Source organism: Schistocerca nitens, chromosome 3, assembly GCF_023898315.1.
Source record: "Schistocerca nitens isolate TAMUIC-IGC-003100 chromosome 3, iqSchNite1.1, whole genome shotgun sequence".
NCBI lineage: Eukaryota > Metazoa > Arthropoda > Insecta > Orthoptera > Acrididae > Schistocerca > Schistocerca nitens.
In genome coordinates, this window is record NC_064616.1 from 823,095,570 (window position 1) to 823,167,658 (window position 72,089).

The 72,089-nt window shown below is 41.1% G+C and overlaps 1 protein-coding gene across 3 annotated transcripts; it reads left to right on the plus strand.

The window, feature by feature from the left end:
* Positions 1-22,543: 22,543 nt before the first annotated feature.
* Positions 22,544-57,853, plus strand: LOC126248842 (isochorismatase domain-containing protein 1-like). 3 transcript variants are annotated; one of them, XR_007545544.1, is made up of 6 exons: positions 22,547-22,885; positions 25,701-25,910; positions 44,777-44,893; positions 55,649-55,797; positions 55,981-56,110; positions 56,231-57,851. XR_007545544.1 is itself a non-coding variant. In XM_049950263.1 (5 exons), exons 1-5 carry the CDS (start codon positions 22,676-22,678, stop codon positions 56,253-56,255), a joined length of 711 nt encoding a protein of 236 aa, XP_049806220.1. In that variant the 5' UTR covers positions 22,544-22,675; the 3' UTR covers positions 56,256-57,853. The 3 variants fall into 3 exon arrangements, 2 of the variants coding, with proteins under 2 accessions (XP_049806220.1, XP_049806221.1); XM_049950263.1 differs by lacking the exon at positions 55,981-56,110 and having other exon boundaries at positions 22,544-22,885; positions 56,231-57,853; XM_049950264.1 differs by having other exon boundaries at positions 55,981-57,850.
* The last annotated feature ends 14,236 nt before the right edge of the window (positions 57,854-72,089 follow it).

A 72,089-nucleotide genomic window follows, 5' to 3' on the forward strand; every position in this document is an offset into this window, starting at 1 on the left:
ACTGATATCTTTGGGGACACGTGTAGGCTTGTGATATGACATATATAAAGAAAGAGAAAGTTTTCCAGATATGTTTAGCATGATCTGTGACAGTGTAACTACGTTGTTCCTTTTGCTATCAAAATTTTAAAAAAAGTACTGGTACTGTTTAATATCATCTGCATTGCTTAAACCCAGCATCAAGTTCAAGTTGTATTGCGATTTTAGAAATAAACAGGCAAATTGTTTAAACAATGCCTTGAGCATGCTTTAAGATCCTACTGTCATGAGACCCTCCCAGTCCAGCAGCTACGCACAGACCACATGAATTTTCCGCCATTTTTTGCCTGGGCCGCCATCTTGGATTACGACATGGAAGAGTGAGGGGGAATGGTCAACAGCGCCGAATTAGTTAAATTCTTTAATGAGTCATCTGTAGAGCAAGTGACGCCAATCCCAATTCCTCCAAAACAAGAGTCGTCTGCAACAGATGAACCACCATAATCATTCACAGCAGTGGAGTCACAGTCATTACCAATGAGAGCAGCTGATCAACAACAACACAAAGCAGCAGAGGCACCATCATTATCAGCAGCAGATCAACAACAACCACCAGTAGCTACAGAGGCTCTGTCAGCATTAGCAGCACAGCAGAAAAACCAGCAGCAGCAGAATCACCATCACCACCAGCAGCAACAGCATCTAGTCCAGCAGAAGCAATTAGTCAAGTACCAGCCAGAAGAAGAGTGACACAACCATAACACTTGATGGATTTTTTTCTGCTAAGCAGCCTGAAGGGACACCAAGGTGAGCAACTCACCAAATCTAGGTATCAGTACCTCAACTTTGGTGTGTCAAAATGTGCAAGGACTAGGCAACAAAAGGAGAGCTGGAAGTCATTTTCAACTGTAGCCTTAAGGAGTTTTCTGTGTTGTGTAATAATGAGCACTGGCTACATGACAAGCAGATTTTTGCAACAAAAACACCACATTTAGACCTGGTAAGTAGCTTTTGCATGTAAACTTAAATATGGATGTGTACATATTTATATTAGGACCGATGGTGAATCTAAAGAGGTAAAGCTTAGAAAGATGAAGATTTTAGAAAAAGATTTTGAATATTGTATATGTGAACTGAAAGGTTCTCAAATTATCATTCCTTGCATCTACAGGTCACCATCATGTGATTTTACCCTATTCTTACATTATACAGAGGATGTTTTAAATGATTTGAACAGTAGATCAAAATAAATAATAGTGCTTGGTGACTTTAACATTAATTTTACAAAAGTAATAGGAGACAGTACAATTACTACATCTGTTTAGTCCATACAACATGCAACCAACTGTGCATGAAATTACCAGATATGGGAAGGGGCCCAAAACAACATTTAATCAGGTATTTACCAACAAACAGGACTGTGACTATAATAGTGAAGTAAGAGATATTGGTTAATCACATGTCTTAAGAAATGATGACAAGGAATGGAAAAAATAAGAAATCTGCAGTCACTGAAAAATACGTACAGAGAACCCTTGGTAATAACAACATAAAGAGTTTTACTAGTACACTATAAAAGATACACTGGGACAGAGAACAAATTGATGATGCAGCAAGAAGCATGAAATGTTTTTCACTGATTATAAATGTTCCTATGATATGGCATTCTCATTAAAAGGAATTAAAGTCAATGAGGAGTCAAATACATGGGTAACACAAAAGATTAAAATATCAGTGGTCACCCTTAGAAACTTAAGCACCATTCCAAAATGAATGCAACAATAAAACCATACTATAGAAAATACAGAAGGCTCTATAGGACAGTTTTACAGGTGGCAAAAATGCTAAGCAGTGATTCATATATCAACAGTGGAAGTAGTATATCAAAATCGATTTTGAAAGTTATAAACAGTAGTATAGGAAAATATAAAATCAAAATCCATAATCTCAAAATCGGAAGGGAGGGTACAGTGATAGAAGGCGCTCAACAGATTGGCAATATATTCAATGAACGTTATGTGAACTTAATGGCAAACCTAATTAAAATATGTGGAATTCAAACAACAAAAACGTAAAAATACCAGCTTAAGAAAATACAGCATTTCTGTACCCAGTAACAGAATCTGGGGTGAGAAATGCTACAGATGAATTAAAAAATAAAGTGACTAGTGGTACTGACAGAATTCCAGAAAATGTAATCAAATATAGTTCCACTAGTATAAATTATCAGTCAACTGACATCATTAATACTTCTTTCAGGAAACAGGGTTGCTTCTATCAAAGTTAAAGTTATCCATAATAAAGCCACTCTAAAAAAAAGGATAATATAGCTGTCAGAAATATTTGTAGACCAGTGTCGCTATTGTCAGGTTTTTCCGACGTAATTGAAAGAGTAATATATGAAAGGCTGGTTGGCTTCTTGAATAAAAATGAAGTATTGAATAATGATCAAAATGAGTTAAGAATGAACAAATCAGGAGATACAGCACTATTTCAGTTCATGAAAATCGTCCTAAATGCCTTGGATATGAATAAATTAAGCTCTCTGATATTCTTAGTTTTTTTCACTTCAATTGACCTAATTATTTGACCTAAATAGCCATGACTTGCTGCGTGTAGAAATAGATTGCTTTGGAGTCAAGAGTCTGCCCTTCAAATGGTTCAAGTCTTATGTCTCTGATAGACAACAGAGAGTACAAATACCTCATGAAGGCGAGGAATAACTTTCAGATTTTAAAACAAACTGGCTATGGGGTGCACCAAGGTTCTGTGTTAGGCCCTCTGTTGTTCCTGGTATGTATAAACGATTTGCCACATTATCTGAAGGATGCAGACACAATTATGTTTACCCACAACACAAGCATTTTTATAAAATGACTCACAGAGGCATATCTACAGAAGAATGTCTCTAAGACAATAAATGAGTATGGACAAATTTCAGTAATGTTAGCAGTAAAGCTAGAAGCAGCATAAAATTTGAGTTTGGAAACTTTGCTATTGCACAAGCTCCATACACAAAATTCCTAGGCATAAGGGTAAATGAACACTTGATATTGGAGAACTATCTAGGAGTTTTAAATAAAAAAGACTAAATAAACGATGCTGGGTTCTACGAATGCTTTGGCACTCTTTCAGCATTGAATCACTATTCTGTGCCTATTATGCTTATATGAACATGTTATTTAGATATGGTGTGATCTTTTGGGGCAATACGGGCATGGGAAAACAAACTTCCAAACTTAAAAAAAGAGCGGTTTCAATAATGAAAGGGGTTCCCTGTAGAGAGCAATACAGGAAAATATTTAAATTATTTAAAACAATGACAGTTCCTAGCTTATAGATTTATGAATATATATGCTTTAGAGGAATTTTCAGCATTGACTAATCAGGTTCATAATAACAAAACAAGAAACAGAGATTATTTTTGCAGATGAACCCACAAAAAAGCCCTTTACCAAAATGGTGTACATTATCACCCCAAAATACTGTTAGTGGCATGGTGGTTGAAGCAATTGCCTAGTAAACAGGAGATCCCAGGTTCGGATTCTGGTCTGGCACAAATTTTCACTCATTGCTGCTGAGTCTGCATAAATCCCTGATGCAGCTGACACCAACTGTTCCTTCCCTTCCCTTTCCTTTCCTTTCCTTTCTCCTCCTCTTCCTCCAATTTGCATAATGAGTATGAAGTAGGTAGGTCCTCACTTTCAAAGAAAGAAAAGGCAGCAGAAGTTTTCAACATTGCAATGAATGTACCGTACCAATTTAAGATAATGAGTTGCTGCTTTAATTTGTGTGCAAGAATAGCTACATAGTCACAGCGACACACCACTATATATACAGTCCTCAAACGAATAGCAGGATGGACTAAAACCAATTTAATAAACAGATCAAATTGAATAAGATGAGGCAAGACGTGATTCCACAGATGCACAACCTATACGTACATTTCCACTTATTAATACAGTAATTAATGCACAGTCTCAGGATAAATCCAAGGATAGCTAACCGAGGAATAGGCTAACCATGGGTTAGCTTGGAGTGCACTGTGGTGGGACTGACTTCTTGAAACCGTCTATCTGGTGATGTGCAGCCATTCACCCTGGTGGGCCATCGTTTGCGAGCCACCGTCGGAAAACAATCGAAATTTTACGTGATGGTCATTAGCGTTAAAGGAGAGGATTATTGTAGACTGGCTGTGTGGTGTAATGGATCTCCCAAAATTACAAGAAGCCCTACAGAATTTTGAACAAGCGGCAAGGGCAAAAGTAAATCCGAAAAGGGCTGCACTCACACCTATCGGAAACAAGAAACTTATCAAAGGTAGCACATGGTACTCGGTAGCTTGAACACACAAATGCATGGGACTGCAGCTACACTTCTGTCCAATGAAAATGGCGGTCCAAAACTGGCGTTTAGTTCTACACAAAATAAGAGGACTCACAAGATCAAACGGGAACAGAGAGCTGAACTTATTCCAGAAGGGGATTCTCATCAACGAACAACTACTATCGAAAGTGTGGTTTCTTACCCAAGTGTTAAGTCTTCCAAAAGAGATGGCGAGAGCCATCGAAGGGGCAATACATTACCTTCTATGGCGTCGTAAAATATTTAAAGTGCGGTGCACCACGTGCACACTGCATGTATACGAAGGAGTGGGCCTTATCGACCTAAAAAGGAAATGTGTGGCGCTTCTGATCCACAGTTTGAGTGTCACAGCAGGAAAAAATAGAAATTGCTTGACAGCAGACTTATTAAACACATACCAGCCAGAGTCAGAAAAAGCGCTGGTTAACCGGGGAAAGATCCCTTTTAAACCAAAGTACATAAAGGAATATTACTTGCTAAACTTATAGCTACTGACTGCACCAGACACAAAACCTTCCCTCAAACAACAAAGGCTAAGCGCTATATGGATTTTAGACCAGATTGTATATTCAATAATAGAATCAAAGCAAAAAGTCAACATAGAATACCTGTCATACTTATGGGAGGAAGATAAAAAAGCTATGGTCTCCAAAAGATACAAATCAGAATTCATGAACTTTCTGCAAATAGCCCTCAACGCGGCACCCAAGAAGGCCACTGAGTACTCATAATGTCGCCACCTCCCCCACCACTCGCAGATGGGAGCCCAGCTGAGGAAAGTCGAAGCCCATGGTCGTCACCACCGTTGCCGCACCAGCCCTTAGACGTGTCCCGCCCATACAGTACCCTATCCTGCAAAATGTCCAGAATGCAGTGACTCAGTGTAGTGTAATGTGTTAACGGCAGCGATTGTCGTCACCAGTATCAATGAATAGTGAAGAGCAGAGAAAGGAGAAAGCAAATTGAGAAAGCAAAAGGAGAAATTAGAATTCCGTCACTGCCAAAAAAGTGTCATAGTTCCATGGAAAATTTTAGTACTTTATTAATAAATTAAACCTGTGTTGAAAATATTACTATGCTAAAACGCACCCACACAAAAAACTAAACGCCAGTCTGAAATCTCATGCCTAATTACATGAAGTGATTGATTTAAACTACCCATCAATATGTATTTCCCAATATTCCCTTTATTTAGGTATTGCTGTGTGTCATAGTCTCCCTATCAATTCATAATAATGCTGAAGTTGCAACCCATATTATAGTCATAAAGTGATTTAATTTACATTGTAACGATGATAAACTAAAGGCCTCCAAACTATGAAGTGAAGTCCTCGAAAGATCGAAATATACTAAATTCCACTGCAAACTATGAGCAACAGAGCAGATAGTCAATCTCCTCTCATTATTTGTATCCTATAATAAGTTTTATTCTAGTAACATAAAATTATTTGTTTGTTGACATTAATTGTTCAAATAAAAACTCACACACAGTGAGGAAAGAAGTCAACAAAACTAACTCGAAAACGTTAAAAAAAAGATTGAAATAAATCCAAAAACAGACACAGGGAAAAATATCCCAAGTCCAAAAACAAAACGAACTCTCAACACCGATGAGATATTCAATGAAAATGTAATAAAAAAGGAAAGTTTTAAAAGGAAACACTGAAACGAAATTTAATGTAACATTTCTTAAGGATATGTGCTATTGGTATGTATATACTAATTGAATGAAGTTTTATGATTATTAACAGAAAAAGATAGGGAAAGCATTCATGTGCTGAAGGTCGTGGTTTCGAATCTCGTCAGGTGGTTTAAATTTTTCTGTTTTTAAATCTTCACAGAAATGACTTTGATCATTATTTATGTTCAGTTAATTGGTTTAAATGTTATTTTTTATTTCTATTCCTTTGTCATTTAATTTGAATCATCATATGAGTTTTTCATTTTTGTCATTTTTTCTTTATATCATTCTTTAATCTGTTTATATTGTCTGTGCTATGGTGTCGAAAATCTGTTTTCGTTACAAGATGTGCATTTTTCTTTTTTTTTGGTAAACGTCGTACAAACATTTAAAACACATCCTAAATTCCTGTTGAACTATGCATAAAATGATACAGCGCAGCCGGCTCATTACTCCAAATTTTGGCAATGGTGCATCACGCACCGGCCCGCATGGGACAAAGTAGGCTGGCAGTACGAGCTGGTCAATGCGATACAACGCACGTCTCCGACCTTTCTCGCCGCGGACCCCGAGAATCGAACTTTGCGACCCCCACAAAAGCATACGCAAGGTCTTGTGCATTCACTCATTTCATGGCGCGCATCAGTTCATTTCGCGGTGCTTTTTCTCCCATCCGCGAAAGACGTGATGCTTCGTAGGTAACGCCGAAAACTGAACTTTCAGAGACGTGGCCTTTGTCTGGCGCTGTCCACGCGGTCGCGCCGCAGCTCATCACAAGAGTGTATACCCTCCAGGGTCGGTGATTGAGCCGTACCGCCAGTGCAACGCGCTTGTACTGGCGGCCATTAATGATAAACATTGTTTGTACCATCTTACAAGGTACAGAAAAATGCATTGTGTCACTAACAAAAACGGCTCTCATTATTTGCCCGCATCTCGTGGTCGTGCGGTAGCGTTCTCGCTTCCCACGCCCGGGTTCCCGGGTTCGATTCCCGGCGGGGTCAGGGATTTTCTCTGCCTCGTGATGGCTGGGTGTTGTGTGCTGTCCTTAGGTTAGTTAGGTTTAAGTAGTTCTACGTTCTAGGGGACTGATGACCATAGATGTTAAGTCCCATAGTGCTCAGAGCCATTTTTGAGCTCTCATTATTTCCCGTCACCAAGGCTCTCCCTTGACCATAATGCATTGGTGCGGCAGTAATGACTGTAACCGGTGATAACCATATCCCCACTTCACTGGTGACCCTGATGTAATTTGAGGCTAACACATGATGATGAACGTTCGTCGGTACAAGTGACATGTAACTGCATGTAGACTGGCACTTATGCTTTCATGCCTGAACGGTGCTCCATAGTGAAGAGCTATCGACTTTTTGGATGAAGTCATTTTTTGTGTTTTGTGTGTGTGTGTGTGTGTGTGTGTGTGTATGTTTCACTCACGAAAGGTCTACTGTTATTTTTGTGTTTTTCTTGTAATATGTTGTGTTATTTTGATTGTGTGCTTTCCCCTTGTGCGAGGACTTGACTCTAAGCTAAGATGGCGACTTTAGAAGAGCTGCAAAAGACTATCAAAGACCTGCTCGCACGCAACCAGAGGCTGGAGAGTGAGCTACAAGCACACCCTACTTGGACAGATGCTGTGCAGATGCTGACAGCCCAGGAAAATTTTGGAGTACAAAGCCACTCCACACCGAGACCTCCTACAATTGCTGGAGCACCTACAAGCACTGGACAGGTGTTGGTCAATCCACTCCCCTTTTGGCTCCACGACCATGTAACGTAGTTCAGCCAAGTGGAAGTGTCTTCATGAGCAACCATGTAACCTGCGACCGTGCAAAATTCGGGCATGTAGTGAGTCAGCTTGACCAAAATTACACAGCTGAAGTATGGTATTTATCACTGCATGCCCCACCTATGCAGTAATCATACAAACGCCTCAAGGAAGATCTGATGTGGCAGATCTCATTGTGGGAGGAACAATGGGTCCACCACCTACTGTGGCAAGAGGAATGCACTAACTGGAGGCTCTCACAGTTCCTGCTCCACTTGCGGAGCCTATTGCAGTCCAACATCATGTTGGACACATTATCTGGGTGCGAAGCCTCCCATCTCAGGTGCAGGCAGTGGTAGCAGCAGAGACAGAGATGCAGCTGGATGCCGTTGCAAATTTGGCCGACCAGGTGCACGATGCACTGGCGATGGTGTCTAGGACTGCAACCATGGCAGCTTATGATACCATTCCCCCACCCGCATGGTGGCGTGTTCATCCTACAGCTGCCACCTTGGACGTCGACCTGCACCAAATAGTGCACAAATTGGTCGCACAGGTGCAGCTCTCACCACGCAAGTCGACCAGTTGAGCTTCCATGGGCTGAAGACAGCAGGCATCACAGCAGCAGCCAATCCAGCCACTGTCGAACTCACTTGCACAACCGACAACCCAGCGCCAGCCATTCTAATGGTACTCCACTGACAGCAGAGCAGCTGGCGAGCGACTTCTGCTGATACCATGCGTGATTTGGCAACTATGTGATGAAGAGTTGTCCTTCCTGTGCACACCCAAACTCCAACTGCAACCGGGCCTAGGCACACCTGGCTGTGATTCAGTATTGAGAGGTCTCTTCATAATAGAATGGGCGGGCTGCATGAAGTACCTTGTTGATACGGGTTCAGACTTTTCGATATTCCCCATTCTATGTTAGGAGACTGCAGCTGAACCAAGGCACTTTGCTTCACAGCGATGAACAATTTGGCCATTGAAATCTATGGCACACACAATCGTAATTTAAGCCTAAACTATGCTGCACAGTCTCATGGACATTTACTATGGCTGACATCAATGAGCTGATGCTGCGCACAGACTATCTCGACCTCTGCCGGCTGCTACCCGACATCAGAAGCAGCCAGTTCATTGACACTGCAAATTCGAAGATAGCAGAATAACGCTGGCCGGCCACATCCTACAGTGTGAAAGCTGTGAAGTGCCTAAACCTTACACTGACAACCTCGAAAAATTCCCTCACCTCACCTGCCCAGCTGGCGCACCGAAGGACATTAAACTTTCGATGGTGCACCATGTAATAACCACGCACAGCCCTCCCACATTGTGCTGTCCACATTGACTCACACCCAGTAGACTTGTACTAGCAAAGGCAGAGTCTGAGGCCATGCTGCGGCAATACATCATTCAACCATCAAGTGGCCCATGGTCATCGGCGTTACATATAGTCACAAAAAAAAAACTGTGGCACCCACGTTGGGAGTATCACACCCTTAATTCGCGAATGATGCTGGACTGATACGCAGTTCCAGACCTCTGAGACTTTAGCCACGTCTTGGCTGGCTGCATGGTATTTAGCAAGATCGTTTGTGCAAAGGCAAATACCCAAATTCCAGTGGCGAAAGAAGACTGAGAAAACAGCTATCATAACACCCTTTGGGCTTCTCGAAAGTCCGTTTGTTCGAAAATGGTTCAAATGGCTCTGAGTACTATGGGACTTAACTTCTGAGGTCATCAGTCCCCTAGAACTTAGAACTACTTTAACCTAACTAACCTAAGGACATCACACACATCCGTGCCCGAAGCAGGATTCGAACCTGCGATCGTAGCGGTCGCGCGGTTCCAGACTGAAGCGCCTAGAACCGCTCGGCCACAACGGTTGGCTATAATGTTTGTCTTTGGAATGTTGCCCAGACCTGGCTGCAGTTCCTGGATTGTGTCTTGCGAGGCTTGCCATTTTGTTTCACATACCTCGACAACTTCCTGGAGTACTCCTAGTATCCTGAGCTCCATCGCCACCACCTAATGACTGTCTTTCAGAACCTGAGTGAAGCCGGCATCATTATCAATCCAGTGAAGTATGCATTCAGTGGGACGGAAATCAAGTTCCTTGACCATTTAATTACCCCCATCGGATCGACGCCAATACCAGAGAAAGTGCAAGCAATTATGAACATGCCACATCCGCAGACACATAAAGAATTACATCGTTACTTCGTCATGTTGAACTTTTATCACCACCATCTGCCCAAAGCTGCCGCCATGCAATAGCCAATGACTAAGGCACTACGTAGTCCCAACTCAAAAGGAAAGAACTTTGTGAATTGAACAGACGTGCTGGAGCAGAGCTTCATGGAATCAGAATGGAATCTCGCACAAACAATGCCGCTGGTGCACCCAGTACATGGTGCCAACTAAGCTGTAGTGGTGGACGCCAGCAACTCCTATATCAGTGTGGTGTTACAACCGCATGTCGCTGGAAGCTGGCAGCTGTTCTTTTTTCTCTCTAAGAAGCTATATGAATCGCAATGTGCTTGGAGCACCTACGACCAAGAGTTGTTTGCGGTATATGTGGCAGTGAAATACTTCCACCCATCAGTATAAGCCAGATAATTCGTTACTTTCACCGATCACAAACCGATTACTCATGCGTTTCAGAACAATCTCTATAAGTGTTCAGCATGTCATCAATTAGAGTTGTGTTGCAATTTACTACTGACATCCGCCATATTTTACGGCTAGAAAATATAGTCGTCGATTGTTTGTTCTGAGCATGTGCCATTACTTCACCCCTTGTTACCTTTGAGGACGTCATCCAAGTACAGGAGAGTGATGAAGAGCTGCACTGCCTCCGTCACAACACCTCCAGTGGCCTCAAAAAGGAGCTGGTGCCTGTTCTGGCTCTACATGGAAGATCTGATGTGACATCTCAATCAGCACGCACACAGACTGTTTCTTCCATGGGCTGTCACATCCAGGCACCAACACCACTGCAACTCTTGTGGCTGCGCATTTAATCTGGCCCGGGCTTTGGAAGGACTGCTGCGAATGGCAACACACTTGCTCAGCATGTCAGCATGCCAAAGTTGGGAGGCGCAACCATGCTCCTGTGGGCACCTTGCCCAAGCAACACTCCAATTTGCACATGTCCACATGAACCTCAACAGACTGCTCCCCCTCTCTCAAGGCAAGTGGTATCTCCTAACTACGGTAGACTGCTTCACTCACTGTCCAGAGGCAACGCCCGTAATGGACACCACCATCGAGACCGTCGCCACTACCTTCATCGACATCTGGATGGCACACTTTGGATGTCCCAGTCGCATGACAACTGACTGCGGCCCACAGTTTGATTGCGCATTGTTCACTCTGACAGCCATGACACCTCAAGGACAGAGGCACTCCCACTCATGCTGCTTGGCCTGCAAGTAATGCCAAAGCAGAAGATCGACGTGTCGCCTGCTCACCTCATTTATGGACTGCCTCTGATAATCACAGGTGATTTTATAGAATAAGTACCACTCCCACATGACACTGTGGCACAAACTCTGGCAAAACGTCTGCGCACTCATATAGCTAGCCTCTGAGTGTACACACAGATGTGGCATGGCACTGGGAAGATATTCGTGGATACCAACCTGCAGCATTGCATGCACGTCATGTTGCATACCAAGACGGTATAGCACTTCTCCAGCTGCCCTACTCCGAACTGCACCATATGATCACCCAAGGAGAAAAAACACTGGACACTGAGTGCAATGGGAAACCTTTTACAGTCTCAGTCGACTGTGTGAAGCTGGCTTACATCTTGCGTGCTAAGATCTAACAACAGACAACACTCCCTCCACCAGTGGTCAGATAGAACCTGCACCCATAGCTGCTAGTGATGCACAGCTGTAGCCTGCTGTCATCATGCTGCAACATGTCCGTCCCACCACACTGCCCAGACAGCTGGCACCGCCACCCACACCGCAACCACCACAGGCAAATTGGCCAACCCCACCACAGTTGCCAGTAGACTACATCATACACACCAACCCTTGCATCAGATTCAAATGGCCGTGCTGCGTCTTCAACACATCATGCTGCCCAAACCAACAAACATGTGCCTCAGACACCATATGACATTAGAATCTGCCATCCATTAGCTGCCATCACCTGTAGAGACCCTGTCTCCAACTGGCCATGCCTTCAACTGATAGCTCCAGTCGAGCTCCAGACAATGCCACCTATGTCCGTCGCAGTTCCCAGACTCGCATTCACATCCCTGTGCCTGTGACTTTGCCGTGTCTGGCGTTGACGTCGGATTGGCGTCCGCGCCAGTTACCATATTCAAATTGCCAACGAGCTCCAGACATCACCCTCCACACTGCCGGGTATGTCCACAGCAGCTTCGGGACCCGCATTCAAGTTGTAACGACACTGTACTTATGCACACTCTCCAGGCCTCCATTGTCTCGAGGGTCGAGGCCAGATCAAGCGCAACACTGTGTTTCTGTGACTGATTCAATCAGCGACTTGTGGGGAAGTACAAGGAATGAACACTTGACTTGTTATATGCAGTGTCGCTCTGAAAAATTTAAATAGTGAACTTTCTTCTATTGCAGTGATTAACTGCAGCACTTGTGAAGTCTCTGCATCGTTAGTAAGATATCAGTGCATCGACCTTCGAGATGTCTTCCCAAGTGACTCATAGCTGCACGCCTACACTATGCATTACTATGGACACTTTGTAGCCAATGCCTGCTGCCACCACTATCACTAGCTAACCATGCTAGGACACGCCCATGGCATGCTCGCCAGTCTGGCAAACTGCCGTCATGGGCTGCCATCCTTCCACCACTAACCGACTCTCCGCCACGATGCCTCCACTGCCACCATGCAGCCCGTGAATTTTAAACAAATATGTGCCACAGACCGATCGTCGTATTTTTCTGCAACAACAGAGCTCCACTGTCCAAGGGGGGGGGGGGTCTGTGTGGTGGCCATACCACATAAATGTGTACCACATAAATGTGTAAAGGGCAGAACTGTGGTGCAGCCGACAGAACCAAAGAGTGCCTCTCATTCACGCAGCCAGCGTGCACAGCTTTCCCATTGTGCCAGATCTTGGCAATGATGTGTCACAAACCAGCCCACATGGGAAAAAGCAGGTGGGAAGTGCAAGCTCCTCAACGTTACGTGGTACATATCTCTGACCTTTCTCACCACGTGGATAAAGTTAACGTAACTCCATACAAACGAATACGTGAGGTCTTGCACATTTGCTCATTTCACAGCATGCATCAGTTTGTTTTGCGGTCCTTTTTCTCCTATCCGTGAAAGAAGCCTTTGTCTCATGCAGTCCACATGGTCGCGCCACGGCTTATCACTAGAGTGTATACCCTCCAGGATCAATGATCAAGCTGTACCACCGGTGCAACGCGCCTTTACGGATGGACGTTAATGATAAACATTCAGTGTTATAAGTAAAATGAAATACGAGGAAAATAAGGACACAATGAATTCAATAACACGGACGAAAAAATAGGGTGATAAAACGAAACAAATTAAATCGAAGTTAATACATAAAAGTAATTAAAATCACATGATCAAAAATTTCAAGTGGAAAAAGAATGATAGGAAGAAAAATGACAGCAAATGAACTTGACCGGATGATTAAAATGGTGTGACAAAGGAACAGAAATAAAAAATTACATGTAAACCAATTAATTGAATAAAAGTAATGATCAAAATAATTTCAATAAAAATCTGAAAGTAATAAAATTTAAAATACCTGCTACAGTTGGAACAAATGGTCTTCTGAAACTAGATACCCTACCCTATCAATTTCACCACACCAGCTGCCAATAAGATGTTACTTTTTTATCTTATTCAGCATGACACAAAATTCTGAAATTTTTTTCATCAATACCTCGCAGGCGAGGACCCACCAGTGTGAATCGCTCCAGGGTGTGATAGCTGGGATCTTAACCTACATAATCCTATAGAAGGTTTCAAAAAGTCAATCCCACCGATGGGGACCTCTCCTTGTTAGTCATAGTCTGCAGAAACAGTGTGTCAAACTATTTGTTTGAGGATGTTTTGAGGCTGGTAAATACTGTTAACTTTAGTGTACTTGCATGTATAATAGGGTAATGACCTATCGTGAAATTAGTTAAAGGATCAGGTATTTGTTGTCTGACCAGGAACAGATCTTTCTAGATTTTCGAATAAAGTATGGGGGGGGGGGATGCAACAGTTTCCATTCACAAACAGCTTCAGATAGATCGACAGAGCAGCTGCAACAGATGTACAATTTTTTTCCAAGAAAGCAACAAAAAAATATTATGCCTTGAAAAGGTAAAAGAGTCTATAGATCGACAAGGCCCTATACGTGGAATACAAGTTGCAAGTTGTGTACAATGAAATATACGATTCGGTAAAGTTGTCAAGAGAAAGGCGTCACAGTCAGTTTTATTCAGATGCAAGATTTCCAGACATGTCAGTATTCTGACATATGTAGCTGTATGGTAAATGATGAATTGTAAGTAGGGACATAATATAATTGGTTTTTCTTTTTTTCATTACAGCAGCAATGGGTGCTCTACAACAAGTACGTTTTTCTGAATTATTGAACATTGTGCATCCACTTTTGCAGTTTTTGGGCATATATAAATTCTGGTTCTGTGATGTGATTATAAATATTTGTATTGAGCATATATAAGAACAATGAGATACCAACATTTACTATAAATAACCGTTATCTTTATTATAATCCTTGGGTAGAAATGTACCTATGGCACATATCCTAACTGGAGGTGGTTGTTATTGTACCTCACCATAAATGTTTCAAGAACAGCAACTATTTCATACGTCATTTTAGTTTGTGCAATCATCTCCATCACCTGTAGAGACCCTGTCTCCAACTGGCCATGCCTTCAACTGATAGCTCCAGTCGAGCTCCAGACAATGCCACCTATGTCCGTCGCAGTTCCCAGACTCGCATTCACATCCCCATGCCTGTGACTTTGCCGTGTCTGGCGTTGACGTCGGATTGGCGTCCGCGCCAGTCCAAATCTCCATATGTAGTTTGGAAGGGAATGGGGAGCAACTGTTGGCATGACATCTTCACTGTGGTCTTCTTTATTTCCTACAGCCATCGACCTTAAAACTGTCGGTTTTGTTTTCAGAATAAAAATAACTGTTGTCAAATGTGAAAGAATTCGCAGAGTTGCACATGGTGCTGCTTTAAAAATAGCATGACAAGAACCAGAGAAGAGAGGAAGAACTGTATTGGTTAAAAAAAGATCACAGAGCTCAATATTAGGATCAGAAAATAAAAATTAAAAAATTAAAAGAAACGATTTCAGAATAAAAATATATTAATCCATATATATTTGTTTATTTTATTTTCATTTAATTAATCAGAGAAGTGAAATAATTAACAAAACTGTTTCTTGCACATGTTGTCCAGTGTTGTACACATCCTTTTAATAATCCTGCTAGCTGTCCCCTTGCCAATACCAATGAAGTCTCCAATCAACAGAAGGAAAATACCAGATGCAAAATATTTGAGTGTCGGTAGAAACTGGTCCATTGATGGAACAGAGTCATTTCTGAAAGAAAGAGAATAATGATGTGAGACAATCTGTGCAACAGTTCAAGAGAAATTTAAAAACACAGCTTGCCGGCCACTTCTTCCACTGTTATGATTATGTAGAATCAATAACTAAAGATTCCAGTTAGCTGAATGACAAGTACCTATGTTCTTATACCACACGTATAACAATTACTTTATGATAAATATAGATGTGGTTATGTGGATAATACTAATAGCTGAGAAAAACAACATGTATATCCTATAGCTCTCTAAAAAAACTAACTTTCGTTTTAATTTTACTGTGTTAAACTTAGTTTGGGTAAGCACAAATAATTTACATGCTTATGGGAATAATGCTAGTTTGTGGAAAATTTTGTTGCTCTGAAGCATTCATTAAATATGGAAAGTTGTAATCCCAGTGGGAAATATGAGTGAACAATATTTTTGGCTGAGTGAACTTGGGAAATCAGTCTATTATCGAACTTTTTGTTACACTAAACAATCATAATAAGCCATCAATTTCAGAAAAAAGGTACATCACACAAGTGCAATATAAGAATTTAAATATAATTAAGTTCAGTTGGCTAGAGTTTGAAATGATGGAGGACACTGAAAATAACTTGATAATCAAGGAAAGTTAAAAACATAACATTACAGGCACCTCTTTCACATGCAACAACTATGTATATTCATTAACTAGATTCCTGTTCTGCTCTTATACTATTTTATGATAAATATGGGTGGGCATATGTGGATAATACTAATAATTCAGAAACGCAACCCCCATTTTCTGTAGCTGAGGAGGCATCACCTTATTTTTTTTAAAAAAAATTGGGGGGGGGGGGGCATGCAAATAGAATTGCGGATTCCCATGGACTTGGCTGATCAGTTGCATGACGAGCAGGCTATGGCGCCCAATACCGCTGCTGCTGCAGCAGACTACAATGCCGTAGCTGTGCTGGCAAATTTGACTCCATGGCGACACACATCTCCCACAGCTACAAGCATGGGAACTGGCCTGCCCCACCTAGTGCAGGACTTGGCCACACAGGTGGTAGCACTTAGCATACAAGTCGACTAGTTGGCATACTCATAGACAGAGGGCGGCAGACGCCATAGAGGCAGCAGATCCTGATACCGCTGAACAAGCTCGCACAGCTGGCAGTGCAGTACCAGCCATTTTGGAGGTACACTGATGATGTTAGAGCAACTGCCAAGTGGGTTTTGCTGGTATCATTCCTACTTTTGTAATGAAGCAACAAAGTGTTGTCCTCCCTGCTCACACCCAAATGCCAGCTGCAACCGCACCTAGGTGCACCTGGCTGCCGTGTAATATCCAGACATCTCTTCATAACCTAACAGGCTGGCAGTGTGAAGTACTTTGTCGACACGGGTTCCGAGCTATTTTCCCCTGGTTTACCCTAAGAAACTGCCAAAAGGCCGAGTAGCTGACTCTTATGGTGGCACACAATTCAACATTAAAAACATATGGCACTTATCACTGCAATTTTGGCCTTGAACAGCGCCACATTTTCCCACGGACGTTTACTGTGGCTGATGTCAACAAATCAATCCTGGTTGCAGATTTTCTGAGCTATTACAACTTATTAGCCTGTGCACTGAACAAAGAGCATGTGTGTGATAGCAAAGTCGGCTTACTGCATGACTGGCATGAAAGCAGCGATACTCACATGTTCCCATTTCTATCACATTGTGACTATGCCTGACCCACCCACCTCATAAATCCACATTGACTTGTGCCTGACCAGCTCACTGTAGCAAACGCTCAGTTTGAGGCCATGTTGCGAAAATACATTTTTCAACTATCATGCAGCCCATGGTCCTCTGCCGTGCACGTAGTGGCAAGGAAAGATAATTCGTGGAACCCATGCATAGGCTATCATGCCTTAAACCCACAAATAGTGGCGGACCAATATCCAGTAATGTACCTGCAGGATTTTAGCCACATGTTGGTGGGCTAAGTTATATTTAGCAAAACTGACTGCGCAAAGGCGTTCTTTTAGATCCCCATGGCACCTCAACACATTCAGAAAATAGCAATTATCATGCCCTTTGATCTTTTCAAAAGCTTATACATGACGTTCAGCCTTTGGTATGTCGCTATGCCGCCCAGACCTGGCAGCGTTTCCTAGATGGCGTCTTATGGGGCTTACTGTGGCATTTTGTATACCTCAATGTCATCCATGTCTATTCAAAGTCGCCCAAACCACACCACCGCCACCTAACGACCATCTCTTGGCGCCTAAGCGAGGCCGGGAAAGTATATTCAGAGTAATGGAAATTGAGTTTCTAGGACATATAATCACCCATAGCGTAACCATGCCAATACTGGGAAATGTACAGGCGACATTGATCATGCTGCGTCCACAGACACACAGAGACATTCACTGCTATCTCAGTATGATAAATTTTTATCAGCGACATCTGCCTAACACAGCTGTGGTGCTGGAACCCCTAACTGCAGCACTGCACGGCCCTGCCTTGAAGGGAAGGACTCCTGTTAATTGGATGGATGCAATTGGGAGAAGCTTTATTAAATCCAAACGAGACCTCACAGAAGTGACACTGGTGCACAACATTGAACTGATCATGGACGTTGGTCACATGGAGTGGCCACTCAGTTTGAGGCGCCATGTCACGGATTGCGTGGTCCCTCCCACCAGAGGTTCAAGTCCTCCCTTGGGCATGGTTGTGTGTGTTGTTCTTAGCACAAGTTAGTTTAAGTAGTGTGTAAGTCTAAGGACTGATGACCTCAGCCGTTTGGTCCCTTACGAATTCACTTACATTTGAACCATGTACGTGGACGCTAGGCAGACAGCCATAGGCTCAGTGCTTCAACAATGCGTTGGTGGCAGCTGGCAGCCATTCAGTTTCTTCAAGCAGAAGCTTTCAGAGTCACAGTGCACCGGGAGTGCTTATGATCATAAGTTTCTTGCTGTGTTTGAGACAGTAAAATACTTCCGCTTATCAGTAGAAGCTCGTCCCTTCGTAATTTTCACTGAAAACAAGCCCTTAACTCATGTGTTTCGGAACAATAATACCAAGTGTACGCCATCCCAACTCCGGGAGTTGGAGTATGTGTCGCAGTTCTCCATGGACATCCGCCATATTTCCAGAATCGCCAACATCATTGCTGACTGCTTGTCCTGTGCTTGTGCCATTATCTCTCATCATGTGAACTTCAAGGACATTGCCCAAGAGCAGGACAATGGTGAACAACTGGACAGCCTCTGCACGACATCTCCAGTGGCCTACAGCTCAAGCTAGTGCACATTCCTGGGTCTGCCCGTAAAATTTTATGCAACATTTCAGCAGGCACGCACCGCCCATTTCTCCAGAAGAAATTCAGGCACAGTGCTTTCGACCATGTCCATGGACTGTCACACCCCAGCATCAACACCACTCTGTCGTTCATGGCCATGTGTTTTGTCTGGCCAAGACTATAGGAAAACTGCCATCAGCCAGCATGCCAAAGTCGAGAGGCACAGCCACGCACCTATCAGTGCCTTTCTCCACATGACATGACATGACACTTTGAACACGTCCATGTTGACATCATGCACCCTCTTCCTCTGTCCCAAAGCAAGCATTATCTGCTGACGATGGTATACCACTTCACATCCTGGTCAGCAGCAAAGTCCATAGCGGATATCACTATATCACTGCCAGGACCCTCACTACAGACTTCGTCGGCACCTGGGTGGCATGCTTCAACTGCCCCAGTCACATCAAAATGGATCACAGCTACCAGTTTGACTGTATGGTGTTCAAACAAATCGTCTGACTGTGTGGTGTGCAGTTACATAGAACTACCAGCTACCATCTGGCATCTAATGGCATGGTCAAGTGGCTCCATCAAACACTAAAAGCTGCCCAAACTTGCCACAGTGTTGCCTGGGCAGATGTACTCCTGCTGGTACTACTCGGCTTGCAAGTAACACTGAAATAAGAGATCAGAGCTTCACCTGCTGACTTTGTATATGGACAATCTCTTGCCATCCCTGGTGATTAATGGAGGAGGTACCCCTGTGCGGGATTAGCTGAGCAGTCTAAGGCGCTGCAGTCATGGACTGAGCGGCTGATCCCGGTGGAGGTTCGAGTCCTCCCTCGGGCATGGGTGTGTGTGTTTGTCCTTAGGAAAATTTAGGCTGAGTAGTGTGTAAGCTTAGGGATTGATGACCTTAGCAGTTAAGTCCCATAAGATTTCACACACATTTGAACATTTGGAGGAGGTACCATCACTGTGTGATGCATCAGCTCCTCCAGTGACAGAACATCCGTGTGCCCACATGCCCCACCTCTGACCACATGCACTGACATGGCATGCCACTAGCAAAGTTTTTGTACATGGCAACCTACAGTGCTGCATAGATGTCATGCTGCATACTGACACAGTACTGCCACCACTTTGGCTGCCACATTCAGGTCCACGCCATGTCATCGCCTGCAGGGAGAGAATGTTCAATTCAAATGCAATGGCATGCCGACTAAAGTGTCAATTGACTGAGTCAAGCCGGCTTACATCTTGATCGCTGCTGCTGCCATTTGCTTCTTTGACCCAGAGGAAGACCTGTTAATGGATGACGCTTCCTCTGGCACCAGTCAGACAGAGCCTGCACCTGTGTCTGCCAATGACATGTGCATACCACTAGCTCTCATTGCACTGCCAAATGTGTTGCAGCCCTCCTTCGCTTTGCCCAGCTAGCTGGCACAGCTGCCCATGCTGCACTCACCACAAGCACCCAGGCCACCCCTACCTCAGCTGCCAGCAGACTACATCACATGATCTGGCTACTACATCTGCTTCAGATACCTGTGCTGTGTCATAACAACCTCCCAGTCATCACATACTGTAGACACCCATCGCCAGTGAGCTGTCATCAGCACATCATCTCCAGTCGAGCTCTGGAAACCATCTCCCATGTAACTGGCTGCTTGTTCGTCACAGCTCCTGGACTTGTGTTCACGTCCCTGTGCCTCTGCCATGTCGAGTATTGATGCCAGATTAACTTCTGCATTGGGTTTCTGTGTCCTTTCCCGTCGAGCTCCAGACATCTCCCTCCTTGCCACTGGATTTGTCTGTCACAGTTCGGGAACCGTGTTCATGCGACCAAATCTTACTCGTGTGAATACAGACACTTTGCATGATCTCAGTACCTCTGCTGTGCCGAAGCATCAAGTGTGGACAGAATTCCATGCTGTGCTTCTGCGACCAAGTACGTCTGTGAACTTTGAACAGAGAAACTTGTGAACGCTTTATGTCATTACCTTTTATTATAAGCATTTTTTTTTTTTCGAGATGACATCTTTTCATGCAACTCACAGCTAGGGCTGTTCCTGCCACTACTGTCACCAGCCTCATGCGTGAGAACAGGTCGACCATACACCCGCCCGCTGACATCATGTACCACCACCATTACCGTTGATCACCCTGCGCTCACACTGACGTCACAACGAAGCACATGAAACCCAAACATCTGTCACACAAGTTGAATGCCAGTACTTTCTTGCAGCTTCCGAGCTCTGCTCTCCAAACGTGTCACAAAAATGCATGAATTGTCCAGAGCCGCTCACGGCCGGACGAAGTTAGCTTCATGTGATACTCGTTGGTATGCGTGTCTGCTGATGGTGGGAATGTGTGGCGCGCACAGACACGGGGCAGAAAAGAGACAATGGCAGTACGAATTGAGCCGCAGTACAATACAGAGACTTTTTTTCGAGAGTCTGTAACTTCAATTCCACAGAACTCATGGGTCGAGCTTAATGTAAGTTCCCACAGACGCATACAGAAGTTTGTTTTCGGCTATCTGTTTGTTTCCGCATTCACTTTGTCATGTCCACAAAATACACACCACCCCACGATCACGAGAAAAAGGTTCATTTCATTCCAGACACATGCTCACTGCTCTCATGTGGACACACAACTGGATGATGCACTCGTCACCAAGGAATGTACACCCTCCGGGATCTGTGCTCGAGTGGAACTGTTATGCGAGGACAATTATTGCAACTGGCAGTTGATGGATATTACAATCTGATTTCATTTTTGTCACTTGTTCATTGACTCATTTGACAGAATAAATACATTTTCAGTAAGTGTACTTATCAATTTTCGTTAACACACCGTCACCATAGTCTTATATCCTGAACAAGGTGCGTGGGTGCGACTGTGAAGTCAGCTCACTGCATGACTGATATGTAAGCAGCGACACCCACAGGTTCGCCCTTCAGCACTGCTAAATGAAACGAAACAGTCTTTCCACTATGGAAGGAATTTAAACACACGCCAGATAAATAAGACTATTTTGGCAGGAATAGTCATTTTAATGTGTCTAATTTACATAAATAACACAACGAAATTCGCAAAGTACTGAAATCAAATGCCTGTTATTACAAATAAACAGTATTATTTTAGAAAACAGGGAAATAGTCTCACCTGTCGGTCATATGCTTCAGTTTCTCATGTACAAGAGAGAAAAGACGAAGATGGCTTCGTTTGATAAGCGAAATTTTGATATAAATTGGGAATCAGCGTCGTCCCATTTTCTTTTCCTGCCTCATTCTCATGAACGCTTCATCCAAAATCTAGTGATCGCTGTCTGCAACTGCATGTGTCACTATTCCTGCCACCTTGGAAACTTATTCCCCGGTTAAATTTGTTAACCAGCCAGAAATCGCCTGTTCAGTTATCCCAAGTGTATTCTCCGGTTACCCGATATTCTGGGTTCGTACAATGCATTTCTCGCGCTATGCCGAGCATAGAGCTGAACCGGCTACTAAATGAAGATTGTACAAGCGGCCCTAATGAGGCATACACAATGATTGCGCATTCGCAAACAGCATTTCTGAAATGAACATAGTCTCGTTAGCCACGCTTATATGCTTGAAAGTAATTCGGTATTAATAACAAGAACGAGTCACATTGTTTCTAAGGATCATTAATTTACGGTAGTTAGTATACGAGAAGCGAGCTCGTGCTACGGGACAATGGATGCCCCACCGCGCTCAGATTCGGTACCAAAACCAAGGTCGATAGACATCCTAGCGATACACTCGATCAAAGATCCATGGAGCTCGAAAAAAAAAATAGAAAAAAAAATAAACATCCTCGCCGATAGAAACTGGGCATGAGCACATCGTCGTGAGGTGATGGAGAAGTGTCACCGCGATCAATCTAGCATGTCCCGAATGCTCGTTCCAGAGATCTTTCTACTTGTTGCGTGTATGTAATGTATGTCTGTGGTTGGGTGAAACTGAAGATCAGTGATATATGCAACAACTGTTCAGTGCGTTGCGTCGTTTGTTGTGTGGAGGGTGTCGCAACAAAGCACAAGCATTTTTGTTTTCCGAGATGGCCAGTTTGAGAATTAATGGCCAGTTGTCTGAAGATCATACCGCATTTTTCATGTGTGATGTACAGGAAAAATTTAGAGGTGTCATTGCATATTACGACGCGGTTATCAGCGTGGCTGATAAAATGGTAATGTGATCTTATCTTGTCTGTGATTGTCAGGTATTAAATTTTAGTTTGTTAAACTTAAATGGAGATTGCTTGAAATTGTAGGTATGATTGTTAAGTACACGAAGAGAACACATGTAGTCTGTAGTCACTGATACAATGTGAACAATGTTAAGTACGGTACCCTCTACATTGGACTTCACAGTGGCTTGCAGAGTATGGATACAGATATTTGTGATTACGAAAAAACGGGTGTAGACTTCATAATTTTGTTTAAACTACTGAAAGCCGTGACCCATTGACTTAGAATTCATACCGTACTGAAAAATTACCTTGGCAGACATTGAATGTTTTTATAGCAGATGTTTAAAAGGCACCTAGAAATTCTTGCAGCGAATTCATAGATCTGAGCGGTAAGATTAGCCATGTTATGCACGCTCGAAGCGCAACCAAATACATTTCTGTCAACTTTTATTGTACACAAATGACTTACAATAAGAAGTTGAAATTTTGCCACATATTATATTATGGTCTACTTATGCAGTGTTTGAAATTTGGCCTGGATATCACTTGTCCCTTTTGTGCTACCACACTTAGGAAATCCATGTTTTTCAGGTAATTTTTCAAATTTTTGTGTTTTCTTGTGCATGTAACTCTGTTTGTGTGACTGATATGGGCAAGATGAGTTCTGTGTGTGTTTAGGCCACATTAAGCTTACCACAAAAAAATGTATACCCTTTTTGAGTGAATTATATTTGGCATAGAAGGCACCTACAATATGTACCTTTTAACATATTACATTTTTTTAATCACATTTTGGAATTTTTTTTATTTTCCCTCAGAAATATGTAGTTGCTGGTTTGGTTTCATGGAGTGTGTTCTCTAAATGAATGTTACTGGGTTGCAAAAATTTCACTGGACTGTGTGGAATAGTTCCAAAGTTACTAAGACCTGAAGTTGGGTCTGAAGATAGATTGCCAGATGCGGGTTGCAATTTCCGAGTCACGCCACATTCTTTCAAAAGTCATAATTCTGGATCTAATTGGCAGGTGAAACTAATACTTTGTACACGAGTGTTCCACACATGGTAGAATTAGTGTACTGAATTTCAATCAAATCTGAGACTATGAGCTGCAGCCTCTCGTTGAACTGACATGGAATGACTCTATAGTATTTTCTCAGGTTGGCACTTTGTAAGAAAACACCCAGCCATATGCCTTGAAATGTTGTCCATCTTTGTTTAGGTATTATTGCTATGTTAACACCACATTTTAAGATAAAGATTATACAAGCAACCTAGGCTTTTTTTGTCTGGGAATGAATGTGTATGAAAGCAAGGGAGGCTGGAAGAGGGCAAGTGGCCTTTTAACCAAAGTTACATGCTGTCAGTGTTCCTTTAATGTAATTTAATGGCAGGTGTCATGGTCTCTTTCAGTGGATGTTTGGAAGTTATCCATTTATCAAATGTTATTGACTGTTTATAACATATTTAAGGTTTTAAAGCCTCAATTTAGTTCTGAGAACTATCTTTCAATTGACTGATATTTTAATATCTCTTAGTACACTGTGATTAGTCTATTACTGATTTTACTGCAACTATGACATATACTATGTGATCAAAAGTATCCGGACACCCCAAAAACATAAGTTTTTCATATTAGCTGCATTGTACTGCCACCTACTGTCAGGTACTGTAAATCAGCGATCTCAGTAGTCCTTAGACATCGTGAGAGAGCAGAATGGGACACTCCACGGAACTCATGGGTGATTGGGTGTCACTTGTGTCATACGTCTGTATGCAAGATTTCCACACTTCTAAGCATCCCAAGGTCCACTGTTTCCGATGTGATAGTGAAGTGGAAATGTGAAGGGGTACATACAGCACAAAAGTGCACAGGCCGACCTCATCTGTTGACTAACAGAGACTGCCAACAGTTGGAGAGGGTCATAATGTGTAACAGGCAGACATTTATTCAGACTATCACACAGGAATTCCAAACTGCATCAGGGTCCACTGCAAGTACTATGACAGTTAGGCGGGAGGTGAGAAAACTTGGATTTCATGGTCTAGCAGCTGCTCATAATCCACACATCACACTGGTAAATGCCAAACGACACCTCATTTGGTGTAAGGAGTGTAAACATTGGACGACTGACCAGTGGAAAAATGTTGTGTGGAGTGATGAATCACAGTACACAAGGTGGCCATCCGATGGCAGGGTGTGGGTGTGGTGAATGCCCGGTGAATGTCATCTGCCAGAGTTGTGTAGTGCCAACAGTAAAATTTTAAGGTGTGGTTGTGTTTTTTCATGGAGGGGGCTTGCACCCCTTGTTTTGCATGGTACTATCACAGCACAGGCCTACATTGATGTTTGAAGCACCTTCTTGCTTCCCACTGTTGAAGAGCAATTCGGGGATGGCGATTGCATCTTTCAACATGTTCGAGCACCTGTTCATAATACATGGCCTCTGGTGGAGTGGTTACATGAGAATAACATCCTTGTAATGGACTGGCCTGCACAGAGTCGTGACCTGAATCCTGTAGAACACCTTTGGGATGTTTCGGAATGCAGACTTCGTGCCAGGCCTCACCAACCAACATCAGTACCTCTCCTCAGTACCATTCCTGCACCTGATTGAACGTATGCCTGTGAGAGTGGAAGCTGTCATCAAGGCTAAGGGTGGGCCAACACCATATTGAATTCTAGCATTACTGATGGAGGGTGCCATGAACTTGTAAGTCATTTTCAGCCAGATGCCTGGATGCTTTTGATCACATAGTGTATGTAGATTATGTAAGTTAATGTTTTTGTACCATTGTGTTTCTTTTTGATAGGTGAAAACAGCAAAAATATTGAATATACCTTTGATAGTGACTGAGCAGTACCCAAAGGGCTTGGGACGCACTGTATCTGAGCTAGATATCAGCCATGCATATCTTGTGGAAGAAAAAACAAAATTCAGTATGATAACTCCAGTAGTTACTCAAGCTATGCAAGAAATTTGCAAAGGAGCTGTGAAAGCTATTGTACTTTTTGGCGTGGAGGTAATTTCATCATATTTTATTTAATGTGATTTTAGATGATAGTGCGCTCCTTTCCTATTCATGAATATATGATATTTATTTGTTTAAAATCACAACTTTATCATATTTTTGTACACATTTTATATACAGAATACACACTTCAAACATATCAGTACATGCCCTATCAACTGATCCTTTCTTTTAGTCAAGTTGTGCCATAATTTTTTTGCCCCTAATTTGGTTTGGTGCCTTTTCATTTGGTTTGTTGTGTACCCAGCTAATCTTCAGCATTCTTCCCTAGCACCACATTTCAAATGCTTCTGTTCTCTTCTTGTTTAAATTGCTTACCTCCATCTTTTTCGCTTCCATACAAGGCTTCACTCAAAACAAATATCTTCAGTAATCACTTTGTAACATTTAAGTTTGTGTTTCCATCAATAAATTCAGCATAATGAACCAGTGAGCTTTGCATGCAGATGTACAGGTAATTTTGGAGACCTTCCATCTACAGGGTGTTTCAAAAATGACCGGTATATTTGAAACGGCAATAAAAACTAAACGAGCAGCGATAGAAATACACCGTTTGTTGCAATATGCTTGGGACAACAGTACATTTTCAGGCAGACAAACTTTCGAAATTACAGTAGTTACAATTTTCAACAACAGATGGCGCTGCGGTCTGGGAAACTCTATAGTACGATATTTTCCACATATCCACCATGCATAGCAATAATATGGCGTAGTCTCTGAATGAAATTACCCGAAACCTTTGACAACGTGTCTGGCGGAATGGCTTCACATGCAGATGAGATGTACTGCTTCAGCTGTTCAATTGTTTCTGGATTCTGGCGGTACACCTGATCTTTCAAGTGTCCCCACAGAAAGAAGTCACAGGGGTTCATGTCTGGCGAATAGGGAGGTCAATCCACGCCGCCTCCTGTATGTTTCGGATAGCCCAAAGCAATCACACAATCATCGAAATATTCATTCAGGAAATTAAAGACGTCAGCCGTGCGATGTGGCCGGGCACCATCTTGCATAAACCACGAGGTGTTCGCAGTGTCATCTAAGGCAGTTTGTACCGTCACAAATTCACGAAGAATGTCCAGATAGCGTGATGCAGTAATCGTTTCGGATCTGAAAAATGGGCCAATGATTCCTTTGGAAGAAATGGCGGCCCAGACCAGTACTTTTTGAGGATGCAGGGACGATGGGACTGCAACATGGGGCTTTTCGGTTCCCCATATGCGCCAGTTCTGTTTATTGACGAAGCCGTCCAGGTAAAAATAAGCTTCGTCAGTAAACCAAATGCTGCCCACATGCATATCGCTGTCATCAATCCTGTGCACTATATCGTTAGCGAATGTCTCTCGTGCAGCAATGGTAGCGGCGCTGAGGGGTTGCCGCATTTGAATTTTGTATGGATAGGGGTGTAAACTCTGGCGCATGAGACGATACGTGGACGTTGGCGTCATTTGGACCGCAGCTGCAACACGGCGAATGGAAACCCGAGGCCGCTGTTGGATCACCTGCTGCACTAGCTGCGCGTTGCCCTCAGTGGTTGCCGTACTCGGTCGCCCTACCTTTCCAGCACGTTCATCCGTCACGTTCCCAGTCCGCTGACATTTTTCAAACAGATCCTTTATTGTATCGCTTTTCGGTCCTTTGGTTACATTAAACCTCCGTTGAAAACTTCGTCTTGTTGCAACAACACTGTGTTCTAGGCGGTGGAATTCCAACACCAGAAAAATCCTCTGTTCTAAGGAATAAACCATGTTGTCTACAGCACACTTGCACGTTGTGAACAGCACACGCTTACAGCAGAAAGACGACGTACAGAATGGCGCACCCACAGACTGCGTTGTCTTCTATATCTTGCAGCGCCATCTGTTGTTGAAAATTGTAACTACTGTAATTTCGAAAGTTTGTCCGCCTGAAAATGTACTGTTGTCCCAAGCATATTGCAACAAACGGTGTATTTCTATCGCTGCTCGTTTAGTTTTTATTGCCGTTTCAAATATACCGGTCATTTTTGAAACACCCTGTAGCTTTTAAAACAATTTCAATGTGTTAGCCAAGTTTCAGTATGCATCAATGGATGGCCAAAATTGCTACAGGTGTAAAGAACCCAGAGACCACCTATCTCTCTGCTAATTCTTTGAATTAAGGGTACTCCGATGCTTAATATTGAACACTCTATATGTAAGGTGTGTGAGGGAAGTAATGAGACTGGCAGCACTGTGAGTGAGTTGGCAGTGCTGTACTGTGTGTAGTGGACTGACAAGGCAGCCAGTCCACAGAGACGGGTAGCCGAAAGGGCACACGTACACACACGCCGACTGGCGCGAAGTCTGGAACAGGATACGTGATGAATGTGATAAAGAAAAGAATGTAGCTACTAGAACACTTAACTTTTATATCGTCCTTTGGTATACAGCATTCTTGATGATACAAGTGAGACTCTTTAGATTCATGAAGTAACTAATGGCGCCTTGCTAGGTCGTAGCCATTAACTTAGCTGAAGGCTATTCTAACTGTCTCTCGGCAAATGAGAGAAAGGCTTCGTCAGTGTAGTCGCTAGCAACATCGTCGTTCAACTGGGGCGAGTGCTAGTACATCTCTCGAGACCTGCCTTGTGGTGGCGCTCGGTCTGCGATCCTGACAGTGGCGACACGCGGGTCCGACATGTACTAATGGACCGCGGCCGATTTAAGCTACCACCTAGCAAGTGTGGTGTCTGGCGGTGACACCACACTGTGTGTGTAGACCGGTATGTTCATCCCTTCAGATGCTCAGTCAGAGTTTCGGCTCCATAAAGCCATCATACGATTTTTGAGAGCGACATCAGTGAAGTTGCGTTTTTGTTGTGTATTACAAAAATGGAACAGTGGAATTTAGAGTAATATCATGCCATCAAGTTGTGTGCTAAACTTACGGAATTGCGAGTGTGACCTTTGAAATGTTGAAATATTCATATGGGGAATATTCCTTATCAAAAGCACAAGTTTTTTGCAGGCACAAGTCAGCTTTGGAAGGCTGAGGACACGTTGAAGATAAACCTCGCTCAGGGAGACCGCCAGCTTCAAAAATGTCAAACACATGTGTGCTCTTGTGAGATCAGACCAACATTTAACAATGATAATTGGTGACCTGTTAAACGTAAACACTTTCACAGTACATCACATTTTGATTGAAGCTTTGCACATGCGGACAAGTGGGTGCTGCATCATGACAACACCCCATGTTACACAACCACTTCCATCGTGGAATTTTTAACCTCAAAAGGCATTCCTTTTGTCCCCTGATTCCCCCCCCTCCCCCCACCCCAAAAAAAGTCTTCAAAGCACCTCATTTTGGGGCTCTGGAATAAATTCAAAAAAATGTGACTGACATGTTAAAAGCCCTACTAGCTGAAGCCTCTCAGCACTGCTACCATGACTGAGAACGACAACTTTGCCAGTATGTAGCTGCCTAAGAACACATCTCGCACATAAATTGAAGTTGCCTCCTCATGCCCATCTGTACGTGCAGGCCAATCTCAGGAACTGACTAATGGATGCACTGATTCATGAGGAAAGTTTTTATATGTAATTTATAAATATTTCATACAAATTGTCTGAGTTATGATGAGCTATAGTTTCATTGTGAAAGCAATGCCATTGCCAACTAGCGAGCAGCTGCCATAATTCAAGAGAGGAGCAGTTACTTGAGAGTGTGGAAAGTGTGACACAATTTGAATTTGGTGTAGTGGTCTAAAGGTAAAATGTCTGGTTGGAAACTGGAAGGCTGGCCTTTTTTTTTCACTGTCTCTTTTAACCTAGCATTAACCTCTCAAATCATGTGGAGATTCACCAAAAACTATATGTGTCTTGGATTCCATGTTACACTTTAGCTCCCCTTTTCCAGGTTGAATAACTGGTTAGGGACAAGCAAGTTATCTAAGTGTCCTCCTGTTGATTGCAACTGTTCCGGAACAATTGCAAAGCAAAACTAACATGCAAATCCAAGACCTGTGGTTTTCAACTCTTTATGCACAAAATAAACGCCAGCATGGGATGCAGCTTTACTTTGTTTGTATAAAGTAAGTTATACAGTACTGCAGTATATGACTTCAACATTCAGCTATCTGCTTTCCTGCTCAAACATATGAGCTTTGGAACTTAAATATAGGCAACTATTTATTCACAACCGATACAAAAGAGTTACATGTTTGCACCTGTTACTGTCCTTCAAGTAGTCACCAGTGTTGTGTACAACCCGTTACCAGCGATGTGGAAGGCATAGTATACCTTTAACAGAGCCTGTTCTGTTGATGGTGCCAATGGAGCAGTCTAAAGTTATGCTGAGTCTCGTGTAAGATGGTGATGGTGTTGTCCTAGCGCATTACGTTCCTCCACAGCAGACCGTCACTGTACAGTATTATTGTTCATTTTTGGAGCATCACCTGCGGCCAGCTTTGCGAAAAAGGCGGCGACACTTTCTGCGCAACCCACCCATCATTTTGGACACAATGTGCGGGCGCATACAGAGCAAGCTGTGGCTGCTCTGTTTGGTCGATGGGACTGGGAAGTACTGCACCATCCATCATACTCCCCAGACTTAAGTCCTTGTGACTTTGATTTGATTCCGAAGATGAAGGAACCACTTCGTGGCATTCGCTTCAGAACTGTTCAAGAGATTCGATAGGCAGTAGACACTCCATTCACACCATCAACAGAACAGGCTCTGCTAATGGTACACTACGCCTTCCACATCACTGGCAACGGGTTCTGCACAACGCTGGTGACTGCTTTGAATGACAGTAACAGGTGTAAACATGTAACTCTTTTGTATCGGTTGTGAATAAATAGTTGCCACTATTTGAGTTCCAACCTTCTTACGTGCAAACACGATTCTCTGCATAGTGGGGTGGAATATATTATATGATTGGACATTTTCAAATTATGTGGAATACTGATAAATGAATCTCTGCTATTGACACATTTTGAAATATGATGACAATTTCAGCCAGCCAGTTTCTGCTTCCCTCGCATTAGCAACTACAATTTGTGTTCTTAATTCACTGCAAATCTTTTGAACAATGGGCAGTCAGTTACCCAACTTTTAAGTATTCTAATAAATGTGACCAATAATGAAAAGAGGACCACCTCATCATGTGATGTGAGACTTAAAATTTGAAATAATCATATATTTTAACCAATAGTTTCCCTGCAACCATTTGAGAACAGTTGCATAGCAAAAAATAATGTGAATCCAAAACATATGGAGTCTTTATTTTTTTATGCTTCAAGTAAAATATTTTCTGAAAAAACTACTGCAGCATCTTTGTTTTATTCACATACAGTATGTTCCTTCAGTAGACGACTCGCCTTTCAGCTTTCTGCTTTACTTGAATCAAACCTAGAAGTGGATACGATTTTTTGCCTGGCATGACGAAGAAGTCTGCTATAAAGAGTCCAGGAAAAAGAAATGCGCCAATGAGTCTCAGTAATGCTTCACAGTCCATACTATGCTTCACAAGAGGAGTGCTTTAAGATGAACTGAACATGTAGATCATGTTTACTTTCTTTTTTTATTTGTACATGTCAACCACCCTCCAATACATTCTGAACACACACACACACACACACACACACACACACACACACACACAATATTTGAATTGGTTGTAAACATATTATTTCCAACACTATGTACTCCCATCACTGCCACGAGATATCACCCCAAATGTCAATTCAATAAGGAACACATAACATTCATGCTTTGAGACAACTTTACTGATATGCACTCTTACAAGGCATATACTATATGAAATTGATGATGTTTGCTTACTTAATATTGTTCTCTGAATTTTATTCATGGCCCCCAAACAAAGTATGCTGCACCATTCAAGTCATCTGGCTGTGCAAAGCTGGGCTGCATTGTTAGTATTGAAATAATTACCAGTATGACCAATAAACCAGTTCATTATCATGCTATATTTTGAGACCATAAGATGTGAGACAGACATTTTTAGACTGAATAAATCCTGTAAAATTCCTTGACAGATCGCATACATATAAAAATGTCTGAAATGTAATGCTTTTTGATTATTATGCAAAAGCTGCATTAAAAAAATAAAAAAAAATTTTAAAAATTATTGAAGCTAAGCTGCTGTTACTGTAAGCTTTTTCTTTATAGGTCCAGTTGATGATATAAAATCCCTCAGTATATTTCTCTGCTCTGTTGCTACATGGCTTGCAGCTTCCCTGTGCATAGCAAACACAAGGCTTCTATTCCATAAAAATATCACTCATGTATGTCAAATGTATTCCCCTCTTCATACAACATAACGTGCCTGATGTTGTTGTGCATGGGTCTATGAAAAAGGGAACATACTGAGCATATGGAGCCAGAGAAACGACTGCAATTTGGTGACACCTGGCTCCCACCACTCAGCTAACGGAAACATCACTCACAGTGTTATTGTTATTAAAATATAATGTCCCACTTGAATAGCTGTGTATGAAGTCTTGAAGTCTTTGTCAACAAGACACATGCTGCTGTTAATTATACACAGTGCACCAAATGAGGAAGTTTGGGGCCCTTTCTCAGCAGTTTTTGAATGTGTTCAAGCCTAGTTTAAGGTAATACGCGAGGATGTCTAATGGTTGATGGCACATGGATACAATAATTCTATAATAAGAGTATGGAATGTTCAAACCAGTGGATTTTCCTCCAAAGAAGGGGAAAGCTGTTCTATCTAATGGAAAGTAGGAGTGTTAGCTTTTGGAATTTATAAGGTTTGTTAATTATATAGTATCTAGTACACAGAGAAAAATCAGTGTTCAATGTAGTGATTTTCAATTAATAAATGTTGTAAGAAATTGATTGTAGAATGACCCCATAGTTGTAGAACAGGATTTCTTCTACCAGAACACTACACATCTACAGTTGCTTATAACCCTACCACTACTACTGTAATTTAGTATGGTTTTACCTAAATAATAGAAAACGCTGTCTCTATGTTTCCACATTTAACCCTCATACTAAATTTAGTTTAGTTTCCAAATAAAGTACATTATGGGAGGATTGTCCTGTTGATAGGAAAAGCTAATCAATAGAGTTACCGTTTTTACAGGATTTGACTGTGTGTTGTGTCGAATAGATAAGTAAATCAGACTATTCACTTATTTTCCTAATGTTTTACCCAGCAGTTAGAAAGAAACACAGTATGAATAGTATTATATTTAAGCTAGGACAACGCAGTTCCAAGTTCATTTAGCGGTTTAAAATATATACTAATGGTAACCAGCCTATCCTGGCAATGAAACAGTGAAGTATTGGAAAAGCACAGGTATGAATTTTGCCTACTTTCTTACTACTGTTTAAGTTGCTTCTTCAAATAAATATTACTCAACATAAACAATGTTAGTGCAGACAATGGAATTATTTGACTACTACACCCTAATACATTATGTTTCTAAAAGAGAAAAAGCCCAGTAGATAACTTCAAGGGAGCTAAAAAAGATTTGGCCAGGGGGGGGGACTTTAGAAAAGTAGTTTGCATAACCAACAAACTTAAATACGAAAATACTGAGATACTAAAGCACATTCATTTTATACTGAACATTTCACTTCTGGAAAACCTCTTTTGTACTGGAATTGACTTTTAAAAGCTATTACTCTTTGAACTAACTCTGTATAGTCAATTCTATAGTCAGATTCTAGTCATTTTGCTTCACTCTGAATTTGACATAAGCAAACTTTTACTGTAACACTTTGCAATAGTTAAGAAAACTTTTAAAACAAGAATAGTTTGACTTTATTTCTCTGTAATGTACTAAAGCATGGACATATATTACTCTAACTAAAATTTTCATTATACCTTTCAGTGAAACAACTAAGACAACTTTTCTTTAACTGTTGCTCAAGATGAAAATATTTATGAACTCTTTAACTTTATGATTCAAAATTACATTTAAATTCACTCTACTCAATTTACACTCTTCCACTACTGAGACGTTATTTCATTACTACGGGACTGAGTCCCTCACACATATATCTCATTATTTACACAAAAACAATTTAAATGGTGCCTCTTTATATTAACTTGGCACTTTATAAGTCTGTAAAACAGGATACTTGGATTAATCAAACACCAGGAAGGAAGCCTATATAGGTGTGTGATTAGGATGAAATAACAGGGTGAACTAGTTTCTTTAAAGTTCAAGAATGATTATTCACTAATAAAACACAGTTTAAATTAATGGTTCACACTGTACAAAAAAAATAAAAAATAATCCTATCTGTTGACTGTAGACTTGAGTGTGCTGAACAGTTCTAACGGCTACACTACCCACAGTACAGCCTGAAAGTATCTTGCTGTATGGGCTCAATTTCTCTTCTTGGCATCATTCAGTTTTACCTACAGTAGCCCAACAACTCTCAACTATGACTAAGCCATTTGCAGTCTTCATCCGAGGCATTTTTGTGCAAATTTGCAGACAAAGCTTCTCCTGCTCCACAAGGGCATTGCCTCAATCACTGCTGTCTACAGACTGTGTGACTTACTCCCTGCACTTGCTCTAGGTAGTGTGCCAATTCACCCTTGCCACCTTTTCCACTCCCCAGAGCGATTTTCGTTTCAAACAAAAGCACACTGGCTTTTACATAACACCTATTTCTTACATTGTTCCTAAGCATTTCCTAAAATTGTCAAATTTACATCAACATGAACAGTTTATACTTACAAATATTTTTAAATACAAAATGCCATCAGAAAATTATTTAACATAATAAACAATTTACACAGTATTTTACATACATTACTCACATACAATATAAAGAACTTCAACCTCCAGTGTAGCACACTTTACTTTACATATACAGAAAATGTAGTACCAATATTCGAAAATTTTAAAGCAAAAACGTATAAAAATTTAGATGAACCATAAATAAATAGTGTTATATGCTGTGGCTTGAAAGAAAAAAAATGTTTTGCAGAGTTAAGGGGAATACATACGTCCTATACCCACAGTGTTAAATTTGCAATATTGATGACCCATTATCTCAGTACCTGTGACAGATAGAGATCTGAAATTTTTGGGATGTATAGTATCACTCCTTTTCTGATTACTGAACCAGAACCAAAATGTATAGAGATATAAATAGCTAGTTATGATTTTTTTTAAATGTTGTTCAATATTTTCTTTTAAAAGTCCACTTTTTCTTCTGTAAGTAAAAAACTGTTAGAGGTAGAGATGTTTTTTGAGGTTCAGTAGCTGCAGTATACTAAGTGGTAGCATAGTGTAAAATTAGAGATACGTATCTATAATAGTTCCTGAGATAATGGGTCAAATAATTTTAAAAATGTCATTTCCGGCAAATCAAGCTCAAACATTTTATATGATATTAACTTACAGATGGAGGCATGCCAGCTTCTAGAAACAGCCAGGCCCATAATCAGCATTATCTGGATCCTGTTCTTGACTATCCTGCAAACCTAGAAGCTTCCTTCTTTTCCTGCCTCTTGCTTCTTTAGTCATTTCCTCTGCTGCACGCTGGGCTTTCATGATCCTAAGTCGATCCATTCACTGAAAGGCTTGCAGTGTGTTGGCACCTGGAGTGATACCAAGTTCCTCTAGTACCCCAATTCTTCCCTTTATACCATCATTAAACGTTATCACAGCGTCACAAACACCCAAGCATAGGGTTTTCCTTCCTACAAAGACATTTTTTGGTGTGCGGGTCCAAATTACATTATTGAAAGACTCATTGGGGTTTGTGTTCGATCATGGAGACATTTGGAAAAAAGGTCAGGATGAGCTAATTCTCTATATATTGGTTTAATAGCTTCCATTACTGCAGATGGTATGCTATTTTTGTGCCTAAATTGTTCCTCGCTACCCGCTGCCTGAGCTTTGCGGTACTTGCACCATGAATCAGCACCAGGTGGATGGTATAGGTGTGTCATCAGTGGAAGAATGTAGCCCACACTGTTCATTTCATCCCTTGTAGGTCATGTGTATTGTTTCTTATTGCCATTCCATAATAATGCTGGAGTTCATCAGTGTTTTTGTTTGTGAGTCTTCCTTTACTGTTTAGTCTTTCCATCTGATAACTTCTCTTTTCCTTTTGTCTGCTTCAATTTTCGGAGACGTGTTCCCATCTGTTTTTGAATGTGGCCCACACATTCAATCTTAACAATCTGCTTATTACCATAAGGATTTGTAAGCTTTTGTATCACCATCCCCCAAGTACTCAGTGTAACACACGCCTCTCTCCTGTTGTGAATGTCTGAACGTAGAAACAACTTCAGTAGCCTCCATACCCCCACTAGTTCCCTCATTATTCTTAGCACAATTTGTTTTATGGCTTTCACTTGTTTCATCAACTGATTTACACTGATGACAGTATTTAGTTAGTACTTCAATGTCTAAAACTTAACCTGTGTCAACACTAGTGACAGTTGCAACTGCATTTTTTGATGTGTGACCTCTCTTCTGCCATGTGCCATCAACTGCCACAGATAAGTCTGTTGTGTTATTTAATTCTACTGCTTCTTTAGCAGCAGCTTTCATAGAAGCAACAGTAACAGATTTGACACATTTACCAATTACTTCTGTGTTCTTACTTGATCTGGTTGGTGGGTTTGACAAGTTCAGCATTGCACATAATACTTCAGCTGCAGTCAATCCTTTCCCAATGCACCTCATTCCATACAGGAATCTAACATTGCTCTCAAACAAGTGATTCTTGCACTTTTCAGAAGTCCAAAATGATGTCGAGAGCTTGCAAACTTCGCACTGAATATCAAGTTTGTTAGCCAGTCCAGTCCTTGCAGATGAGTCCTCAGAGGTGCTAATTTGCCCACCACAAACATTACATGACACAGCATGTGCAAAACTTGTCCTAACACACTCAAATCTAAAAGAACATAACCTAAACTATTTTGATCTTTGCCAATAAATAAATCCTCATGGTCTCCACGTTTCCTCTTTGCAGCACTAGTAGGCGTGTCCTTATCAGGGTCTGTGAAAAATCTATTTCAGGATCAACACTGGATTCAGATTTTGTGATATGCTGATTTCCATGGAAATGTCGCTTCTTAAAACAACCCTTTCTTTTCGTCATGTTGAAAAGAGGTATAAGAGCGTATAATAACACACCAAACCACTATGTTTTCAGTTCAAAACTTATGAAACATGACAACCACAAAGTAAATAAACAAAATGCATTTGCTATACCGCTATTTCTGTTTACACAGTGCATCCAACCTCTTAACATGAACATTAACATGATTTCAAGGAATAAATAGCTGAAAACCACAGCCTTCTGGGTTGAATAGTTCAAGAGATAGAGATACTTAGGCAAGTCAGTGCAGGACGACTGGATAATTTTACACACACATTATTAACTTTGAAATGATAAAAACTACACTTCCAATGGAATTTTTCGACAAATAATGCATCAGATTATTCAGGAGAGATCAAATATTAATAAGAGATAATAATCCGAAAATGTCACTTTTTGACCAATTCCGCCATACGTACTCTCCTTAAAGAGGTAATAGGTTTTAGACAATTACTCTGCTTTTATGTGGATTGTCTGGTTTCGTAGCACCTTTGTCTTACTAATGTGATGTGGTTAGTGCCCTTGGCAATTGGAGACAGAAGGGAGGGCTTTGGTTTTATAATGGAAGGCATGTAATCATTGAAAGATGACTGAGAGAATGATGTGGGACATTGACATATGGTTAGAGCTAGGAAAGGATTGGTATTAGGCAAAAAGTAAAGCTGTTTCCAACCTGATAGCTAGTTTGAGCACCAAAGTCTTTACTAGCCATGCTCCTGTTTGGACGAGGAATGCCCTTGCCTTCCTCCAACCTCTGAACTGATTTATCCAGCCAGTTATATATTGATGTACCTTTTACTGTGGACTTTAAATCATGGTATAACTTGACATTTTATACACTTACAAATTGTTACCAAAGGTGAAAGAATCAACAAATGTGAGAGCAAACACTCCAGGTAACAATCCATGCCAATGTTATTGGGTACCTGTAAAAGGGAAATGAGCCATGTAGTATCAAAAGGATAAAAGAGTGAGGGCAGATAGCAAATAACGCAGTATATGAAATAATCATAATAATCTTGGGATATGTGGCACACGTGACTGATGTTGACAAGCAAATAGCATATTGGACCGAGACAGTCACACAGAGAGACTGCAAAGTTTACTTTGAGACAAGGATGATAAAAGGTTTGAAAATTATAAAAGGTATTTCCTGTGCAAAGGCAATAGAAGCTAAAAGGCCATGCAATGAGCAAAAAGTAGTATTTTGTGTTGACTCTGATATGCTCTGTATGGGCTGGGAAAATTGTTTGTTATAGGCAGTGACAGTCTTACAAAGTTCTACTGTTACACAACTGCTTTAATTTTCCTGACAGACCACAGGTGAAAGAAATGTTTTAGATCTCCTGGATACAAACACACATGATCTTTTTGAGACTGGCACCAGTGAGGGAGGGCAAACATAAACATAGTCAAAGCCTTGCAGACAAACAAAAATTACGCGAAGTGAAATGTAGCGTGAGGAGGGCTATGCAAGAGGCGTTCAACGAATTCAAAAGTAAAGTTCTATGTACTGACTTGGCAGAAAATCCTACGAAATTTTGGTCTTATGTCAAAGCGGTAGGTGGATCAAAACAAAATGTCCAGACACTCTGTGACCAAAATGGTACTGAAACAGAGGGTGACAGACTAAAGGTCGAAATGCTAAATGTCTTTTTCCAAAGCTGTTTCACAGAGGATGGCTGCACTTTAGTTCCTTCTCTAGATTGTTGCACAGATGAAAAAATGGTAGATATTGATATAGATGACAAAGGGATAGAAAAACAGTTAAAATCGCTCAAAAGAGGAAAGGCCGCTGGACCTGATGGGATCACAATTCGATTTTACACAGAGTACATGAAGGAACTTGCCCCCCTTCTTGCAGCGGTGTACCCTGGGGCCCCAGAAGAATGTAGCATTCCAAAAGATTGGACAAAGGCACAGGTCATCCCTGTTTTCAAGAAGGGATGTCAAACAGATGTGCCGAACTATTGGCCTATATCTCTAATGTCGATCAGTTGTAAGGAATCTTGGAACACGTATTATGTTCGAGTATAATGACTTTTCTGGAGACTAGAAATCTACTCTGTAGGAATCAGCATGGGTTTCGTAAAAGACGATCGTGTGAAACCGAGCTCGCGCTATTCGTCCACGAGACTCAGAGGGCCATAGACACGGGTTCCCAGGTGGATGCCGTGTTTCTTGACTTCCGCAAGGCATTCGATACAGTTCCCCACTGTCGTTTAATGAACAAATTAAGAGCATATGGACTATCAGACCAATTGTGTGATTGGACTGAAGAGTTCCTAGATAACAGAACTTAGCATGTCATTCTCAATGGAGAGAAGTCTTCCGAAGTAAGAGTGATTTCAGGTGTGCCGCAGGGGAGTGTCGTAGGACTGTTGCTATTCACAGTATACATAAATGACCTTGTGGATGACATCGGAAGTTCACTGAGGCTTCTTGCGGATGATACTGTGGTATATTGAGAGGTTGTAACAATGGAAAATTGTACCGAAATGCAGGAGGATCTGCAACGAATTGGCGCATGGTGCAGGGAATGGCAATTGAATCTCAATGTAGACAAGTGTAATGTGCTGCGAATACATAGAAAGAAAGATCCTTTATCATTTAGCTACAATATAGCAGGTCAGCAACTGGAAGCAGTTAATTCCATAAATTATCTGGGAGTAGGCATTAGGAGTGATTTAAAATGGAATGATCATGTAAAGTTAATCGTCGGTAAAGCAGATTCCAGACTGAGATTCATTGGAAGAACCCTAAAGAAATGCAACCCGAAAACAAAGGAAGTAGGTTACAGTACACTTGTTCTACCACTGCTTGAATATTGCTCACCAGTGTGGGATCCGTACCAGATAGGATTGATAGAAGAGATAGAGAAGATCCAACGGAGAGCAGCGCGCTTTGTTATGCGATCATTTAGTAATCGCAAAAGCGTTCCAGAGATGATAGATAAACTCCAGTGGAAGACTCTGCAGGAGAGACACTCAGTAGCTCGGTACGGGCTTTTGTTGAAGTTTCGAGAACATACCTTCACCAAAGAGTCAAGCAGTATATTGCTCCCTCCTACGTATATCTTGCGAAGAGACCATGAGGATAAAATCAGAGAGATTAGAGCCCACACAGAGGCATACCAACAATCTTTCTTTCCACGAACAATACGAGACTGGAATAGAAGGGAGAACCGATGGAGGTGCTCAAAGTACCCTCTGCCACACACCATCAGTTGGCTTGTGGAGTATGAATGTAGATGTAGATGAGTAACCTTAATGGTATTACAAAGACTAAGGTCAGCAAAGGTAGTGTTAGCCCCAATCTGGCTGCCTTACTGCCCCACATCAGCTACTTACCTGTCCATGCCAACCACTGCCTGCAGCTGTCCAGCTGTCTGGGGGGGCACTCAAGCTTTAACAGCCTTGTCTAGCTAAATACATACTTGGTGATAGTAGATGGCATCCACATTGTTTTTGTGGTAACATCTGGAGAATAAAACAGAGACTACTACAACTTTACTACTAAAGAGAATATAGAGAAAGTAATAGAGAAAACTTGGCGTCAGTTTGTGTGCCAATAAGAAAGGCTATGCATAAAGGCTACAGTAATTTTTACAGTCAGATGGTGGGAGATCTATCAGAAAAAACCAAGTTCTGGTTGCTCATAAAGTTGGCAAATTAACCCAAACCTTCCATTGAAACTCTTGTGGATTGGTCTGGTGTTGAAACTGAAGACTTCTGTTCTGGAATAATCTAACTAGTCATTGGAAAAACAAGTAAGACTGCTCAAAGCAAAGAAGGCACTAGTCACTGACAAAATTTGTATCAGACTTTTCATTTAATATATTGCAAAATTGACCCTTTTCCTACCTCATATGTATTAAAACATCATTGTGCAGTAAATAGTTGTGGGTGAGTGGACTGACTAGGACTTCTGTATCTTATCACAACTGGACCCAGTACAATATGTTGTGACACTTGTGAAAAGAATCAGAGGAAATACTCATTTAAAGTTGTAATTCAGTATTGAAGGCTGGACAGTTTTCCAACTTGTGGTGGGAGGCAATTTAGGTTCCTCACCTCAAACTAGAGAAAGACTGAATGCCTTAGTAGTTGAAGTAGTATCACAATCGTAGGCTCATGAGTTGTGTAAGACCCTGGAGCTAATGTCAGTGATTGTTTGTTGTGGACACTAGTGATCAGGCAGCTTCTTAGCTATTCTTTGTTTGACTTCAGTAGGTATCAATCCACTGTCGACAATCTGATCCAATTGAAGGTGGCTATAAAACAAGCTTGTATATGAATAATTGTTTGATAAGCCAAAGGCATACAACACTACATGGAGTGACACTGTTCTGAGACAGCTCCACCAATGGAGCACCTGGCTATATCCATGTGGTCCTTCCCATCCCATTCTTCTTGCAGGTGTAACGTTGGTGAAGTTTAGTCTGACACATGTGAACAGGAATATTTTAAGGGCAATCCTCTTTTCCCACTGACATAAAAAGTCTAACAGTTAGACATGAGAGTCCAGTTCAGTGCTCATTATTTGTCTACAGCTTTGCAGTTTTCTGTTTCTTCTCCAACCCTGCCTCAACAACTTGTCATTTGCAACTCACAGTTTGGAAGTTGGAGCAGATGGCTGCTGAAACAGCTTTTTATTTTCTACAGATAAGAGTATGGGGGTTGGGGGTCTGAAAACACTCAATGCGAGATTATTAGCACCCTTGTGAAAACAGTGTGGATTAAATATTTGGATCACACACAAACACACACACACACACAGTGGATAAATTAAGAATGAAGGGAATAAAGGTGATGTGACCATTTCTGATAAATGGTACGTTATGTTTCTTGACTGTCCCAATAACCACCAAAATATCTAGACATTACCATATGTGTTCCATATATCTATCAAATGAAGAGGTTTCCACTGACCTCTCGGTGTGGCCCTCCACACCTCCCCACTAGATGACGACTATACCAAGGACTACCTTCCCATCTGACTCCGCTGGCTAAACTGTGGTGGTGCCCAGAAGGAATCCACCAAGGTGTGTGCTGAGCTAGATAAATTGACTGACTGTGTTTCAACATGGACGAACATTATTAACCATGCTGTTTGGAGAAACTGTCACACCATTTTCAGACCACCAAAAAAAATCGTGTGTTTTGGTGAAGTAAGGATTGCTGCCTGGCATTTACGAGCACAGATGCACATTTGTATGGAGTTTTGAATGTCAACCAATTGCTGTTTGTATTACTGACTTTCAGGTAGCAATAGTAAAGTGTTACAGAATAGTTTAAGAGAACATAAGGATAATATGGGTTACTAAACACCACAAACCATTCTACTCCATTGTAGATCATGAGAAGCATTCCAGGAAGGGTTCCATTTACTGTTATAATGAATAATGGCTGTCTAAAACTGAACAAAAGAGACATGCAGACTGTAGTGGAATATTTTACCATTTTTCAATCACATTATGTAAGATACAAAACTTTTTGCAAATATTGCTTCTCCTGCAACATGACATGAGACTTCTTACTGATTGGATGTAACATGCTATTGCCATTTAACAGTCAGCACAATGGTATTCTCTGAGGGCTTGGATAAAAGTATTCCAACAGGCAGTATCCCAGAGCAGACTCTTCAGTTAAATGACATTCTGTATAGTGGTTATTGTTGCAGATTGTGAAGATTTAAGGAAGTCCTAGTTTTCACAATAAGGTTACATTATTGTTTAAAATGAATAATTTTTTTAATTTTTATTTACTTATTTATTTTTTTTACTGCTGTCAGTATCGTATGGCACAGATATTAGGCTTCTTTGATTATCTCTTCATGATGTTGAAATTTTCACAAGAATAAGTACAAATGCTGTTACTACATTATTTAATAAGTAGAATGAATTTCGGAAGGAAGAAAAGGGAAATTAAGGAACTGTGAATAGAAAAAAGAATCCTTAAGCTATAGGAAAAAGCATTTTGGAATGTTAATGGGAAAAGGAAAGATGGGGGGGGGGGGGTTGCATTTGTTTGATAAAGAAAGATAATTATGTGGGAGAATGGTTAAGGTGCTCATAATGCGTGAGCGCTTGACTTTTGTGTTCTTATAATAAAATGACATGGAGATAAATGTGTTTCTCATTTTGGAAGTGTAATCTCATTGGGAGCAAGCATGTTCTGAGTATATATTATATGTTTTCATATTGAAAGATGGATATCAATGCCTATACGTTATGTAGAATGTATGTCTCTGTTCTTGTGTTTATGTATTGCCTGTAGATTAGGAGATGAAATTTAAGATTTGTCTCTGCCATAAAATAATCAATGTAACTAAAATCAGAAGAGACTGTATTTATGTATGCATGCTTAGAACTTTTAAAGTTACTTTCAAAGAATTTTGTAAGTTTGAATTTCATGCCTTATAGAGTTGTAATAAATGGGAAAATTACTTATGAATGTTATGTCAGGTCATATCCAAAAAACTGCTACTGTATGCAAACAAGATAAAATGTAGAACAAACATATTGTGCCAGTGTTTCTTTTCCCTTACCTGTTATTAGAAAAATCTTGAGAAAAATTGCCTCTTTTGCAGAGTGCATTTCTTTATTGCATGTAAAAGGGTTTTTTGTATGTAACAGACATTTGTGTAGGTGTTTTGTGTGACATGTATTTAATTTTGATGAACTCATTGCCATTAACAGGGAGTAAAGAGGGGGAAAAATCTCTACAGGGAGTGAAAAGTAGCCACAATACACCGGTCTTATGGAGCAACTGCTGGTTGTAGGTATGGCAACAGAAATCCCTGATAATATAAGTTGCGATTTTGTAGACTGAATCTGATATCATTGTAATGGGAGATGAGTAAGGAAGTCCATTGTTTCTGTTAGGTCCTGACAATTTAGCAGAGAAATATCAGTGGTGAGAAGACATAATAATAAATCACCGAAACAGCCTTGCATTTACTTTTTTCATTTAATGCATGGAAGGGTTCATGACAGATGCAGAATATTAGGTGAGTCAACTTGAAATTATTTATAATTTGTTCAGTCTGTGCTTGCTTACTCTAAACAGAAACTGACTGAAAAATAGAGAAAATATTTATTATTATTATTATATTCTGTTGTTGGGTGTGTGCACCATGCAGCATGCTACAGCTTTCAGAGTGATAACAGTGATTAGTATTAATCCTCCTGGAAGCTGTCCCTTTGGCTCTTATCAGCTTAGTGCTGTCAGGATTTATTTATACAAAAATGAAATTATCACATGCTACATTATTTTTTGTGGGAGAAGCCATTTACTTAAATCACAGTTTTCAACAGAAGGTGCTACAATTTTCCTTGTAGGACGTCAGAGAAGAAAATGCTTCAAAAGTAATAAAATGCTTCAAAAGTAATAAAATGCATTTTCCTAGCTTTCCTTCATACAGCTGTGGGTCATCAGTAGTATCTGTCCTTTCAGACATGCATGTAAGTTTTTCTTACTTGTCATCACCAGTCACCACGTACGTAATTTTTGTAATTTATTGGTTTCATTTATGTAAATGTGTCATTGTCTGCATCATCTCTGTTGTCACAATTTTTATAAACTGTACTCTCTGCAGCTAAGTTTATTTTGAAATTCTAGAAGAAAACATGTTGTCGTTAAGTATTTCATTATTATACTTACATTAAATAATAATTAGAGATTTGTCCAAGAAATGTTTAAAAGATACCTTGTGTGACATACATGTCATATTTAAGAAATGAAGTCATTTTTTGTTTTTCATTGTTATAGGCTCATGTTTGTGTGGAACAGACTGCAGCAGAGTTACTAGCCCATGGTATGCAGGTGCATGTTGTCGCTGACTGTACATCGTCACGGTCACAAGAAGATCGTTTCCTGGCTCTTCATGTAAGTAGTATTTATTAAAATGCCATTAAAATATCATCATCTTTTCACTTCAAGTAAATACTTTATAAATACTGAAGTGTAATTTAGGAAATCTCCTTCCCTCCCCCCTTCTCCTCCCTCCCCCCTCTCCTCCTCCCATTTGTGTGTGTGTGTGTGTATGTGTGTGTATGTATGTGTGTGTGTGTTTGTTTGTTTGTTTGTTTGTTCTAAATTGTTTATAATTGACTACTTAGCTGTGACATAAACAATTTAATAATCACCATTTTAATTTTTTTGATTGATAGGAAAACAGAAAAGTGGTTTTGTTCTGAGCTGATGTCAATCTGAGTGTAAAAACAGTGTCTTGAATGATTTGACCCAGACACAAGAAGTCACTCATGTATTTTGAACTTGCCTGGTATTAGACTGCATTCTGTCCTGCCAAATGTGTTATCTTAGATACATAGCTTAATGCAGATGAGAAACAACATAGTTTGATATGTGCATCATGTGTGGTACTTGGGCAACCTTCTTTTTAAACCAAACTGCAGTCAGTCAGCAAAATTTGAAAGAGAATGGAGTGGGGGCAAAATAGTTGTTTACTAATCCTAATCTTTTGAAAAGAATTGTGAAGAATGAAGCAGTTGCCAAACATGGACTGTGTGGAAACTTGTTTCAGTACTGTGACCTTACTCACAAGCATACAACAATACTGAATCTGCACACTCCTGGATTATTCTTACATGTCCGATCTGCCATTATACAGATTTTTTCTCTTCCTGAGATTGAAAGAAATAATGTATGGGCATCATTTTAAGTCTTAGCCTGTAACTGTATATACCTACTTGAAGAGTTGCTGAATGACTTAAGTTTGTTGATAGATGAATCTTTGCATACCGCTTATATAAACACTATTTTGAATTCTAATAGCATATGGCTAAGCCATTTCTCTGCAAGATCCTCTCTGTCATGTCATCTAGTTCAGCAAGGTGTGCCGGACAACTTCTATGAAATCTGGAAAGCAGGAGGGAGATAATGGCAGAAGTGAAGCTGTGAGGTCAAGTCTTGAGTCGTACCTGGATAGCTCAGTCAATAAGACCAATGCCTATTAAAGGAAAAGCTCCGAATTCCAATTCTTGTATGGCTCATAATCTGCAGAAAGTTTCAAATCTGAAACAATTAAATAATGTCAGAGAAACAACACAAACAAAATTACATTGATATAATGGTGGAAGTGAAGTTGTGAGGGTGGGTTGTGAGTCATGCTTGGGTAGCTCAGTCAGTAGAGCACTTGCACGCAAAAGGCGAAGGTCCAGAATTCGAGTCCTTGTCCAGCACACAGTTTTAATCTGCCAGTAAGTTTCAGTTACAGCATGTTGAGGTAATAAGTAGGACAAAAGTTGTTGGAGTTGGTCAGAGCCATAGAGATGAAACAGATTTTTATTTGAATATTTTTCTGGCCTTTTAGCAGTAGTCTCATTTTGTGCTAGGTATTTCATGTTAAAAAGTACATAGTGCAGTAAATCCCACTTTTACACTTTTCAAGAGACTTTAAAAATTTGTGAAAAATGCAGGAAAATGTAATATATGGGAAATAGCTTTTTAAGTAGAAGAAGTTACGTGTAGAATTCTCCACCCCCCCTCCCCCTCCCTCCTGCATTTTCTTAGTTTTTGTATGATATATTTACATAATAGAGACCCATTTACTATCTAATAAAGGTCATCTGAATTTTGTACTATGTTTAGCCACTGATGTGACATTTACTAACACTTTTGTATAACAAATGCGACTAAAAATTATGTATTTTGGAGAAAGCAAACTCAGCACCCACCTTGTTGATTTATGTATTTGTGAAGTAAAGGTGCCGTATTTTTTGTAGACTGCATATATAAATTTTGCAGTCTACAGAAAATGCAGTTCAGGTGTACACTGCATTAAAGAGCTCTCCTAAATGCATCATTTTTAGTGTAACTTGTCCAGCAAAATTGACTTCAGTGGATGAACACTGTATGCTGAAGATATCAAGCTGTTTGCAGTTTTGTAAGGGAAAGTGCATGAAATATTGCAAAGTGCATTAAATATGGCACTACACTATGGATCAATCTGTCACCACAGTCTTTGACATTCACCGGCATTGCCAACTTGTAACAAAGTTGTCACCTTGAAATCAATCCAGACCTCGGGCAATGTTACAGATCAGTTTGTCACAACAGCCAAGATTCCAGGGGAGGGTACCATTTCACACTTCAGCCTTTTAAACACACACTTAATAAAACATTAATAAGCTGTTTTATTTGTTATACTGATCTTTAATTTGAATGGTCTTACATAAATGTGACACAGTGAACAAATTGACCCAATATTATGTGTTGGGTTTTTTGTGAATTTTTTCAGTATGGTTTTCCAGTCCATAAACACAATGGAAAGGTATGGCATCTACATCTTCAGCAGAAATATATATATTTTTTTATTGTCTTCATTGCTGCACTTACAACTGCAGTAGAGGGAAACCCACTGTCATCAACACCATCACTTCCTACACTGTCATCATTTTCTTGTATGTGAAGCCAATCACATCTTCCACAGATGCACTTTCATTTGTGACAACATTGTCATCAATCTGTAGGAAATCTTGCACTGGATACCCCAACTGCAGCTTTTCTCACAGTGAAACAAGCAGAGTTTCAGTGTCATCATTATTACTCTTAGCTGTTGTGTCAGATCCATTTCCTTTGACTGCTATGTCAGATCCATTTCCTTCATCTGCTTGAATGACTACTACTTTTCACAAGCAGTTGGACATGGTTGACTCTTTCACCTTTGTCTATGCCTTGGAAATATAGTGCAAAAAGGAGGCTTCCAACAAAATTATTGCCTTCTTCATAATGGCTTTCCTGTGGTAAGCTTTAAAGACATGGATAATACCCAAATCCAAAGGCTGCAATTTACTTGTGCAATTCAATTTAGGAAACTTTAACTGTGCGTTAAATAAGCTTTTATTTTTTGGATGTGCAGGTCAACAATCCACAAACTAGAGAATTCTTGCAACATGGCTATGCAGTTGCTTCTCGAATAATTCCAATGTCATCCGCACTTTATTGGCACAGTAGTTTATTGGCAGTATTTTTGTATTTTCTTAACAACATAGTTCTCTGATTTGCCAACCACGAACAGTTTAATTTTTTCTGAGCCGTCAGTGTTTGTACCTAACATTACTGTCAGGCAAACTTTATTGTATTTCCCTGCATGGCAGTTTTTGTTTTGTAATCTGCCTTTATTTGATTCACTAAAAGTTTTTATATTTACCCTGTTTCCTTTGTCATATACGGTTTTGTACACAAGATTGTACTGCTTCTTGAACCTTTCAATCTACCCTTTAGATGTGGAGAAGTCCTCGATTCCAAGCACACTGACCACATTCAGTGCCCTTTTGCGCAACTCACACTGTTCATGGGGTGTTCCAGGCACTTGCTGTCTGAAACAAGTTCTTTGTAATTTCTTTCAGTTCTGCATAATTAGAATAACTGGCATATTTCATGTTTTTGGAATTTGGCCCACTGATTCTTGCACTTTCCAAAATAGTCTTTGTTTTTAATGATAGTGTTGAGCGTAGACACAGGTATTCTTAAACTCTGTGTTAGTGCAACACGTGTTCTGTGATTAACTTCAACTCTTTTGAGAATTTTTACTCTCTCTTCCATCAAAAGGGTTTTCGTGTGAGCGACACTACACAGTACACACAATTAACTTTTGACATGGCAGTTAACAAACAATAATATAAGGATACTACTTGTTGTATAGCACACAGTATTGAAAACTAAGGTTGGTAGTGACAAGAAACAAATGAATGTTCATCAGGAGTCACACCTTCCTCCAACTTCTATTGAAGCAGTTCCTCCCATCAGCTACCGCACCAAGTAGAGCTTGGCAGCAACAGGAGACAAAGCACAAATTGTTCTGACTTTGACTGCATGACGTTTGTAAACACTGCTTGAAGGTCAGTGCCATGTCAGCATCATTTTATGTCAATTACTTCAGTTTTTTTCTTCATGAATAGTGTTTCATAAAGAATAACTCACCAGAAAATTGCAATTATGTTAAGGCAAAAATGGCTGTGGATAAACATTGTGTACATAAGAATTTGACAGGAGTGGTAAACTATTTTCTAAACACGTGGAAAGACGTTAATTCCGGGAATGTAAAAGTGGGTTATCTTTGTGTAATATTGTGGTTTGTTTTCTGCCATGCATGTGCTATTTTCTTCTTTATTCTCTCTCTCTTCAGTTTAGTTATTTGCATGTTCCATCTATCATAATTGCAATCTTTCACTATGATTTGAAATGAAATGAGCCAGGATTACAATAATTCATAAAATTTTTTTTGCAATGAAGTAGGGAATCTTAATGAAATCTACACTGCTATGTCAAAGTGTGTTTCTTGATTGAATTTTCAGTGGTAATAGTGAATCTACTTTATTCTCATCTTTTAGTTTACACATTTTGAGCCACAAGAGATGATTGAGAAGGTAAACTTCTTTGCCAAGATCAGCAATAGTAACCTTTATTCTTGATGAATGATTTCGTTAATCAGTATTACCATCTTCAGATCCGGAAGGCATTTATACAGTGCAACTATATACAAAACAGCTGTAATATATGATATCAGGTAAAAAAAGAAAAGAAAAAGGATGTATGACATACCTTGACAGACAGGTTATTGCACATTTCTTAAAATAGCAGTAAAATCGCTCATTCTCATGAATTAGCAATTATGTAAGACTAGAAAACAGATACATCGGCTCCTTTGGAGCACATCATTGCAGCCAGCGCACTGCTAAGCTGGTAGGCAGTGACCAGTAAAGGACAGACATTGACAATTGCACCCACAGGTGCTGGAAGTTTGGCCATATGTCTTCCTACTGTACTTCCAGCATCACATGTCGAGATTACGGAAAAGCCCATCGCATCCCAGTACTCCATGTGCCCTGCCTCCCATCTGTGTCAACTGTGTAGAGCACCATTCGCCTTGCTCGCCAGACTGCAGGATTCTCCAGAAAAAAAGGAAAGTCATGGAGTACAAGATCCTGGACTGACTGACCTACACTGAGGCTATGAGAAAATTTGAATGCCTTCATCCTGTGTATGTGACATCGTCTTATGCCGCTGCTACAACAGTTCTGGCACCATCAGCTCCGCCAACTCCAGTCACCTCTCAGAGCCAGAAGACTACACCTGCCCCCTTGATGCTGGGGCGGGGAGGGGGGGCATTTCCCTCCCTGTTGATCCTGCACCACCTACTTTGGGATCTACACCTCCCCCCCCCCCAACCATCGGCGACGTGTCTCCCCACTTATAAGCCGGAGAAGCGTAAGTCTTCTTCAGCTTCTCTTGCTAGGAAGGGTTCCCTTGGGTCACTCCCTTCCCAGGTTTCTGCTAGTGGGAAAGATGACATCCACCAGTGGCTGAAGAGCCCAAAAGCAGCTGGTCATAGGGCTTCATGCTCATCCTCAGTCCCAGAGATTGAGCCAGTGTAGTCCCAGCCAGGGAAACCCAAGGAGCAGTGAGAAAAATCCAAAAATAAGACCTCTAAGACCAAGGAAATTGCAGTGCCACCCACACCATCGCTACCTACAAGCTCTGTGTCTCCACACCATCGCTACCTACAAGCTCTGTGTCTGAGGATGGCTTCGAGATTTTGGCATCCACTGAGGACCTAGATCTCACCAGACCCTCAGACACAATGGTTATAGACTGCTCAGGCAATAAGTCGGTGGCAGCAGGTGACTTTGAGTTGTAAAATACCTCATTGAATGTTCCATGCCTTCCCAGTCTCACGATGACGTCATCCTCTTGTGGAATTGTGGCAGTTTTTTCCACCGCCTGGCTGAGCTACAGCAACTGTTAAGCTTTACACCTGCTATCTGCCTATCCCTCCAGGAAACCTGGTTCCCGGCAATGCGGACCCCTGCCCTCTGCGGCTATAAGGAATATTACAGGAACCATAGCGACCATAATCGAGTGTCAGATGGAGTTTGCGTTTATGTTCTAAACTCAGTCTGCAGTGAACCTGTGCCCCTTCAAACCCCTCTTGAATGTGTGGCTGTCAGAATAAGGCGGACACAGGAAATAACTGTTTGCAATGTTTATCTTCCTCTAGATGGTGCATTACCCCTGAATATACTAGCTGCACTGATTGATCAACTCCCTAAACCTTTCCTACTTTTGGGAGATTTTGACGCTCGTAACCCCTTGTGGGGTGGCACCGTGCTTACTGGCCGAGGCAGAGATGTCAAAACTTTACTGTCTCAGTTCGACCTCTGCCTCTTAAATACTGGGGCCGCCACACATTTCAGTGTGGCTCATGGTAGTTACTTGGCCATTGATTTATCACTTTGCGTCCCAGGACTTCTCCCATCTGTCCACTGGAGAGCACATGACGACCTGTGTGGTAGTGACCACTTCCCGATCTTCCTGTCACTGCCCCAGCATCAGGCCCAAGGACGCCTGCCCAGATGGGCTTTAAACAAGGCGGACTGGGAAACTTTCACCTCTGCTGTCACCATTGAATCTCGCCCACACGGTAACATCGATGTGATGGTTGAGCAGATGACTGCAATAATTGTTTCTGTGGCAGAAAACCCAATCCCTCACTCTTTAGGGTGCCTGAGGCGTAAGGCAGTCCTTTGGTGGTTCCTGGAAATTGCTGAAAATTAAGGAACATCAGTGAGCTCTACAGCAGCATAAGCGGCACCCTTCCCTGGAGCACCTCATAGCCTTTAAATGACTCCGTGCCCGCGTTCGCCAACTTATGTAATGACGGAAGCAGGAGTGTTTGGGGAGATACGTCTCGACCATTGGGTGTTGTACGTCACCTTCCCAAGTCTGTGCAAAGATTAAATGTTTTTTTGGGTACCAGACCCCAACAGGTGTTACCATAAATGGCTTGTTATCTACAGACACAGACACGATTGCCGAGCACTTTGCTCGAGCCTCTGCGTAGGAGAATTACCCTCCAGCCTTTCGCACTCTCAAACGGCGGCTAGAAGGGTACTTCCTCTCATTCGCTACATGCCACAGTGAATCCTATAACACCCCATTTACAGAGTGGGAGCTCCTCAGTGCCCTTGCACATAGCCCCGACACAGCTCCTGTGCCTGATCGGGTCTAAAGCCAGATGATTAAACATCTCTCATCTGACTACAAGCGACATCTCCTCATCATCTTCAACTGGATCTGGTGTGATGGCGTCTTTCCTCTGCGATGGCGGGAGAGCACCATCATTCCGGTGCTCAAACCCGGTAAAAACCCACTTGTGGATAGCTATCAGCCCATCAGCCTCACCAATGTTTTTTGTAAGCTGCTGGAATGTATGGTATGTCAGCGGTTGGGTTAGGTCCTGGGGTCATGTGGCCTACTGGCTCCATGTCAGGGCGGCTTCCGCCTTGGTCGCTCTACCACTGATTACCTTGTGTTGCTAGAGTCTGCCATCTGAATAGCCTTTTCCAGGTGTAAACACCTGGTCACTGTCTTCTTTGATTTATGAAAAGCGTATGACATGACCTGACGACATCATATCCTTTCCCCATTGTATGAGTGAGGTCTCTGGGCCCGCTCCCGATTTTTATCCAAAATTTCCTGTTGCTCCATACTTTCCACGTCCAAATTGGTGTCTGCCATACTTCCATCCATATCCAGGGGAATCGTGTCCCACAGGTCTCTGTATTGAGTGTCACTCCATTTTTAGTGTCCATTAACGCTCTAGCAGCAGCTGTCGGGCCCTCCGTCTCACCTTCTCTGCATGCAGATGACTTCTGCATTTCGTGCTGCTGCTCCAGTACTGGTGTTGCTGAGCATCGCCTACAGGGAGCCATCCACAAGGCGCAGTCATGGGCTCTAGCCCATGGCTTCCAGTTTTGAGCCGCAAAGTCGTGTGTCATGCACTTCTGTCGGCATTGTACCGTTCATCCGGACACAGAACTTTACGTTCATGATGATCCACTCACTGTAGTGGAGACATATTGATTCTTAGGACTGTTTTTTGATGCCTGATTGACTTGGCATCCTCATCTTCGTCAGCTTAAGCAGGAGTGCTGGCAGCACCTCAATGCCCTCCATTGCCTGAGCAACGCCAGTTGGGGTGCAGATCGCTCTACGCTCCTGTGGCTCTGCAGAGCCCTTGTCCAATCCCGAAATGACTATGGGAGTGTGGTTTATGGTTTGGCTGTGCCCTCAGTTTTGCATTACTCAACCTTGTGCACCACTGCAGGGTTTGACTAGCGACAGGAGCTTTTAGGATGAGTCTGGTGACCAGCGAACTGTAGGAGGCTGGTGTCCCTCCATTGCAAATCAGATGTGCACAACTGCTCGCCAGTTACATAGCACACATTCGTAGTTTTCCTGAGCATCTGAATTACTGTCTCCTTTTCCCGCCCACAGCAGTCCATCGCCTGCGTCGGCGGCCTAGGTCGGGGCTAACAATTGCAGTTCGCATGTGTTCTCTTCTCTTCGAACTGGAGTCCCCTTTTTACACATCTGCTTGCGGTCCATTCACGTACACCTCCATGGTGAATGCCCCGGCTGCTGCTTCGTCTGGAACTTTCACGTGGCCCTAAGGACTCCGTTACCCCTGCGGCTCTCCGCTGTCACTTCCTTTTGATTCTTGACGTGTTCCAGGGCTCAGAAGTGGTTTACACCAACGTCGTGATGGCTGATGGTCGCGTTGGCTTTGCCAACGTTCACGGCGGCCGCATTGAATAGCATTCCTTAACCAATGGCTGCAGTGTATTCACTCCACAGCTGGTAGCCATTTCTCGTGCACTTCAGTATCTCTGTTCATGCCCTGGGGAGTCTTTTCTTTTACGTACTGACTCCTTGAGCAGCCTGAAAACTATCGACCAGTACTATCATCGTCATCCTTTGGTAGCGTCCATCCAGGAGTCCATCTGTGCCCTGGAATGGCCCAGTTGTTCAGTGGTGTTCATCTGGACCCATGGACACATCGGAATCCCAGGAAATGAACTTGCTGACAGGATGGCCAAACAGGCTACACGGAAACCGCTTCTGGAGATGGGCATCCCCATAACTGATGTGCGTTCATTATTACGCCGCAAGGTTTTTCAGTTTTGGTAGACGGAATGGCAAAATCTCAGTACACACAACAAACTGTGAGCAGTTAAGGAGACCACAAATGTGTGGAAGTCCTCAATGAGAGCCTCTCGCAGGGACTCTGTGGTTCTCTACTGGCTCCGCATTGGCAATTCCTGGGCGACCCGTGGCTATCTCCTGTGCTGTGAAGACCTACCTCAGTGTCAGTGTCAGTGTGGCACCTGGTTGATAGTGGCCCATATTCTGGTGCTCTGTCCCACTTTGACTGCCCAGGGTCGAAATCTTGGCTTACCGGACTCGTTGCCGCTCATTTTACCTGACAACGCCTCATTGGCTGATTTAGTTTTACGTTTTATTCGTGAGAATGGGTTTTATCGTTTGATGCAAGTTTTAGCGCGTGTCCGTTGTCCCTCTGTGTCCTCCACCCTAGTGCTTTTAGGGTGGAAGTTTTAATGTGTTGCAGAGTGGTTGGCTTTTCCTTTTTAATTTCGTGCTCGGCCAGCCACTGTAATCTGCTTTCTTGTTTTACTCTCTTCTAACTGTTTCTTGCATCTCTCTGTTGTTTGTTTGTCCTCTTTTGTTCCCTTTAGTGGTCGTTGCCTTTCCTTCGTTCTTGTGGTCTTTACCGAGCGAGGTGGCGCAGTGGTTAGCACACTGGACTCGCATTCGGGAGGACGGCGATTCAATCCCGCGTCCGGCCATCCTGATTTAGGTTTTCCGTGATTTCCCTAGATCACTCCAGGCAAATGCAGGGATGGTTCCTTTCAAAGGGCATGGCCGACTTCCTTTCCCGTCCTTCCCTAATCCGAGCTTGTGCTCCGTCTCTAATGACCTCGTTGTCGACGGGACGTTAAACACCAATATCCTCCTCCTCCTCCTCTTGTGGTCTTTCCTTTCTTTCTGTTTGGTGTTATATGTTTTGTTTGTTTTATTCTCACACTTGTGGCATCTTTTTATTAGGAACAAGGGACCGATGACCTCGTAGTTTGGTCCCTGTCCCCCCCCCCCCTCCCCCCCTCTTTTAAACCTACCTACCTACCAACCAGTAGCCTTTACTGGTCACTGCCTGCCAGTGTCGCAGCGCCCTTGTGGCGGTGATGTGCTTCCTTGTGATTGATATAAGACAGATGTGTGTGGTGAATAACTGTGTATATAGTTGTTTTAATTCTGACATGCTGATGTATCAAGCTTCTAGTCTGTTACACACCTGCCAATTCATGAGAAATAGCACTTCCACTGTTTTTTTAAGAAATATGCAATATTTCTTGTATTTTTTTTTCTTTTACACTGTACCTGATCATGCATATTAGAATTGTTTTCTATATAGTCATATAAATGCTTTCCAGATCTGAAGGTGGTAACACTGATTACTGAAACCAGTTATTGAGAGTAAAAGTTATTATTAGTGATCTTGGCAAAGGAGTTTATCTTCTCTAATGTATTCTCACCTTTTTTATTGTCAAAGTTATGGTGTACTGTATCACTGTTTGCACTTCAGCTTGTGTTTATCATATTGAAACATTTTTCTTTGAGTAAATTGCATTTTATATTTGAATGTTTGAAATTTTGTGAATGAATGCGATTTTAATTCATAAATGACTTTGTAAGGTTCAAATTAATGATCTTGTATTTTTCATTAAATACAACTGAATTTATTTTGGTTTTCTTTAGAGAATGAGTCAGATGGGTTGTTACATCACCACCAGTGAAACAGTTATATTCAAATTGCTTGGTGATAAGAACCACCCTAAGTTTGCTGAAATAAGGCCATTGATCAAAACTCCATCACCACCAACGGGATTGGTTAATTACTCTAAAATGTAAGCATTAAGATCATCTATATTTGCCACAACATTTCTCTTAATAGTGTTGAGAGAAACAGTTTTTTTCATTGAAATACACATGGTTTGTTGGATATTATTTGTTATTAATTAAATATTTAGACTTCTTAAGCTAGATTAATTGTGTGAAAATTCTTCCTGATTGTTCATTCAATTTTTTAGGTGTAACTAATATATCTACTGAAGGGGCGCTACTGCTTTGTATTAAATTCTTGTCGTGTGGATTCCAGAAATATTTGGGTAGAGGGAAATCAGTAAAAATTTATGGAACAAGTTGATGTTCTTGTACTTGGTGAGAATACAATGATGCATGCAATTTGATTATCTGTTGTTATTGAACAAGATTGTGCTGTGATAATTGTAACATAATTAGTATCTTCAGTAAAAAACACCTAATTCAACTCGTTTACAGGGAGGTTAAGGACATGATCACATAGAAGAAAAGAAAAAGCAGAAAAGGAAATGTCATTGAATTTAACTGCATTCATTATCAGTCATTCTGACTGAAATGTTAACCAGTGTTAATAAGTTATCCTTATTGCACCTACTCAATGTTTTTCCATGTCAAGTATTTCATTTCATTTTTAACTACCACATTATAGACTTAAGTTTTGTATGAAAATATGATTCCCATAAACTCATATCAGATTGTCAATCATTTTCCTTCTTATTGTAGACAGATACAGAACATAGTTTCTGGCCACTATTTAGTTATTGTGTTACCAGATGTTGTGTAGTTCGTTGGATTTTGCCACAAATATATGCAATTAAACCTGCATCAGCTATCATTATATAACTGAAGTTACAAGTGAATTCAACATAATACAAATTTTGATTATGTTGTCTTCAATATTGTCCTGTCTTAAAAAATAATTTGTATTAGTGACTTTTGTAAACAGTTTGGGGAAGCTCACAGTACAGATTAATTTCCAGTGAGAAATATTCCCAATTTTCTCCATGCAGCTTGCTTTAAAAATAAACAGTGATGGTGATGGATTTAACATTGATTGTTCATATATCTTGAAAGATATTGATTTATAATTTCAGCAGCCATAAAATAGTTTGTGTTATTTGATCAGTTAAATAAGTGCAAGTAAATATTGTCTAATAAGAAATTATATCATGGAATTAAGATATTACAACAGTGGTGGTATATTTTATTTTGTTCAAATTAGTATCAGGACAAGAAAGATTAAGACAGTGGAGAACGAGTAATATTATTCATTGTCTCAATGTAATTTGATGTTATTTCATATATGTGTGGCGTATTCTCAGTGGTGTTTAAATTAAGTGTTCTACATAGTTACAAGAATAACTTTGATTCATTGTTAAATTACACACCTACATGTGAGAAAATAATGTAAAAATTGCATTGAAATATTAAGCTAAATTTTTTTTTAATAATTTGATATAGAAATGTAAAATACTTAATGAAAAAATAAATTTAACTTCATTTAATGGGCATTACAAAGCATACAAAGAAAAATTCCTTTTGTAGATTTCAGATATGAGACAGAGCTAAGAATAGAAATATGATTTACCAGAAGGGCATGTCATTTCAATGCTGGTTGTGTTGTTCCACATTAAAATCAGACATTACAAGGATCATAAATGAATTGGAGCACCAACATACACATTAAGAATAGAAGTTATAAAATTAGTAATGATGGAAACATCAAGCAAACATCCACATTTGCTGAGGTGGATAAGTAACTCACAGAATGGCAAACTGATGTCGAAGGCTTTTTTTGTTTAGATTGATATTTGTACCTCCCAAAGACAACACAAAAAAAGCAAAAGGAATAATAGTTGTGTGTGTGTGTGTGTGTGTGTGTGTGTGTGTGTTTTAAGTATGTAGAGTACCTTTTCCAATCTTTCATTGTTTGCTGGTTGCCTGTTTATATGAGCAGCTTTGCTCTCAAATGATTTAAGAGTTTTGAATGTTCATTGTAAGGCTTGTTTGTAATGTTTAAGCAATAAAAAAAAAATTTCTTCAGCAATTATTTTCTGGGATTTCCTGCCCTCTGCCATTTGTAACTAGTTACTGCTGGAATAGTCCATACCAGTGAACGAAATGATTCATATTCATGAAAAATAAACAAATAAAGCACACATAAATCTGCATATTTGTTTTAATGGAGTAATGTGTAAGTAATATTGATGTATTATAGGTGATATGCTTCTGCACTTCATCAGCCTGATGTCTGGCTCATCCAGCAAGCTACTGAGGAGGGCATTATAGGTTAGCATGAAATGCAAGACATTGCCTGACTTGACATTTTGCATGTGTACAAAGCATTCAGAGAAATGTAAATCATGCCAAATGGTAGAAAAAGGATAGAGCACTATGAGTACTGTACTTGCAATGGGAGTGATGGGGTTTAAATACCCATACATGTTGAATCAGAGTGTGTGCGCAGTTTCTAATGATCACATCTTCAGTGAGACACAAACCATTAATATCACTCATCATTTAGATCCCACAAAATTGTCAAATATCCCAGTCAGTATAAACGGTACAAATGTTTTGTAAACAATCTATTTTGTGCACAAATGGCAGTTGTACTGTATTCTCTGACATCATGAGAGCCTGCTAGATAAGTGTGCGGACATGACTTTTTCAGTGTTGATTAATGAATAATTTAGTCAAAGACTACTACATTTTTACATTTTGTATGGTGAAGAATTTAATGTTGCTCTCCAGTAGGTGCTAGTTGTCAGTGTCTGAACATGAACTGCCTCATCAACCTGCAATTTATTACACTAAGCTGTTGTACAGTGGGACACTTGAATGAATGGTGCATAGAAAGAGAATCCTGGTATTATGCAATATTTCAGGAGCTTTGCCAACTGACATACAGACATCCAAGAAGTGACTAGGCAAAAACAAAATCAGTCTGCATGAACACCTTAGCCGTAATTGATAAGAGTGCAGCAGTTGTGTAGTTGGGTATTATTCCTTTGTGTCATTACAAGAACATACTGCCATGAGCAGATGCTGGCTGCCAAGGGATGTGATGAAGTACTTGCTGGAACTGGACAAGTCTCTTTGGAATCTTCATGGCAGTCTGGAATCTCCGTATGAGGCTGCAGTGAATCTGTATGCTGCCACATCATGACCCCTCTCTCACTTCCTTATAGGGAAGCTGGAAAAATGCTGTCAGCCCATAGGATGAGAACATACTGGCTATGGCACAGACTGGAGGGTGAGGAAGTTATCTGTGAACTGACCATAGTTGCTTGGACCTGCCCCATAGATGGCTGCATATAGAGGCTGCTTCATTTCCAAGTCTGTCAATGGTTGGTGCTGTGATGATGTCATCAACTGGCTACAACAGGGCAGTTGGGTAGGCGGCAGATGTGTCTTGATGTTATGTGGCCCAATAGGTCTTTTTAGGGTGAAACTGATATGGCAGATGACTCCTATGCTACAATTGTGATGTGATGTGAGAAATGGCGATATTCTGAGGTTCAAGTTCCAGGGGTGACCTGAAAGGTTGGCCTTTGATGTCAAATGGTGCTTGTAACCTTCCACCTATTCACCAGTTTTGTAGCACTTTTACAAGTTGTGTAAAGGTAAAAAGTCAACATCTCTATATAATAGGGCCTTCAGCAATGGTGGCTGGTGAAGCTGACACCCTGACTTACACCCTCCTGTTTTGTTGGACAGGTCTCTGGACTCAGTGACACTGTAACCTGCAAAACCCATCTGTCTACCTTTTACTGCATGCATTCTTCCATCATTGAAATCCTTTTGATGACACATTTGTAACATGGAAACCCACATTACATCTGCAGGAAGACCCACAATCCACCACGTAAAAACTAATCCTGACCTTAACATTCTACATACCAACAAAGGCTCTACTGCTGTGGCTATGAACTATTGGAATTGCTTTACTTGGCTGAGGGCTTTCACCAGCTGTCAGACACCAGTTCCTCCTGAAATCCTTAGGTCCATTCCAGAACCCCCCCCCCCCTCTCTCTCTCTCTCTCTCTCTCTCTCTCCCCCCCCCCCCCCCTCAACACCTTCTGCCTATTACCTGCAACCAACCCTATATGAAAGACACCAATAATTTCCTCCTCAGACTGTCCACAGCTTTTGTCATTCTACCTCTCGGTGGCCTGCTTATATTGTTCAGCTAAGAACAGTGTTGACTTGTATTTCAACAATTTTTCTGGTACCGTAATTAGATAAGTATGATTTTTTACTTCCTGTATAATGTTTTATCCAATCCTAAATGGTAACTGGCATTGATCATGTTTACTTCTTTGGATAAAGTGTTAATTATGCGTAGGCTCACAAACTTTATTGATGTATAAGAATATATACATGGATGGCTGATGTAACTGTAATAAGATTGATGTGTGGCTGATACGGCTTTGGACTTTGTACCTCTGTATCCACAAATACACTATTGCATACGTGTGTTTCCTGTTTTAATGTAATTGGGTTGTGATATGGCAGTGTACTTTTAGCATTTTCTATGTCTCTATTATTTTCAACCTGCCTTTTTATGGTATCTAATTGGCATCTGGTGTTTTAATACTCAGCCTGTAACATCTACAAATTAGCTTTTTAATAAGTGTATTGGTAAGACTACACAAGGAGAGATGTCAGAGTTTTTGGGCTCTTGTAAAGATAAGTTATCTGGATTGTAATAACAGTTCAGTACAAATTACTCATTAAATACATGTATTAGTGCATTTTTAAGCATACTATTAAAGGTATCACTTTCCTTTATGTATTAGTCCAGAAAACACGAAAAGATCCTAAGATCAGGTTGTAGTCATACATTTATTTAAGTTTTGGCGCACTCAACTTAGAGAATCCCATTTAATTGTTCTGATTTTCTTTCCAACAATTTAATTTGTGTCCATTCATTATTAAGTTCATATTTCCAGAAAGTAGCATAAATCTTAAGTTATAATTTTATTAGATGGATAAAAAATCTACTCACCAAGTGGTGGCAGAACACACACACACACACAAAAGAAGGTTGTGATTATGCAATCTTTCGGAGCCATTGGCTCCTTCTTGCAGCAGAAGGGTTGAAGGGGAAGGAAGAGGGCTGAAGGAAAAGGACTGGAAAGGTCTAGCGAAAGGGGTAGATTTTGGAAATTTCACCCAGAACCACAGGTCGGGGGGGGGGGGGGGGGGGGGGGGACTTACCAGACAGTAAGCTGAAGCTGAAGGCTTGCATAATTATAACCTCCTTTTATGTGTGTGTTTCACCACCGCTTGGTGAATAGATTTTTTATCTACCAAATTATATTATACTCTCAATAAGTGATTGTAAATCTTAAGTTGTTTGATTTAGAATCTCATGCACTAGTTGTTTATGTGCAGTTTGCATACAGTAAAGTGATTATAATAATTCACAGATACTCAGTTGAGTGAGTGCTAAGTTGTTGTTGTAAGAGGAAATAAACAACTTTTTACATTATATCATACACCGGAAGTGCTTAGGACTGAATTTTGCTGCTCATAAATAACGGAGATGCATGTAGTGTAAAGTGTGTTAAGTGATTTAGTTCTATTTTTAAGCATGTAATCTGTGTTACAATCCATGATAAGTGCGGATGTTGCTGTAGGACAGTCAAAGAGTGAGTGTTATGGGTAGACTGTGGGTTGGAATTTCACTGGAGTGATTGTTGTGGGGAATTGAATGGGAAACGCGATGAGATTCTTCCAAGGAACTGTAGGTTTTGCAAAAGAAGACAAGAGAATCGCTGAGCAGGAGGCTGAGATTTGTGCCCTTCAGGAGGAATTAGATCATACGAAATTTGAACTAGATAGGTTGAAGGAGGAAAAAGATCCTGGGAACTGGGTAAGGGTAACAAGCAACAGGCGAAAGGGGAGCGGCTCTTCATCCATACTTGAGCTAATGGCGTTGAATAAATTTGACTTATGACCTAAAGTAGGAGATCACAGTAGGGCACAGCAGATTTCTGGCAAAGAAACTCAGTGTAGGCTGGTACCAAAAGAGAATAGGAAGAAGAGGGTCTTGCTGCTTGGTAGTAGCCATGGGAGGGATGTAGGCCAGATGGTACAGGACAAATTAGGAAAAGGGTACCAGGTCACAAGCATTGTGACAGCGGACATTGAGAATTTGTGCAAAGATTTTAGCAAAGAGGGTCAGGTTATTATAGTAGGTGGAGCAGGGAACAGTCTGACTAAGAACATTAATTACAGCATCAGGGTTGACCTAGATGAAATAAGAATAGCAAATACACACAAAAATGTGAGTTTTGTGAAAGTCCTGGAGCACAATGACTAGTTCTGGGTTAATACTGATGTGAGCCATGTGAATACTGAGTTGAGCAGGCTGCTGCTGACTGAAATGAAATCTCATATGAGTGCAGTGCCTGATGTTACAATTGGGAGATGGGGATATACTATACATGGCTTACACCTGAGTAGGAGTGGGAAAGACAGGTTGACTGAGCTTCTTGCAGATGGTATGTGGAGGGCCACCATCACACATAGCAAGATCCCTGTGGTTACTGGTGTCAGAGAGGCACCTTAGAATCAGGATTCAGGCACCATATTTTGAAAGAAGAGAAAATCATGGAAGAGACCAACAAAATGCTTAAGAATGAACAGAAAATTGAGCTTACCTTATTTCTTCAAAAAATTAGATGATTGAGTAGTAAGGTAGAAGAGATTCTTATCTGTTTGGAAAATTTAGAGAGGTCTGAAAAGATAGACATTGTGTGCCTGTGTGAGCACCACATAACCACAGGTTACGATAAGTTACATTTAAAAGATTTACTCTATAGCAGCATATTCACGCAAAACTAATATAGGAAAAGGAGGAGTTGTTACATATATTAAGAGAGAACATGAGTTCAAAGACATTGGTTCAAGTATACTTTGTAGTGATCAGCACATAATAGTAAGTACATAAAGAACACTTTCAGGAAACATTAACCTCTTCATAAAAATTCTGGAAGCTTTGCTGTCTCATCTCTCAGTAAAAGATAAGGAAATAGTGGTTCCCAGTGACTTTAATGTGGGCTTATTTAAAAATGCTGGCAGTGAATAATTATTACAGTTAGTAACACTATCATTCAATTTAATTCTTACTGTGAACTTTGCAACTAGGGTACATATATACTCTGAGACTGATGTGGATATCTTTATAGGAAAATGTAGGGAACAAAGTCATATCACAAAATCAATAGTAAATGGACTATCTGATCGTGACATGCAGCATCTTATGTTAAATGTTGAAACTTGTCAGGATAAATAATTATTAACTCTGAATACAGGATGGTAATAAATTGGCCAAAAGTTGAAAATTTTAGGAGCTTACTCAAAGACATGAACTGGATAGATGTTTACAATACTTAACTGGTAACTTGTGAGGTGATATTTTTGTAACATAACTGGTGAGGTTGGGTTATAGATACCCAATAATTTCCATGGTCCTCATACTTCAATGGTGAAGGAGAAATGAAAAGTTTCTACATACATTGCAAAAGTAACTTTTATTGACATCTCTGAACAACTTTTGGCAGCAGAAAATTATTTACAGTGAACAGAATAGCCAATTTTTCAAATATATGTAAGTCCATAACAAATTTTGCAACATGTCATGAAATACATATATCTGCAAATTTTTTATAAACAAATAACCCAAATTTGAATATTACAGTATAAAGCAACAATGAACCTTTATAAAAGCACATTATTTTTTGACAAGCTATTACACAGAGAAGAATTGGCAAGCCATTACTCTATGCAATCTCGGCATACAGGAATTGTGCAGGCTTCGCAAATCGGTACGTTGCAGCTGTTACAGGCCTTTTTCGTTTTTCTGTCAGAGTCTGGTGGGCACTTCTTACACGTCACTTGTTTGCCCAAGTCTCGTCTGGCTTCACATGGAACTGGTATCTTCAGAATTCTGCTGATGTCTAGCCACAATTCACGGGGCAAATGGTCATTTTGAAGTCGACGATTGAGATGAGGGTCTACGAGTTCCTTGGCAAGATTTTTGATGTATTCCAATCTGGTTAGCTCTGGATTCCCTGGGAATCCACGGTAGATAACATAGGCATTCACTAGGCTAATGTTCATTAGAGTGAAAAATATGGCTAATGCCCATCGCCTTCTGCATCGACTTGTTGAGTATACTGTGCATTTCTCATATAAGGCGTTGACCCTACCTTTTGTGTTGTTGTAAAAGGCAATGATTTCTGGGTTTCTGGATCAGTTGACTGGGTATGGTGCATTGATGATACAAGTAGGATGGCCTTGCCTTTCTTTGGTACATAAGAGAGTAGTGTTGTCTCCTTTGTGAAACCATAGAGAGCTTCTCCTACTTCTCTTTCCTTGGCAGGTAAAAATTCTTTCGGTATTTCTTGTTTATTTTTTTGCAGTGTTCCTACGTATGTCAAGCCCCTTTTATGTAGTTCCTGTATGGGGGCAATGGATGAAAACCAATTATCTGCTGTGATATTGCAGTTACTTCCGATAATGGGTTTGGTCAATTGCAACACTGCTTGAGTTGGCTTGGAAAATTTCTTCTCCTCATCAGTGAATGTTCTGCCATCACTATCCTTTCCAGAGTAAATGTAGGCGTTTAGCAAGTAGTGGGTTTTTGCATCTGCCAAAGCCATTATTTTGAGTCCATATTTTCTAGGTTTGCTGGGGATATACATTTTAAAGCGGCATCGACCACGAAAGCCCTCCGCCACACACCGTTGGATGGCTTGCGGAGTGCAAATGTAGATGTAGAAGCCCACCAACATTTCGTCAATGAAAGCGTACATTCCAATTGAGTAACTAGCCATACAGTTTTTCATAAACTCTTGGAAAACCCATTTTATAGGAGCTGCTGCATCACATTTTTTCCTCACATCTCTGTCTGAGGCGTCGTCAAAACGTATACTGGGCAGTAACACCAAGACCCTCTTCAGTGACATTGTACAACGAAAAATATCACGACCAGTACCGTCGGTTGCAAACATAGCTTGAAGATCTTCATTATTAGATTTGAAGATGGCTATGGACATGAGAATCCCCAAAAAAGCCTTGAACTCGATCAGATCCAAGTCTTTGTAGTCAGTTCTTGTATCATCAGACAACTTTTCCCTCATGAGGCTCAATTTTTTATTGGTTTGCAGAATTATTTCATTCAGTATTCTCTCACTAAAAAGTAGCGTCCAAGCAGTCTGGGGTCTACAAATCTGACCAAAGACTTTAGCAGGGCCAATTATTCCTGGTAAATGTGAAACGATATTATGTTTCCTTGTGCGAACATTTGAAGCTGGAGGTTTTTTGGACCATATGAAATGGTTCTTCCCATAATACTTCTTTCACTCATATTGACGATTCTGCCTTTTTGAAAGGGGTTCGTTTTCATGTGATGATGATGTGTCTGTTTCAAAGGAATGTGGTGGTTTTAATGAAGTTGGTGATGATCCAGGAACTGTTGTTGTTGTTGTGGTCTTCAGTCCTAAGACTGGTTTGATGCAGCTCTCCATGCTACTCTATCCTATGCAAGCTTCTTCATCTCCCAGTACCTACTGCAGCCTACATACTTCTGAATCTGCTTAGTGTATTCATCTCTTGGTCTCTCTCTACAATTTTTACTCTCCACGCTGCCCTCCAGTACTAAATTGGTGTTCCCTTGATACCTCAGAACATGTCCTACCAACCAATCCCTTCTTCTAGTCAAGTTGTGCCACAAACTCTTCTCCCCAATTCTATTCAATACCTCCTCAATAGTTATGTGATCTACCGATCTAATCTTCAGCATTCTTCTGTAGCACCACATTTCGAAAGCTTCTATTCTCTTCTTGTCCAAACTATTTATCGTCCATGTTGCACTTCCGTACATGACTACACTCCATACAAATACTTTCAGAAATGACTTCCTGACACTTAAATCAATACTCGATGTTAACAAATTTCTCTTCTTCAGAAACGCTTTCCTTGCCATTGCCAGTCTACATTTTATATCCTCTCTACTTCGACCATCATCAGTTATTTTGCTCCCCAAATAGCAAAACTCCTTTACTACTTTAAGTGTCTCATTTCCTAATCTAATTCCCTCAGCATCACTCGACTTAATTCGACTACATTCCATTATCCTCGTTTTGCTTTTGTTGATGTTCATCTTATACCCTCCTTTCAAGACACTGTCCATTCAGTTCAACTGCTCTTCCAACAAATCCTTTGCTGTCTCTGACAGAATTACAATGTCATCGGCAAACCTCAAAGTTTTTATTTCTTCTCCATGGATTTTAATACCTACTCTGAACTTTTCTTTTGTTTCCTTTACTGCTTGCTGAATATACAGATTGAATAGCATCGGGGAGAGGCTACAACCCTATCTCACTCCCTTCTGAACCACTGCTTCTCTTTCATGTCCCTCGACTCTTGTAACTGCCATCTGCTTTCTGTACAAATTGTAAATAGCCTTTTGCTCCCTGTATTTTACCCCTGGCACCTTCAGAATTTGAGAGTGAGTATACCAATCGACATTGTCAAAAGCTTTCTCTAAGTCTACAAATGCTAGAAACGTAGGTTTGCCTTTCCTTAATCTTTCTTGTAAGATAAGTTGTAGGGCCAGGCCAGGCCAGGCCAGGCCAGGCCAGGCCAGGAACTGTAGCATTAGGTATACCATGCACTTCATTCTCAGCTTCACATACTTCTTGCTCTGATTCGGTTTCATGGGCACTCTCGAAACCTTGTTCTATAACATTTTCATCCCCACTACATTCACTCTCAAACTCATCCAGTATAGATCTGACCCAGTCACCAAATCCGGGATGACTAGGTTTCATAGACCACCTTCTAGATGGCATGTCAGCTGAAAATCGGAAAACGAGAAAATCTCAGGGTAACTAATGTGGTTATCAATAAGCAGAATTTCTAGTAATAACGAATCAAATAAACTCACTGTTTTGATGAGAAATGCATCCAGGATTATTAGTTATCACAGGAAACCTGCTAGATGCCATACTACCTATAAAATAGAATACGAGAATATTCCAAAAAAAGTTCCGCAACTGGTGAGGTTGGGTTAAAAATACCCAGTAACTTTCTAAAATCGCGTATAAAATCAAACAACTCACCGCTCTGTTGAGTACCGCGCTTCAGCCCGACTTGCAACAAATTGACTTGAAGGTATAGGAACCAACAATGATGTACTCACGACAATCTGGTAATAATGGGGCTTCAAAGATTTAGCTGGGTATCTCACACCCAACATCACCAGTTACGGGTTAAGACTCAAATGGAAAATACAAAGCATTCCTCATTTGGAAATTGATTTGCCCTAAAGATAACTCAAATCAAACAGAAGTTTAAAAATAATCCCTGGATGATACAAGCAATAAAGATATCATGTGGGACAAAAAGCAGACTGTATTTAGTATCTAGGAACAGCTCTGATGTTCGCATTGTAATGCATTACAAAGAATAGTTTATTATCTGAAAAAGATAATTACATCAAGCAGTAAAATAAAAACTTTATGGGGTATAGTAAAGACAGAGACAGGTAGGGCCAAAATGGAAGAGGAACAGATAGCTCTAAAAATAAATGAGACGTTGGTAATAAGTGTTGCAAATCTCTTAAACAAGTACCTTGTTTTTATTACTGGCAGACTGGGGTTATCAGGTACAGCAAACAGTGCAATGGAATATCAGAGACCAGTCTTTACAAATAACTTAATTAAAATGGAAATGACACTCATGTCGCCCAAAGAAGTTACATCCATCACAAAATCCTTAAAATCTAAGTATTCTAGTGGTTATGATAACATATCAATGAAGTTAATCAAAGACTGCTCATGCGAGTTGAGTTCTGTCTTAAGTTATTTGAGTAATCAATCTCTTATCAGCAGAACATTTCCAGACTGGCTCAAAACTGCTGAAGATAAGCATCTTTAGAAGAAGGGGGATAAAGAGATACCATCAAACTATCTACCAATTTCACTCCTGCCAGCTTTTTCGAAAATATTCGAAAATATTGTGTTCAAGGATCTCCTTAATCATCTGACTTCAAATAATATATTGTCAAGTCACAGTTTGGGTTTCTTTAGTGCTGTGATGTAGAGAAAGCTATTTGCACACACAGTGAGAATGCATAGGGGCTACTGGCATTTTCTGTGACCTGTCAAAAGCCTTAGACTCTGTGAATCACAGCATTCTCTTAAGTAAGGTTAGAATATTATGGTGTCACTGGCAGTACTGTGAAATGGTTTGAACCTTATCTGACTAACAGGAAACAAAGGGCGTTGTTCTGAAATACCTGTGGGAGGGTCCATTTTGGGTCCGTTGCTTTTTCTTGTGTATATTAATGGCCTCTCAACAGTTAAATTGGCAGATGCTAAGTTTGTTTCATTTGCACACGACACATACACTGCAATAATTAGCAAGTCAAGTACAGAGGTAGAAATGGCTACTAATGAAATTTTCACTGAGATTAGTAAATGATTAAAGCTAATTCACTGTCATTAATCTTTGAAAAGACCCACTATATGCAGTTCAGAACTCATAAGAGACTTCCTTCCAGCTTGTGTATAGCATATAAAGATATGCAGATCCAAGAGGGTGACAGTGTTAAATTTCTGGTATTACAGCTTGATAATCAATGCAGTTGGGAAGGGCATACTGCATAATTGCTGAAGCACCTAAACAAGTCTGTATTTTCAGCACAAATGGTGTCAGATGTCGGAGATACAAATATAAAAGGATTGCATACTTTGCGTACTTTCATTCTACACTGAAGTGCCAAAGAAACCAGTATAGGCATGCATATTCAAATAAAGATATGTTAACAGGCAGAATATGGTGCTGCAGTTGGCAACCCCTATAATAAGACAACAAGTGTCTGGCGTAGTTGTTAGATCAGTTACTGCTACTACAATGGCAGGTTATCAAGATTAAAGTGAGTTTGAATATGGTGTTGTAGAGGGCGCACAAGAAAGAGACAGACGTTCCTACCGCCGCAGTGAGCCCATTAATTGCAATTAAAAAGAGGCAGACACTTAAGACAGATCCTCGCGGTACCCCATTCTCCTGAATTTGGGAGGAACTATGGGAGGCCGCAACTTGCATGTGGAAGGAACAAAGCAACAGAAAATTTTGTATGAAAATCGGGAGCAGATCCCCGAAGACCCCAACCATGAAGTGTAGAGAGGATGTGATGTCGCCATGTCATATCATATGCCTTCCACATGTCAAAAAAGATGGCGACCAGATGTTGACAGCAGGCAGAGGCCATATGGATGGCAGACTCCAGGCACACCAGATTATCGGCGGCAGAGCGGCCCTTATGGAACCCACACTGAGACGGAGCCAGAAGGCCCCGAGACTCAAGTAACCAACTCAACCTCCGGCTCACCATGCATTCAAGCAACTTGCAAAGAACGTTGGTGAGGCTAATGGGCAGTAGCTGTCCACCTCCAGTGTGTTTTTGCCAGGTTTCAACACGGGGATTACGATGCTTTCCCGCCATTGCGACGGGAACTCACCCTCAACCCAGATACAGTTGAAAAGCTCTAGGAGGTGGCACTGGCAGTCCACCGAGAGGTGTTTGAGCATCTGACAGTGGATGCGATCTGGCCTGTGACCCGTATCAGGGCAAGTGGCTAGGGCACTTTGGAATTCCCACTTACTGAACAGAGCATTGTACGATTCAGGGCGACACATGTGAAATGACAGGCTCCGACATTCCAACCGCTCTTTCAGGGAGCGGAAGGCCAATGGGTAATTCACAGAAGCGGAACTCTGAGCAAAATGCTCTGCTAAGCAATTTGCAATTGTGTTAGAGTCAGTACAGACTGCTCCATTCAGTGAAAGCACAGGTACACTGACGGGGGTCCGATAGGCGTAGAGTCATCTAATCTTGGCCCAAACCTGTGATAGAGAGGTATGGAGGCCAATGGTGTAGACATACCTTTCCCAGCACTCCTGCTTGCGTTGGCGAATGAGGCAGCAGGCTCGCGCACGGAGCCATTTATAGGTGATGAGCTGTGCCAATGTGGGATGCCACTAGCAATGCTGGAGCGCCCGCCTGCGATCATTAATCGCCTCAGTGATCTCGGGCGACCACCAAGGCACAGTCCTCCGCTGAGGGGACCCAGAAGAACAGGGAATGGCAGATTCTGCGGCAGTAACGATGCCAGTGGTGACCGAGTGAACCACCGCATCAATGGTGTCATTGGAAAGAGGCTCAATAGTGGCAAAGGAGGTAAACAAGTCCCAGTCAGCCTTATTCATAGCCCATCTGCAGGGGCGCCCAGAAGATTGACACTGTGGCAGTGACAGAAATATTGGAAAGTGGTCACTATCACATAAGTCGTCATGCACACTCCATTGCACAGATGGTAATTGGCTAGGGCTGCAGATCGAAAGGTCAATGGCTGAGTATGTGCCATGCGCCACACTGAAATCTGTGAAGGCACCAGTATTTAAAAGGGAAAGGTGGAGCTGTGCCAATACTTTCTCAATGATGCTGCCTTGGCCTGTTGCCACTGATCCGCCCCACAGAGGGTTATGGGCATTTAAGTCGCCCAGTAGCAGACAAGGTGGTGGCAGTTGGGCTATCAGTGCAGCCAGGACATTGTGCGGGACATCACCATCCAGTGGAAGATAGGCTGTTACTGTCTGCAGTCTCTGAGACGTACACACCCGAACGACGACAGCCTCTAAAGGCATTTCTAGAGGGACAGACTCGCTGTAAAGAGAGTGAGGGATGTAGATGCAGACGCCACCAGATACCCTCTCATACACTGCCCAGTTCTTATAATAACCCTGATAGCCACAGAGAACAGGGGTTCGCACCATCGGAAACCAAGTTTCCTGAAGATCAATGCAGAGGAAAGGGTGAAGGCTGAGAAGTTGTCAGAGCTCAGCAAGATGGTGCAAAAAACCACTGCAGTTCCACTGGAGTATGACATTGTCCATGGCCGAGAAAGGCGTGAAGGTACTGAGGAGGCAGGTTACGATGCTGGGTCACCTGCTGTCACTGATTGAATACCAATGGGAGTGACATCTGTCATATCTGAGGGACCGGCGAGATCTAGGTCCTCAGTGGACGCCAGAATCTCCACCACATCGTCAGATGCAGAGCTTGTAGGTAACGGTGGAGTGGATGCCACCATAATTTCCTTGGTCTTAGGGGTCTTTGATTTCGATTTCTCACACTGTTTCTTTGGTTGCCATTACTGGGAGGGCTTCTTTGATTCAGTCTTCAGGACTGAAGAGGACCGCAAAACCCTACAATCAGCTACCTGGGGCTTCTTCAGCCCTTGGCGGGTGTCTGGTTTGCCACTGTAGGAACCTGGGAAGGGAGTGACCCAAGGGATCCCTTCCTAATGAGAGAAGCCGAAGAAGACTTACACTTCTCCGGCTTAGAAGTGGGGACTGATGTCCCCGATGGTTGGGGGGGGGGGGGTGCTGTGCTGTGTCTTTCTTGTCCTGTGTTGTCTCTTGTCATCTCCATTGTTTGTTCTTATTCTTTGTGGGTGTTTCAAGTCCGTGGAAAAAGCGAGTGATGGCCCTAGTAGTCTGGTCCCTTCAATCCCACAAACCAACCAATCTCCAGACATGAACCTTATTGATCATATCTGGGATGTGTTGCAAGGTGCTGTGCAGAAGAGATCTTCACCCCCTCATACTCTTTCAGATTTATGAACAGCCCAGCAGGATTCATGGTGTCAATTCCATCCAGCACTACTTCAGACATTAGTCCACTCCATGCTGTGTAATGTTGTGGCACTTCTGTGAGCTCGTGGCAGCCCTACATGATCTTAGGCAGGTGTACCAGTTTCTTTGGCTCTTTGGTGTGTTATGTCATATGGGATCGTATTTGGGGTAACTTGCCAAACTGAGAAAATGCTTTTACTGTGCAATAGCATGCAATAAGACTCATGTCTGGTGTAAATTCAAGCACATCATATAGAAACCTGTTTAAGGAAATGGTTATTCTAACCACTGCTGCTCAGTATATTTATTCCTTAATGGAATTTGTCGCAAGTAAGATATCTCTATTTCCAAACAATAGCTCAACACATAGTATCAGTACTTGTAATAAGAACAGTCTACATAAAGACCTAAAATCACTTACTGTGGTCTAAAAAGGGGGACCAATATTCAGGAACACACATTTTCAATAAATTACTAACAACCATTAAAAACTAGTTTCAGATAAAGCACAGTTTAAACAGAGTTTGAAAGACATTTTGGTAGGCAACTCCTTCTACTCTATAGATGAATATCTTAAGAGGGACTGTTATGCCAACATAACTAA

Coding starts and splice junctions, on each gene's coding strand:
- LOC126248842 (XM_049950263.1), top strand. CDS start 22,676: ATGCAACAACTGTTCAGTGCGTTGCGTCGTTTGTTGTGTGGAGGGTGT. Junction 25,911..44,776: donor TTGTACTTTTTGGCGTGGAG/GTAATTTCATCA, acceptor TCATTGTTATAG/GCTCATGTTTGTGTGGAACA. Junction 44,894..55,648: donor ATCGTTTCCTGGCTCTTCAT/GTAAGTAGTATT, acceptor GGTTTTCTTTAG/AGAATGAGTCAGATGGGTTG.